The sequence below is a fragment of the Saccostrea echinata genome, unplaced genomic scaffold, assembly GCF_033153115.1.
Source record: "Saccostrea echinata isolate AGI-Se365-2 ecotype Australia unplaced genomic scaffold, CSIRO_AGI_Sech_v1 ptg000025l, whole genome shotgun sequence".
Taxonomy (NCBI): Eukaryota; Metazoa; Mollusca; class Bivalvia; order Ostreida; family Ostreidae; genus Saccostrea; species Saccostrea echinata.
In genome coordinates, this window is record NW_026889774.1 from 515,259 (window position 1) to 587,347 (window position 72,089).

General features: G+C 34.9%; 3 protein-coding genes across 4 annotated transcripts; 2 read left to right on the forward strand and 1 right to left on the reverse strand.

The window, feature by feature from the left end:
• Window positions 1–29,965: 29,965 nt before the first annotated feature.
• Window positions 29,966–38,162, forward strand: LOC133191845 (uncharacterized). 2 transcript variants are annotated; one of them, XM_061327574.1, is made up of 6 exons: window positions 29,966–30,124; window positions 31,367–31,452; window positions 32,512–33,305; window positions 34,493–34,632; window positions 35,278–35,465; window positions 36,478–38,162. In XM_061327574.1, exons 1-6 carry the CDS (start codon window positions 30,024–30,026, stop codon window positions 37,239–37,241), a joined length of 2,073 nt encoding a protein of 690 aa, XP_061183558.1. In that variant the 5' UTR covers window positions 29,966–30,023; the 3' UTR covers window positions 37,242–38,162. The 2 variants fall into 2 exon arrangements, with proteins under 2 accessions (XP_061183558.1, XP_061183559.1); XM_061327575.1 differs by having other exon boundaries at window positions 30,037–30,128; window positions 31,369–31,452.
• Window positions 38,163–46,687: 8,525 nt separating this feature from the next.
• LOC133192394 (uncharacterized) lies at window positions 46,688–58,103 on the forward strand. Its single transcript, XM_061328406.1, has 7 exons — window positions 46,688–46,712; window positions 47,168–47,236; window positions 49,048–49,104; window positions 49,213–49,284; window positions 49,397–49,567; window positions 57,775–57,896; window positions 58,008–58,103. The coding sequence occupies exons 1-7, from the start codon at window positions 46,688–46,690 to the stop codon at window positions 58,101–58,103; spliced, it is 612 nt and encodes a 203-aa protein (XP_061184390.1).
• A 3,651-nt stretch (window positions 58,104–61,754) lies between these two features.
• LOC133192395 (uncharacterized) lies at window positions 61,755–62,519 on the reverse strand. The gene has a single exon (XM_061328407.1). It carries the CDS (start codon window positions 62,517–62,519, stop codon window positions 61,755–61,757), a length of 765 nt encoding a protein of 254 aa, XP_061184391.1.
• Window positions 62,520–72,089: the final 9,570 nt, after the last annotated feature.

Here is a 72,089-nt window from a genome sequence, read left to right on the forward strand (position 1 = left end):
AAAATAATTGTTCAATAATTCATTTGTATATTGATTGAAAGAATTATACATGAATTTTTATTGTACATGTATAAAACAAAATATATATTTTTAAAGATTAAAATGGTCAGGTAGCCTTGATAGTCATAAACATTACATACTGTACACAAAAATACATCATGTAAATGAGCAGAACGGCCTGATTGAGGAGGCTTTGCTGGGTTTACTCTGACTTCATCATGCCGGAGCAATGTTTTGAACTTAAGATTGGTGATAGTGAAAAATAGAAGTGTAGTAGGCACTGACACATAGAGGCCCTCCATTTGGAAAAGATACCCTATTTCTGCACGCTAAAGCATTAATTTATTTTGTTGTCATGGTTCTGTCCCCTACAGTGATGATTTTCCTATATGTTGATGCGTTTGTCAGTCGTCAACACGCGTCTTATCAACAGAAAACGGATACTATTTCTTCGATTTAGAAAATATATTGAATGGTTAACATAAAACTGTTTACAGAAATTATTCGAAAGTTTGCCCTCTCATGGTATTTAAATAATATTTAATGTACATACAATGGCTGCAACTTATTGACGACAAACCGATCGTGTGGAATCGGTCGTGTAACGTGCGTGATCGTTCATAAAAGAGAAAGAGCCATAGCGCATTTGATAGGCATTATCACCTACTCTACTAGTGATTTCTTAAATTGATTGTTTAACCAAAATTTTGTCATACAATATTAGTTTATACATACGTAAAACAAAACAACACAATAATGGTATTTCAATATTAATAGTTCCTTCATATGATAAATATGAAAATTATCCAGTTTGTATGGAGTGTATAGCAAATATTGAGGTATCCACCTAAAGATGACAACTGTTGCCAAAGACCACCCTTAACCAGAAAAACAACTTTTGAATAATTTTATGTGGATATGACTGCACTTCATTACATTTAGGTAATTTTGGTTAAAGGTGGTCTTTATATTGAAAATGATGAAAATATGTATTCAAATTATTAAATTGATTAAAAATTACATTTATCACTAACCATTTATACCAGTTAATACTGAACGAAGCCAGTTTCGACTGCGACTTGTCTATTAGATCGTGGCTAAAAATAGCGATTGCACATGTCATATGGGGGATTTAACCTGTTTACAATTAAAAAAAACTTGAAATTGTGTAAAGAATATTTATTTGAAAGACTGATATGGGGGTTAATAGTAATTTCATCCACACGACCAGGCGGTCTAGTTCAAGTACATTTTACACGACCGGAACACCCATTTACTAGACTGGGTCGGTCGGACGTGCCTTAGTGTCAAACCCTAAATTACCGTCTTCCTTGGAAGACGGTATACAGAGTTGAAGTATTTTACAGTTTTCGGACTATGCGCTTCCTCTCTTTTGTGATTGGTAGAAAATGCACGATGAGAAAATTTTCAATTATTTCATTGGTTGAAATGCTGTTCAAGGCAAGGGAGATAATTTTCTGATGCTCTAATTTTCGAACGACTTCACAATTATTCAATATTTTCAATCGTAAAAAAAATATGACAAAACGAACAGTGGAAATTGACAGTAATTAACATGTTAGTTTTTTTTTTTTATAGCAATTACCAAAAAAAAACCGTTTCTATATTTTTATTGTTAACAGAATTGATCTTTATTGCATGCAAGCTTTACAGCTTGTATGTATTCTTTTCCCCTTTGTTTTGCAGTGTCTTCCTAATCTCGGCAGCACCCGGCAACACCTCGGCTGATTCGTACAGGTACCTCATCTACATATCACAAAGGTGACGGAATCAGCCGAGGTTTGCCGAATGATCTCGGCAGCAGAGTTGAAGTTTACGGAGACAGTCGAGCATCTGTTAACTTTTCACTTGGTTGGGCTTATATCAGAAAAGACTGATGAAGAAATACAAAGCCAAGAAATTTTTTCAAGAATTATAAGGCCTGATAGGTTTAGGTCAGTTTCCTGTTTAAGGTTGTTGCTAAAGACGGTAAGCTTTTTGAAAAAAGCTGCACTTGTACTATGTTTGACATCAAAAGAAGGAGTCAGCTCTATTCCACAAATAGGTACAAATTTATATATTTTGAAATACAATCCAGGTTAACTATTTTATTGTGAGAATTGTAAATATGAAATTTATTATAATGTCAATATAAACTATTGTCTATATGCATGTTTAATATCAGTTATACATGTATTTCATTGCATTTTATAAAACTCTGAATCAAGGGGAATAACTCTTGAATTCCCCAAATGTGATGTAATGATGTTTTATGATTTGTTATAATGTGAAAATACTATTGTTGTATTGTGAATGGAATATGTATTGTATTTTCAGGACTGCAAATACTTTTATGATGATTGAATATGGAATAAATACATGATCGAACCCGCAGGTGTTTTTATTGCATCATAAACCCCTGTCACAAATTGGCGCCCACGTTGGGACTGGTGAAACGGAACATCTAAAAGAAATGGAATCTAAAGATTTCCGTGACAGATTACGTGAATAACCAATCCACAAATTCTAACCAAACTTTTGTTGGGACTATCTTTGTCATCATGTGTTTTACGTAGAAAATCAAGAGCATCTTCTCCAAGAATCTGCAGATTGACTCTTTTCAATATACTACTAGTTTGGCGTATACGCAAGTATATTTTACATTTTGTTATTACATGTGCACATTGTATTACTTGTTTTAAAGATTATAGCATGCTTTAGTGTTTAGTGTTTGCAAATACCAGACAGTATTTTTTTCCAACTTTTTTTTTTTTTTTTTTTTTTTGCACTCCTTTACTTGTTCTGAATTTAGTATTTTCATTTTTTTTGGTTTCATCTGAAGTATTACATAAAGGTGAGAAAGTTCAGACAGAATGAAATATTACTAATATAAGATCACTAATTCATATTTTTCTCCTCATTAATTTCTATATTCATAAATATCTGACCGATTTGTGACCTTGAGTGACCTTTCACCTGGTAAAATTTACTATATTTGAATATCAGTAGATCTAAGCCAAAAGAATCAAGTTTAACCAATTCTTAAATTAAAAACTTCCATTTAAACTTTAAAAAAAAATCATTCCATAATTAGATGAGTTTACATAAGTTGGAACAACTTGTATTAAATAATTCAGTTCAATTAACAGGTCATAAGCATAAACAACCAATATTAGTGTCAGCAAGTAAAGGTTTTACCATAAGAAACAATTACTAAGGGAGATTTCCAGCAGAACTCTGGTGCCACCCTGGTGTAACTACAAAATTTTTAGTTGACCAATTAGAGAAAAATATTGAACCTGCTTTGAAATATCATAAAAATATTATCTTTTATTTGTGGACAGGTACTTGTGATATCACGCAGAAAACTGGAAAATTTGTCACTTTAAACAGCACAAATACAGAACAGGTTGTGCAAGATATTGCTTTTCAGTTGAAAAGGGCTTATAATATCGTGCAACAGTATAGCCGATGTGCTATTTTAAAAATCATTGACTGTCCTCTGTTGTCCATAAGTCAGTGGAATAGTTTCAAGGGGTGTCCTGATGTAGAAAAATTTAAAGAGGAGGATAAATTAGCTACTAAACAAATTGTTGCTTTGAATTCTGAAATACAGATTATCAATTCTGAGCATTCTCAGAATACAATAAAAACCAGTAAGTTTTATTTCAGAAGCAGAAAAGCTAAAGGCAAAACTTCGAGACACTCAGTAAATTTAACTCTGAACTATGATGGAATTCACCCAGGCAATATTTTAAGCTTGGCCATCATTAGGGAAATTCTACAAGATGTTCAGAAGGAATGTTATGATTAAGATGATCAAGTAATTTTTCTCAATGTACAGTAAGCGTCTGTGAAATGCATGCTATAGACGTAATCAGGCATTCTGAATTTCTGAATTTAAATTATCTGTTTGTCTCATTGTGTGTGTAAAACTTGTAATACATGTCTACAGTACAACCCGCATTGACTCAGTATTAATTAGGTGTGTCAATCGCATCAGTTAAAAACAGTCAGTTCCTATAATTGTTGACTTAGTAGTGATTAGGTGAGTCAATCTCATCAGTTAACAAAAGGTCAATTATTACTGCAGTTAATTAAGCATCTGGTTTTTGGGTTACTTTGCTGTTCAATGCAAGGTGTATTCATAATAGTACATTGCATGTTTGTAGACCTATGTTATAGTACACACTTTCGAATTATTTGTGTGCTCGTGCGATTTATTCTGCCGTTAAATTGCATGCAATCGTGCGGTTTCTTTTACGCTGTGCGTTATATTATTTTTTTATAGTTACTGTAGAATTACATGTATAGAAAAATAGTGTGTATATATTTTGTTCAGTCAAAATTGGCTGCAAAAGAAACTGAAGTAGATACAGAAAAGGGCATCAAGGTAGAAGATAAAGTTTCCCAAAATGCCATCAAAACTAGGATTGAATTCTTGAGACAAAATACCAAATATAAAATCCTTACAGAGGAAGAATTTCAAGAACTTTCTCATGCCCAAGATGAATTAGAAAATGAGCAAGAGCTTCCACGGTCACCTTCCTCTACCCCAAGGCCTCATAGTTCAGTTTTGATAATAACCCATTTCCTGCTTCATTTTCATCACATACCCCATTGTCCATTTACCATCCAAAAATTCCCATATTTTCTGGAGAAGAAAAATCGGAGACAACATTTGAAGTTTGGAAATTTGAAGTAAAATGTATTCTGAGAGAAAAGAATTATCCAAGGTCTGTTTTTCTCCAATCTATTAGAAATTCATTGAGAGGAAAAGCAAGGTCATTATTACTTTCTTTGTCAGAGGAGGCAACTCCTGAAAATATCATTGACAAATTAGAAGGTGTTTTTGGGAATGTGTATAACAGTGAAGCTATTATTCAAAAGTTTTACATGGAAAAACAAGAACAAGGTCAATCTGTTGCTGAATTTGGCATTAAATTAGAAACAATTTTACAATCAGCTGTTGAAAAGGGGCATATCAGTCCAACTGCCAGAAATGATATGCCTCGAACTAAATTTTGGTCTGGCCTAAGGGATTCTGAATTGAAAATTGCTTGTAGATACAAATTTGAAACAGTAAAAGATTTTGACTCATTACGAAGAGAAATCAGGGCCATTGAACTTGAAATTTCAAATTCAAAATCAAATACCAGCACTAGTGTTACTCACAATCTCATTTCAGAGGTAACAGATTCGGCTCTAGACACGATTATAAAGAAAATTGAAAGAATGGACAAGAAAATGAGTTCTTTTGAGAAAACGCTTACAGAAATTAAGCAAGAACGAGACACGGGAGTTACCAAGGAGGGAGAAATCGTGGTCATTTCAAGAGAGGAAGAGGACAAATGTACCCAAATAGAGCTGGATCTACTTACCAGCAGAAACCATATCAAGTATTCAATCCAAGATCATCTCAATATCATCAATACCATCAGCAACCACAAGTTCCAAGTGAAAATAATGTACCATCACAAAGAGGATATCCAAACAGACATTATTATATTTTCGAACACTTACGAAGAACACTTAAGAACGATTAAGTTTAGTGTTTCAGAAACTACGTGACGCAGGAATAAAACTGTCACCAAAGAAATGTTCTTTACTTAAGACTCGTGTTCGATACGTTGGACATATTGTATCAGAGAAAGGCATTGAGGCTGATGAAGAGAAAATTAAAAAGGTTAAAGAATGGCCTCGTCTCAAAACTCGCGAAGAAGTCCGTCAATTTTTGGGATTCGTAGGTTACTATAGAAAATTTGTTAAAAATTTTTCAAAAATTGCTAAACCTTTATTAAATCTCATGCCTACTCCCACAAAGAAAAGTTCTAAAAATAAAATGTCCAACAAACGGGAAGAAAAACAAGAACATGCTTTTAATTGTCTAAAAAGTCAGTTATCTTCTTATCCCATATTAGCCTACCCTGATTATTTAAAACCATTCGAGTTACATACTGACGCATCTTTGCATGGGTTAGGTGCACTTCTTTATCAACAAAAAGTGGATGGACTTAAACATGTAATAGCTTATGCAAGCAGAAGTCTTGGCATATCCAGCGCACAAATTAGAACTTCTCGCACTAAAATGGTCCGTCACAGAAAAATTTAAAGATTACTTATATGGACATAGTTTTACTGTTTTTACGGATAATAATCCATTAACTTATGTCCTAACAGCTGTCCAGCTCGATGCTACTGACCATAGATGGCTTGCAGCCTTGTCTGCCTATAATTTTGACTTGAAATATAGACCAGGCAACACAAATGCAGATGCACTGTCTCGTCTACCTGGTTTATTACAAAAACAGAACTGTACCACCATTACATCAGATTCTGTTAGTGCCAGATGTAATATGACAAATATTGTTCCTTTTATTGAAACTCTTCCAGTGTCTAAAGAAGTTATCATTATGAACATCAATGCTATACATGATGGAAGTCTACAAAGTATTGATACTGTTCAAGAACAAATTCAAGACCCTGATATATCCTATTGGTTTGATCAAGTCTTTAATAAATACAAACCACATAGAGATGAAATACCACCAACTCCTTGTAGTAATGCATTATTTCAATGCTTTGATAAGCTTATTATTGACGATAAGTTGTACAGAGATGTAAAAACAGAAACAGGTATTATACATCAACTTGTTATTCCTCTGTCACTTGTCAATCTAGTTTTGTTTCATCTTCATGATAAGATGGGTCACCAAGGTAGAGATAGAACCCTTTCACTTGCCAAAGATCGATTTTATTGGTACGGTATGATCCATGACATAGAAAACCATATTCAGAATTATGGTAGATGTATAAGGAGAAAAACTCCAACAAATATGAAAGCTCCCTTGGTAAACATCTCAACTACTCAACCATTAGAACTTGTTTGCCTTGATTTTTTAACTCTTGAACGTTCGAAAGGTGGTTTTGAGTATGTTTTAGTCATTACTGATCATTTTTCAAGGTTTGCTATGGCAATTCCTACAAGAAATATGACAGCTAAAACCACAGCTGAGACATTTTATCAGAATTTTATTGTTTACTATGGTACACCACTTAAGATCCACTCCGACCAATGAGCGAACTTTGAAAGTAAAGTCATTAAAGAATTATGTTCCTTATTTGGTATGCAAAAATCAAGAACAACTCCATACCATCCAATGGGTAATGGTCAGTGCGAAAGATTTAATCGTACATTAATATCAATGTTAGGAACTTTAAATCCAGATGAAGAACGAGACTGGAAGTCTTACATTAAGCCAATTGTACAGGCATACAATAGTACCAAGCAAGACAGTACATCATTTTCTCCATACTTTTTTGATGTTTGGAAGGGAACCACATCTCCCTATAGATATAATGTTTGACAGTAATACAAATGGCAAAAATATGTCCAAGTCAAAATATATTGAGTCTTTAAGAGACAGACTAAAATTTTCCTATGAGCTTGCTTTAAAACACATACAAGCTTCACAAGAAAAGCAAAAGAAGAATTATGATGTAAAAATCAAAAGCAGTGTACTTGAACCCGGTGATCTTGTTTTGGTTAAGATTGTTGCTTTTGATGGTCGCCATAAGTTGGCTGACAAATGGGAAAATGACCCTTATATTGTTATTCAGTCATTCTACGATAAATGGAGCAATTCTGAGTAAAAAAAAACATGAAAAAAATAATTGTTTCAAATAGCAAAATGAACATCATTATTCTTTAAAGGACATATCAGTAAACTTGAAAACAAAGAATTGTCCACAAATCTGGTATCGTTAACTTTTTACAACATTTTCAAGATACCATTGATTTTAAGGTAATGTTACGGAAGTTAATGCTTGATCAAGCCTGATTATTTTTTCTAAATAAAGCTGAATTTGACCAATTTTTCTTTTCTGATGTTCACTAAAGAACGCTTAAGTATGATTCATGAAGTCTCGCATAATCCGAATTTAATTTAAATTTTCGGGAAAAATATCCTAACGGAAGTTAATCGTTACGGAAGTTAATTCCCAGCAATAAAAGTTAAAACTTTCTTCAATAGTTAAAATCAAAGTTTGTTTTAGGATATAAAACAAGAGTATGAAGCATTTCGCTCCCAAAAAAATATTTTTTTTTTACCTTTAATGCAAAAACTTTCCTGAATTACCGTTACGGAAGTTAATTTTTTAAGAGAGACAACTGTTTTTGTCTAATTCATTTGTTATAATTTAATTTTGTTTGTATTCTAGCCTCTGATTGGTTAATATCCAAAAAGGAACACAAATTATTTCTGTATAACCTGGTTTGGTATGGGGACACCCCCCCCTGACAACCAGCTGAATCAATCCTCTCATTTCCAGTCCTCGGGATTCATGGAAAATTCCAGATTTAATAAATGTACCTTTAACTTAACAATAATTCTTACCAATCTTACCACATGTAAACAAATTAAACAACGACACTGCTAGGCCTATGCATCAGTTTTTACCTCCCCTCGCTTCCTATCACTTCCGTTACTAAGGTTGTATTATTGAGCGGCAAATTTGAACTAATAAAAAGCAACGAAATTTTACACCCTTAGTTATTTAATGATTTTAAAATTAAATTATAAGGAATGACTCTAATTCTTGGCCAAATTATTCGAGTATAACCTGGTTTGGGTCAGTTTACGCTCTTTTATAATCCGCTGGGTCAGTTTACGCTCTTTTATAATCCGCTTCGCGGATTATAAAAGAGCGTAAACTGACCCAAACCAGGTTATACTCGAATAATTTGGCAAGAATTAGAGTCATTCCTAAAATGTCGAAAATGTAATCGTCTAAAAAAGCTGACTCGCAACTAGAATCGATGATATAAGGTTCCGTGGTCACTTTCAGATAAGTTTCAGTTCTTTTTGAAATCTGCATTCCATGCGTGAAATTTAAAACAAAATCGTTACGGAAGTTAATCGATTTTTAGCGACATGCTTATGAATTCGCATGAAAGGAGATCCATGCATTTCTTGGCGAGACGCGGTTTGATTTCTTTTTATAATTATATAGGATAAAAGACATTTTTTAACATTCATTGCAATCTATTTGGAACGATTTTACGGCTGAAAATTTCATCTTGAAATTTGTAAATAAATGAAGCGACATTAAGATTTGCAGTGGAATACGTTTTTCAACATTACATAATGTTTATATCAAAACTTGAACTGCATATATATCGGTGAATATTTACAAAATCGTGTGTGTATGTTAAGTCTTAGAGTTGAAATTGGCCTTAAAATCTATAGTTAAGGCCAAAATAAAAAAAAAACCTTTGTTTCCCCTAACGTGACCGACCCAATTCAATCCGGCCGACTGAAAAGTTTTTTTAAGAAGATAATTCAAATTTTTTTTTTTAAGTTTATCAACTTTTATAAAATACAATTTCATCAAAACCCGTTCTTATCAGAAAATCAGAATGTATTTTTAAAGCTCCTGTCAGGAAAAAAAAATTATTTACTTACCTACCTACCCAACTTCAGAATTTAGAGTCGGGTTAGGGGAAACAAAGATATTTCTAATGATGGCCTAAGATATTAAAACGGTAAATGTGTAAGCGACATAAAAAGTTCTTAATTGGTCATGTTTTTGTAGAATGACTGTATTAATCAACTAAATGAAGGTATTCCTGTGTACAAAGTTAAGAAACAGAATGGGGAAGGAAAGACAAGAGTATTACACAGAAACTTATTACTTCCCATCTGTTCATCTTGTGACAATAATGAGGTACAAAAACCTAAACCAGCTCCTAGAAAGAAAAAACAGTCCCAAATACAAAATCTATATCAGATCTAGATAACCAAGCAGATCCTTCTGTAGAAAGACCCTCTTAAGATAATATTAATGTCCATATTGAGGACTCAAATAGTGATTCAGAAAATGAATCATTTATTATATACAGTACACCAAAACGAGTGCCAGTAGATGTCGATAAAAATATTGACAATTCTGCAGCTACTGAACCAATTGCAAAGGTTAATCCAGCTGGAGAATATGAAAATATAAATATGACACCATATACCGAATCGGAAGTGGATCATATTTCAGATTTGCATAGAAATTCAGTTAATTCAGTAAATTCTGAAAGTTTTATGTCTCATACAAATAAAACAAGTTCATTTGAAGACCCTAGCAGTTCCAATGTCGAGATATCTCTTGACAATAATTCTATAGCACATAGTTCAGGAAATACAAGGGAAATAACTCCCGAATCACCTGTTCAGATGGGGTCAGGGTCAGACAATGAAAACAACATGCCACGAAGGTCTGCAAGGTCAAGGTCAAAGCCACAATGGATGAGAAATGATGAATATGTATTTTCACAAATCCATCAACCAGATTGGAAAATGAAAGCAGAATATTTACAATCCTTAGCTAATACAAAGCTTTTCCAAAATGTTGATGGCAAAGTCATTTCTGATGCTTTAATAAAGGTCATAACTGAGTCTGCTGATAAGTAATGCTTTAATAAGTTTTTATGATTATGCATTGTAATGTTTTAGCATTATTTTATGACAATCAATGAATACAAGTATATTGCTGCTTGAATATTTAAAGAGCATTGTAGTTGGAAATTGCTGAAATTTCAGTGTTTTCATGTGTTGAATAATTACATCTTAGTCGGTGAAGTAAGACTGATGCTGAGTATTCTTCCTCTTTATAATTTTATCATAAATGACGAGTATGTCATTTGGCATCAGGGGTAGAATGTGATATTTTATGCTGTAAATTACTCTCAATATTTTGATTGCCTATTGATATATGAGCAATATCAATATACCATAACACTTGCTGAAAAACACCTTTCAGTGAAAATAGAATTTGCGATTTTTTTTCTTTGTTGAGTAAGTAAATCTTATTCGACTCATAAAATGAATATTTTACATATATAATTTTCTCTCCCCTAGTCATTAATGAATGACGAGGATGTCATTTGCTAACAGGGGGAAATGTGTAATAGTGATAGTTTTAAGCTGTTTTAATTATTATCATATTCAAATTAATTATACATTAATGAATATGAAACAAATGATTTTAAACTAAAAACTTCTATAAGAATGTGTTATAATCAACATTGACTAAAACTGACAATATGTATAAATGGATTAATATTAATAAAATAATTTATCAAATAAAGTTAACTAGGTCTCTGAATAAATTAATTGATCAGAAATAAAATAAACAATCAAATAAATAAAACTTTGGATCCACCCATGGTACTACTTGTACACCTGTAACAGGTCGGGTACACTACCTTTTAATGGATAGGGTAATTTAACACGTGACAATGTATACGTCAAACAGATTCTCCAATCCAGTGAATGAGCCGCAAAGCATGTCGGTATACTACGTGTTTACGATTTAACAAACACACGTGGTTTTTGTCGGTTTTATAAACAATATTTAATTGCTCGCCGGGAATTTTCTACGACTTGTTTCTTACTTCAAAAGGCAAAAACGGAAAGATTAGGTACCAAAGACGTTGTTCTATGCTCACATTGAAAAATAATTTTGTTTAACATTAATAATTGTTGGTTCAAAAATCGATCAGTATGGAAAGTCTTTGGCGAATATACGCATACTTGTTAAAAAAGATTTTGATCAGGAGAAACTGCACAATAGTTTATTGGTGTCTTAATCATAGGACATCATAAAGAAATAAAGGTACTTCGTAATTACACATTTTTTACATAGTAATAATTATATAGAAATGCACAAAGTATATACGTACAAAAACAGAAAAATGTGCTATGTACATGTAGTTTGTATGTTGATTGTCAACAAAAAACATCATTTTCAGAACAACCAGAATTTTCATTTACTTCCCGTCTTACATTGTTGAGAAAATCCAAAATAACGCATTTTTTAGCCATTTTAATTTTCAACTTTTTTCTCGTCTTCAAAATGTTGGACCAATTCCTCAGGTAAATTTGACATATTTTCATCTATCATGGATAAAAGTTGAGATTTTGTTTGGTTTTCGTCTTTATTTAGCTCAATTTCTTCCTCTTTCAAAACTGGTATTTTATTGAATTTCAAGGGACTAGGTATTTAACATTTTTTATAAAATCATTAAATATCGTCCGCATAATACCAAGCGTAGAGGCGGTAAAATTTGCTATATTCTGAGAAATTTTTGTTTGAGACTGATTAAAGCTTGTAATTCCTCTTTTAGACACAGGTTGTAGGAAATTAGATTTCCGAATTTCAGTGCGAAAAAAATCTCTTCTGCAATTTTTTTAATTTGCCTTGGCTGTTTTTTGTGCTCCGATATACCTATCAACTTGTTGACATTTTCTGAAATGGTTTCAAGACATTCGTACTTTTTAATCAACGTTTCCCATTTGACACTGTATGCAACCCCAGACACGTGCCTCTTGATGTTTCTATTATATTCTTCTAAAATAAAGTCTAAACCTTGGTGAGCATCATATCTACCACTGGTAGAAAAAGTTTCGTTTTTGTTTATAGAGTGTAAAATTTCTGCAGGCATTAAAAGCCTTGAGTACAAACTGTCAATAACCATATACTTAGTGTGATGCCTACCATACCAAATTTGCCTAAAAATTTTGCAGGCGATGTTTATGATGTCATGTTTGTTTTGTCTTACACCTTCTCTGAACATGAAAATAGACTCGAGACAAGGTTACATAGTGTAACAAATAAAACACAGAGTTTCGTCTTCAACCATTTCCACCCATTGGCAAAATCCCTCAAAATCACTTGAAACGTTGCTTGTTTTGGCACTTTTAAACACATAAATTAATTCCAACCAAAGACTCTCTCTAAACTTCATCAAATTGTCAAAAGCAATGTGATGGTCTCAACACCTTTTAGCGAAGGCAAGTGCCTTTGGTGTAACATAACCCTGAGTCTCGAAAAAAAATTTCAAAATGAAGTCGTAAAACATTTCTGTAAATGATTTAACCATGTTCATCTCCTCGTGTCCCAAACCCGTTATTGGAATGACCCAGGAGTAATTTTGTGGTTCCTCTAGGATAAGTTGACAAACGAGTGTCATTGGGGAACCATCACAAACAACATAAACAAATCTGCGGTACCCTGAATTAATCCCAGCATCCAATGCGATCTTATCGCGTACAACTTTCAAAGAGGATTTTGATGCCGGATTAACGAAAACAGGTTCTAAAAGACTTATTTTAGGACAAGAATCTTTGTTGACAGAATTTGACTTTTCTTTAAAAAGTGGGTGCTCAGAAGAAGTAGGTGACTGAGAGGCACCCATGTATTGGCAGCCTAATCTTTTAACACCTGCTTCATCTACCGCCTCGGAGACAAAATTAAATTTTAAAGCTCTCTCCTTTTTTTCTGGGACTATTCTTGTGCAGATGGGGTCTTTTCCTTCAGTGCCATTTCTTATATTAATCTTACAGTCAAAACATTTTATTTTCTTTCTACAATACATTTTGTTTCATTTTTTACATTGAATGAAGTTGGATCTCACTTCCTTTTCTGCGATTTTCATTTGTATTCTATCATCTTTTTCTGTAAATCCCATGACTGCTTCAAATGCTTTTCTTAGAGAATTACTTACCTCCTCTTTGTTTGCAAAACAAACATCATCTGGAAAATCTAAGGTTGAAAATTTTCTCCAAAATTTAGGATGCAAATTTGAAGATTTCCGATTGTTAAAACCTGTCAATTCTAATTTTATAATATTTGTCATGACTTCTAACGTTTGTTTGTTAGCATTTCGCGATAGCCAAACTTTCTGCAATCGCTGGTTATTGTCAAAGGCATAAATGAGGTCAGAATCTGAGTTACTACAAGTAGAGACATCTGGTTTAAGTTCTAACAACCAGTTTTGCAGAAAAGTGTAGCCGCCTGATGGTAACGTATGCGAAAATAATTCAACTGCAGTTTTACTGCCTGTGGAGTTGTAGAGTAAAAGGATAGGCGCGAGCGAAAGAGGAGAAATGTAGCGCAAATTCTTTGCGGAAATAAGCAAATCAATTGCTAAGCATTTGCGAAATTTGCGTTTTCACACATTTCATTTTTTTCTGAATTCTGGTTGTTTTGAGTCAAACAATCAATGATTTTTTCTAAGAACTGGTGTTTGTTTATTGTAAATTTCATCTAATAGCCAAAATTGTCATACTTCAAATTGTTATCTTTTGAAAGTATTTCCTCTATAACATTTAACTGATGTTCTTCAGAGGTTAAACTGTAAAGATTTTGCTTTTGTACTTTGAAATCAATTATGATAGTTTCGTAATCCTGCCACTTCAGTTTAAATAATTTTAATTCATCGCACAATTTATGAATAAGGTCTGACGTTGTATCAATTTGACAACCGACATTTTCAGTGAAAATACACGTTTGAACTTCGAATTCTTGATCACAACAAACATTTGGACAAGTTTGAACTTGAAATTCAACAAAAGTAGGCGTTTGCACAGAACAAGATGCAGACGTGGGTTCATTATCTATTCCTACATCCAGTTTTGGCCTTTTTTTCTCCGTTTCTGGTGGACCTGCTTTTCTCTACAATGTTGAAGTGTAATAAAGAAAATGGACTTTGGAGAGATAAAAATACAAAGAAAAAATGTTGTACAAGTAACCTGCTATGAGAGAAAAATGTACATGTAAAAGTGAAGAGCTTTGTCAATATAAGCACATGTTTCTAATATAATTCTTAAAATCTTTTTTACAATAAATTTTATCATGGGGGGGGGGGGGGTCACGCTGTTATTGAATGACAAAGTCAAAATATTTATATTTTAGATGTTCTTACAAAGATTCCCTTACGAATTTTAATTCAATTCTTTATTCTCTCAAAACCAGATCACTGGTCCAATCATTGGTTTCCATAGCAACATGGTTCTTAAAATAATATCATCTTTGGATGATATGTAATGAACATTGTACTAGAATGTTATTATAATTGTTACATGGAATTCATGCTTAATTATTGCTAATTAAGATAGTTTTAATTTAGAGATTCCACCTCGATCGATCTCCCATTGTAAAGAAAAAAAATCGTTACTGGTCAATTGTAAAGGTACATTTGTTTAATTTATGATAAAATGCATTTAAACTTACTTTTAGTGTTGTTCCTGTGAGAAAGGCCGTACACCCAGAACAAACATTTCGCTGCATATCTCTGAATCCATATCTTGATTTGGCAATTTTCAAAGCCGCTGCCGGCATATGCTTGCAATCCAAAATAATATTAGTCCCATATTTTCTATGCTCGGAAAATGAGCACTGCTTTTGAAATATTAAGAAAGCTAGCACCAAAAAAGAAATTTTAAGGTTAAGCATTCTATGAATTGAAAACTTCAAGGCGCATTCTACCAGTGTCTTTTCTTCTGTTGTCTAAAGTCAGAAGTATCACGTGAAGAGCATACTCACCGCTTCTTATTAGTCCCCTACCGGTGAAACCGGAGGGGACTATAGGTTTCCTCTGAGTCTGTCCGTCCGTCTGTCTGTCTGTCCGTCTGTCTGTCTGTCAGTCTGTCCCACTTGGTTTTCCGCACTTTTCTTCTAAACGCTTGCAGATATTGAGCTGATTTTGGTATGTAAGTGTATCTTGATGATTTACAGATCAAGTTTGCATTTCGTTCCGCTTCATTGATTTTTGACGGAATTACGGCCTTTTCAATTTTTAAGGGTTTTCCGCAATTGTCTTCTAAACGCTTTCAGATATTGAGCTGATTTTTGGTATGTGACTTTACCTTGATTAGTTATAGATCAAGTTTGCATTTCGTCCCGCTTCATTGATTTTTGACGGAATTATGGCATTTTCAATTTTTAACGGGAACCAGATTACACTTGCCGGTAGGGGACTAGTATTGCTAATGCAATACTCTCAGAATGCTTGTTCAATAACACATACCTCAGTACAATGTGGTATTTAAATATGGTGATATATGGCCTCATGAAGAATATTTTTCAAATGTGAGCATAGAAATAAAAGATCAGACATCATTTTCAATATTTATTTCATAAATTCTGAAAAAGAAGTAAAAATGACTTTCCAAGGGACATTTCAAATTGGTAAAAATTTTCAATACGCTGTGTTTATAGTGAAACTTGTAGTAGCCCACAATGCATTGCGACTCATTCACCTGATTGGTCAGTCGATAAGAGTAAACAGATAGCTTATTTACCATGCAAATGTATGCCTACGTCATAAAATCTAGTGGTCTCAACCTGTGTAACAAGGGTACATGAGTAGTATTCATCCTACTTCAATTTCATTGGTTTAAATTTTACCTCCAAATTCCTGACCTGAGACAAAGACACTTTTCAGCTGACTGTTCATGGCTATACATGTATTTTATGACCATTTTATAATTCAAAGAAAATACACTGACTGTTTGAAAGAAACTGTACATGTAAGTATCATAATTTACATTTATTTTAATGATACATAAATTTAATATTCATTAATATTCATAATATCTAACTTCTGGAATTAATAAATTGAATGAAAGATTTTTTTGGAGTGAGAGATAAAATTTATATTGCAGCGTCAACATTTATTTATTAATACTTTGTTGACATCAAAAGAGGGAGTCAGCTCTATTCCACAAAAAGGTACAAATTTATATATTTTGAAATACAATCCAGGTTTACTATTTTATTCTGAGAATTGTAAATATGAACTTTAATAATTTCAATTCATTATAATGTCAATATAAGTAAACTATTTTCTATATGCATGTTTAATATCAGTTATACATGTATTTCATTGTATTTTATAAAACTCTGAATCAAGGGGAATAACTCTTGAATTCCCCAAATATGACGTAATAATGTTTTATAATTTGTTATAATGTGAAATTACTATTGTTGTATTGTGAATGGAATATGTATTGTATTTTCAGGACTGCAAATACTTTATGATGATTGAATATGGAATAAATACATGATCGAACCGCGGGAGATTTTATTACATCATAAACCCCTGTCACACTAGGGCGGGTCTCTTGAATATATAGTGAAAATGTATTATTTCTTTAAAAATCTTCTCCTCTGCTCCTGGGTATTAAACCAATGAACTATGTACATAGTTATGATGAAGAAGGGTGCCTCTTCAAGAATTGGGAATTTCAAGGCCCCTGGGTCAAGGGTTCTGGTGTTAGACGGGGCTCTAATGATTATATAGAGAAAATGCATTAGTTCGTTGAAAATCTTCCCCTCAGCTCCTGGGTATTAAGCCGATAAACTATGTACATAGTTATGATGAAGAAGGGTGTCTCTTCAAGTATTGGGAATTTCAAGGCCCCTGGGTCAGGGGTTCTGGTGTTAGGCAGGGCTCTAATGATTATATAGTGAAAATGCATTAATTCTTTGAAAATCTGCTCCTAGGTATTATGCTGATAATCTAAGTACATAGTTATAATGAGGAATGGTGCCTCTTCCAAAATGATGAATTATATAGCCCCTTGGCCAGGGGTACCATGGGGGGAGCTATAATGATCATATACTGAAAATGAATTAATGCTTTGGAATCTGCTGTTCGGTATTAATCAACCATTTATGATGAGCAAAGGTGCCTTTTCGAAAATTGTGAAATATGTGGCCCAAGGGTCAGTGGTTCCTGTGGGGTGGGGCACTACTGATTATATAATGGAAATGCATTTTTCTTTGTTCCTCTGATCTGCCTCTGGGTATTAAATATCAAAGTAAGCATGCTAAGTGTATAGTTATGATTAGCAATGGTGCCTCTTTCAGACTTGTGAATTTCATGGCCTCTGGTTTAAAACATGAACCAAATTCAATTATTGGAAAGTTGTTGCATGATACTCAGGTGACCTATAAGGCCTGTGGACCTCTTGTTAGTAGAATTTTCTATAAAATAATGCACAGCACATGCATCGATCACAAAGACTTTGATAAATCTGATTTTTAAAAGGATTTTACTCAAAAAATTAAAGTTGGCAACGGCTGTGAACACCATTTTCTTTAGGGAAGTAACCCCTTTAATAATTCATTTTGATGATTTTTATGTTTAAAACTTAAAAATGTAACACATTAATGACGTCATATTTCCACAATGGTCTTCCTAAATGCCATATTCTTTCATGATTTTTCACATTTATCTACTCAACTCATATTTAAGCCAAATTCATAACTTGTAAGAACATTAAATTTTTAGGCACAATAAAACCAAAACCGTACCCTCTTTTTAATGATGTCAAAGTTAATATTTCCCTCCTCCTTTTTCTAACCTTAACTGTGCTGCGTTTGTCATTTTAAGCGGGTAGTAAACGATCTTCTTTATTTTATACATCCTTTAAAACATACTTTTTCTCCTGGTGTCTGTATAAATAAGTCAAATTTAAAATGCTTTCATTTTATGCTACTTGCACTTTCTCACCTCAACAGTCACTACATACTTGTGCTCCAAGCATGAATGGCTAGACGTGGGTTAAAGAGTGAAGTTTGATGACCATTAGTTGGGAAAGATTGATTGATTATTTTTGTTTATAGCCGAGTCGGCGATATTTCGGCAGGAAAATAATCCCTGGATGGTTTTGTAGGATTTTTGACTTTTTGGAGACCCCCCAGTGAACCTACTCTTTTTCCGGACACCAGAAAAAACGATCTTTAACGTGCCAAGGGGTTGTGACATGGGGCGCAATTTAACGTCCATCCGACGGACATAAAACTGTAAATACAAGAAAACAGTTGAATTAATAAATGCAGATGAATTCCTATTAAAAATAAAACAAAAGATGTTTGTTAAACACTTATCCCCCCCAATTAATTGGAATTTTTCCAAGTCCGAGGGGCATAACTCTGTCAAAAATTGCCTGATCGTACCAAAAACAGAAATCAATCCAGATATTTCTATGATAAATCTATAAACCAAATTTCATTTCAGTATGTACAACCTCTGCGAAGAAAATGAACGGAAACGGCAAATAATTGGAATTTTTCTAAGTCCAAGAGGCATAACTCTGTCAAAAATTGCTCGATAGTACATGTACCAAAAACAGAACTTGACCTAGATATTTTTATGAAAAATCTGTATACCAAATTTCATTTCAGCAAATACAATTTATCATTGAGTAAAATGCTGACTGACGTTTTTCATACTAATTGTTAAGCCATTATTTACACACTGAATTGTAGACGGATTTTTCCGTTATTTCCCGATCATGACAAGGAGCACACGGCGGGCGTGACCGGTCGGCAGGGTATGCTCACTCCTCCATGGCACCTGATCCCACCTCTGATGTTTTGGAGGTTCGTGTTTGCTCTGCTGCTATTTTGTAATGTTAAATGGACTTTTGAGCTTGAATACTATTCGTTATCTCATATTTCATGCAACCTCTGCGAAGAAAATGAACGGAAACTGCAAATAATTGGAATTTTCCTATGTTCAAGTGCCATAACTCTGTCAAAAATTGTTCGATCGTACCCAAAACAGAACTTGACCTAGATATTTTAAGACAAATGTGTATACCAAATTTCATTTCTGTATGTACAACCTCTGCGAAGAGAATGCACGGAAACTGCAAATAATTGGAATTTTCTGAGTCAAAGTTATCTGCTCATCATTCAAAGACAATTCTTAACCTGATGGGTAACATTTTTTTTTATGTATTAGCCATGATTATATGAATAAAAATTCACGAATTCTTGTTCTCCGCCTGCCACGGAGCGCCAACAAGGGCGATGTCAAGTCAAACGGATATCCAGTAAGAATGACACCAATAGGATACGAAGAAACTATACTCAAACATATATATATATATATGTATATATATATATATATATATATATATATATATATATATATATATTTTAACATGGAAACGTCGACGTATTGGAAATTTACGAATACGTCAATACTATGGCATGTCAATAAAATCAGCTCGGTGTGACCAGTCGATTGATCAAGTCGAGCGAAACTTGACCTCCCGTTTAGATGAATATGGGGTTTAAGTGGATGTTGGCCTATCAGGTGCATTGCACCCAGCAACTGCAGATCTCAGCTAATAGGACCCCCTTCTCCACCAACACAGGTTGCAACCCACGGTCAACAGGTTGCCCCATTTAGTTGCCTTTTACGACACGCAAGAGGGTGCCAGGGACCTACTCTAGTTACTCCGGGTCCCCATGGGGGAGTTGGGAAAGAGAATGTTCCAACAATTGACTCTTCTAGTCAGTTTTTGTCAAATTCATAACAAAAACACCCCTGTCACGCCTAGAGAAACTGGCAGGCAATGACAACACAAAATCAACAAGATCTAAGATGTTTGGAATCTTTTGTCTGTACCTCAAGTTAATCAGCATCAATTTTTCTCAAAAATCTTCTCACTGTAAACACAAGTGTAAAACAAAACCTTTAATTTTTAGCCCCTTAACATAACAATCATCCATGTAATTATTTTAAGTTGCAGGTCACTGAAGGGTTATAATATTTAAGCATACATGTAGTGTACAATAGCTGTTTTAAAGGTTCCCACTCTCCAACTATGGCACAGTGTCAACACACCGCTTTTGAAGAAAGTCTTTAAATTGCCTGGTCAGGATCCTCACAGTCTCATCACCAAATTCTGAAAATATTTCTTTTTATCACTCATAACTAATTTACCATGACATAAAGTACGTATGATACGAATGATAATCAAATAATACATGTATATATGGTATCTAATATCTGCAATCAATTAACATCTTGTAACATTATTCCTGCAGTGTGATACGATTGAAAAAAAATATATTTTCAATTCATAAATTACTATTTGTAAACAGAAATTACAGCCAGAAGTCTCTGATGAGACTAGCTCTACTGGTTTGTATTTATAACAAAGGAAGAGAAAAGTAGCACTTGCACTTGAATCTCTGCAACAGCAATATACAGATAGAGTCCATGGTTCCGTTGCTTTGTGGTAAGATTTATTGCAATCAGGTTAAAACTGTTGGTGGACTAGCCTGTTGAAAGAATTTTACCAAAATTTCTATTATACATGTAAGTAACCATGGCAAGACCATTAATCAAAATCAAAACTAATATAAAGTTATGTTATAGTATTATCTCAGTGTAGTCTACTTGTGCAAAGGTTCAATGAAATCAGATCAAAACTGAAGGAGGAGTAGCATTTTGGAAGTATTTCACAGAAATTTCTATGTTTAGTAATCATGGCAGCCCGCGAGACGCAGTGGTTAGAGCGTCTGCTATAGAGTCGCGGAGTAAGGAGTTGATCCTTACGTCGCGGGTTCGAATCCCACTGTGGGACGTGGAGACCGGTCCTTCGGATGAGATCGTATAAACCGAGATCCTGTGTCGCAGTAGGTGCTGGCACGAAAAAGATCCTTCTCTGCTCAATGGCCCTAAGTGCCGAGTATAGGTCAAATTTTGTAGCCCTCCACCGGCAATTGGTGGCGTCTCCATATGAGTGAAAAATTCTCGAGAGGGACGTGAAACAACAAACCCAACTGTGGTGCATATACTATTGCTGACACTACTAGCTGAAGTCATAGTTCTACTCTCAAAGTAGGCTCATGTTGACTCAATTGGTGTTGTAGTTTTTAGCTCTACTGGTCAGAGACTAGTTTCATAGTAATCTCCATATAGAGACTTATTCCGTAGTAAGGTTCCATTGTCAGTCTAGCTGTCTGTCTGTCTGCAAACAATTTTTCAAAATACTTTCAATAGTTTTAGTCTAATTTTAGTAAGACTGGGTACATAAGTACACTATACATGTACTAAGATACACGAAGTACACACCAGTAGAGCTTCAGTCTCATCAGAGACTTCTGGTTAAAGTTTTTCCCCCTTTTTTTGAAGGAAAAAGGTTTAATTTTAGAAATCTGTTTTTCTCTGGATTTTAGAGGAATTTTTTTAGGGATAAATTTGCTTTAATCTGACATCAGTGAACAGCATTTTTGGGTACAAGTTGTCAAGATGGTATTTTTTGTTTAAAAATCAACTCTGAAATACATTCCAGTGAAATAAAACACATGTAAATGAAATTTGATTTTCTTGATAAGTTTACGAGTTTTTTGGGGCCAAATAGCTTTTATCCATGAAAACAAGAAGTCTTTGAGCCAATGCTCACTAATAATACCCCTGCTCTGATGTAAATACACAAGTTCATTTATGGATAGACACATGGATAAACAGGAAGTTGATATCAGATTCGCACACAATCTGATTAAAATCAGATCCTTTGATCCGCTCACATAGATCGCTACACTAGGATCTGAAGAAACCCCATTCAGGGTCATCTCTTGGTGACCTTTCAAATAAACGTTTGCTTTGAAGAATTTAGAAGTATCTCGGAATTAAGTTGCAGAAGTGAAAGCCCCGATGGTACACGAATGGAAAATTGTGACCTGGTTTCCATAGCCTGTCAAAGAATGACCACAGTTTTTTCTATACAGAAGTATATTTAGTATTTTCTTGCCTTGTTTTTTTTTTACCTCTTTGTTTTGTATGAAACGATAAGATCTTCTCCACAGCTACTTTCACTTCGACATTCATTTTCCCGAATATTGCTTAAGAACGATCTCTCTGACTGGTCAAAATTTAAATGAATATTTTTATTAGAAAGGTCACCAGGAGATGATCCTGAATGGGGTTCCTGAATGGCTTCAGATCCTTGTGTAGCGATCTATGTGAGCGGATCAAAGGATCTGATTTTAATCAGATTTATTCGCACAAAAACAAATTCCACCATATGATATGCCTAAACAAAGAGTGTGCTAAAATTTCAAGCATCTGCGATGAATAGTTGCTGAGAAAACTGCGACCAGAATTTGCTATGTGTGGTACAGACAGACGCACTGATAAACAGGAAGTTGACATATGATTCGTACAAAAATGAATCCCACCATATGACATGCCTAAACAATGTCAAGCATCTGCAATCGCGATGAATAGTTCCTGAGAAAACTTGCTGATCCATAAACAATACAACCATAGTCAAATTTTGATCTGACTAGAGAGCGATAGAGCTTAAGAAAAGTATTTCTATCTGCTCCCCATTTAGTGTTTGCAATAACTTTAATTATATCTAGAGCCTCTGTACATTTTTCTTTAAAGGATTTTAATGTGTGGAATGAAAGACAACTTATCAAATATGACATCTAAAATTTTATTTCTTTAAGTTCTTTTATTCGATCGCCATCTAATAGCAAATGCGAATCGTCTTGGACTTTTCTTTAAAACAGAAATGTACACATGCAGTTTTGTTTTTTGAAAATTTAAACCCATTCTCATCAGCCCAATTTTGAATTTTGTTTAGATACGACTGTAACTTCCGCTCAGTGGACTTCATATTTTTGGATTTGTAACAAAGGACAAAGTCATCAACATACGAACTGCCAAGCATAATTATCTTTTTTAAGGACTTCAGCTAAACTGTTTATTTTAATGCTAAATAATGTGACTGATAGGAGACTTCCTTGTGGTACCAATTTCTTGGTCAAAATTGTTTGAGAATGTACACACTAGCCGTACTTTAAAATTTCTACCATTTAATAAAATTCTTGATAAATATAGGTAAATTTCCTTTGAGGCCAATATTAAAAAGATCTTTCAAAATACCGTTTTTCCAAGCAGCATCGTAGGCTTTTTCCAAGTCGAAAAATATAATACGGCATGATCTTTCTTAATGAGGGCATCTCGAATATATCAAAGTTTCCAGCCTAATAGATGGTCAGTTGTACTTTTTTCCAAAACCACATTGTATATTTGTTAAAACATTATTGTTTTTTCCAGAAACCATATAAGGCGTTCATTGATCATCTTTTCCATGATTTTACATACGGAGAAGCCACTACTTGCCTGTTGAGGGCGGCAAATTTAGACATTTACTCGGCACTTAGAGCCATTGATCTTGCCAGCACCTACTGCGACACGGGACCTCGGTCTCATCCGAGGGAACGGTCTACACGTCAAGCAGTGAATTTAATATAAAATGAAATTAAGAATAAAGATGACATTTTTATTTGTAAACTGTTAATTTGATCAACTTTGGAGTTTAATTACACCTTTCTTCTTTTCCCTTTAGTATAAATCAGTGAACTGGAAACATTCCGATAATTCCTATCGATTTAATTATTGACGTCGTTTCTAACAGCATTTCCACCAAATAACAATTTTCTTACACATGCTCATCCCTTTTGATAACCGACGTCGCTTTTGGGTTTTCAGACATCAAAGTAATTCTTGTTTTTTTCTTTACATTTTCTCTGTATGTCTGATAATCGATACAAACAGCATCAAAACGATGCCACACGTTTTAGTTGTATCAAAGAATCAGGGCGTACAAAGTTAGGACAATCCCGCTTCCAGCAGTATATTAAAAATAATATTTTTCAAAAAATATGTTTTTATTAATGTCATCTTTAGAGCATTCATTTAATTTATTGAATAATATTCTCATTGATAATTTGTGTGTGACTGATAATTAAGCATTTTTATTTTAAAAAATGGGTCTACTGGAACCATTGAAAAGAGTTTTTTTTTAATAAGAATGCAAAATCTATTTTGTTTTTGCCCCAACCCCCAAAAAGTTTGAACCTATTCTATATGAAAATCGAACATTTTGGCAAAAATTGATATGCTTCACTACTCGTGTATTTAAACCACACTGACACCCCCCCCCAAAAAAAAAAACGTGTGACTTTCGTGCACTTTTTGTTTCGTGCAAACCGTGTAGCGTTTAGCAATTTTGGAAAAGCCAAACGTTTTAAAGGTTGAAAACAGACAAGAGGCCCAAGGGCCTTAACGGTCACCTGAGTACAACAATTTAGAGGATCCATAAACTGATAAATGAAGCTTTGTTGCAAAAAAAGCAAAAAAAATAGTACGATTAAGTTCAACAAAATAATTGTTCTAGTATCTATCTATCTGTCCCCCCTTTATCACTATTACCATGCAGACTTTTAACAAAATGTCTATTACCTCTCACATTGACCTCACTTGGCCTTTGAATATCATTTAAAAAGATATGTTATTTTTGTTTCATTTTTAATCATGTATTATTTCCAAGTCTACCTGATCATTTAGACTAAGAAAGTACTTTCTGTATTATACAATAAGTGTTCTTGCATAATTCTCTTATTCTATTAACCTTTCAAATACTTTATCTACAGTGATTAATTATCAAAGGTGAATGGCAAAGGGGAATAACTTCACTCAGTAGAATACAAATTAATAGAGCCCTGGCCAGGACCAGAACACTTAAGGTGTTTCGCTTCTGACGAATTTGAATACACCGCGCAACTCGAACTGCCGGAAATTGGTCTGAATGTCGTTTTAATAAAGAATTCAGTATGACAGAAAAATAATAGTTTATTTTAAGTAATTATAATAATTATCCGTAGAAAGTAACATAATATTGATTTTTGTGCCAGAAGAAAACATATAATAACTATTTTATATTTCGCGGAAAATTAAGACATTTGAGACGGATTACGATAATGTAAGTAAAAAGCAGACGTGAAGTAACGTTCGGCGCGTAAACTTTGGTTAAGATGGTGAAACCAAAGTACAGACGCCATGGGTTCGTTTCGAAAACGAAGAAGGAGAGATATGAAAAAGTATCTGCAGGGCAATTGACCCGATGGATTAGGGGAGCTATTCTTAGAGACCACAATTACTCCGCCAGTGCAACTCCTGTTAACATTGATCATGATCAAGGTTTGTATACATACGTGTATCATATCTAAAAAAAAAAAACCAGTTTGCACATCTGCATCTATGTTAGATCTATCTTAGAAATATTAAAGGAAGGCACATGATGTCCATTACAGTGCGCCGTTCTAGTCCTTATAACATTTTAAGTCATAGGCCTATATGTTAATTTTTTTTATAGTTTAACCTACATGTAATAAATATATATAAGATATATATTTTTTTAATTTACTTTTGCTGTTCATTGCTGTGGTTCAAAGATTATAAAATGTTAAAGCTTGATGAAATAATATACTCATTTGATCCCTTCACATTGTGATGGAAAGTTACATTACAAAACAGATTGACACAAATTATGCAAAAATGTATGAAAGGTGAAATCTCACAATATTTATCACAATACTGAGATGCAGTTCCAGTGTATCATGATACATAGCGGATGATTAATGTTTTGTAGCTGAATATGGAATTTATTTCACTAGTGGGATAGGATTTTTTTTATATTTTCACAAGTGTCTTTGAAAACACAAATGAAAATCTATTTTTAAAAAAAAATCCTGTCTCATGATTGAAATAAATTCCATATACAACTACAAAACATTGAATTTTCTGTTGTTACATTTTCTTTGATTTTCCCTTTACCTTTATTCATTAATTGTTTGTATTTTTGTAACACAGTGTGAATAGGCTGTGTCATCATGTATGTGTGGTTGAGATGTCATAGCAAATAAGAGATTGAAAACAAATAAAATGGATTTCAACAACATATTTGGAGAAACTTTGGAAATCTCTATCAGCAAAGGTGGATACAGGGCCAGCCCCCCCCCCCCTTTTGAATTTTTTGTATGTAGAACTTTTATGTCCATTATCCTAAAATCAAGGAAAAAACATCTCTTATTTGTAAGAATTCATCAGTTTCCAGGCACCCACCAGGGCTTTGCCCTAGACCCACTGGGGGTCAATGCAGTACCCCATACCCCCTGCCTTCTACTGCGCCCCGCTGTTATGCAATTCCTGGATCCGCCACTGATCAGGATGGTTTATTTATCTTATAACAGGTCCAGGACTAAAAATAATTACTTTTTTTTTCACTGGCCACTCAGGCTATCGCTTAAATTTTTACTGGTCAATTTTTTAACTCAGCAGTCTAGTACTTTCACTGTCACATTGGGCCAGTAAATTTTAAAAAGACTGGCCCAAAACCATAATAATAGAAATAAATTGTTTATATTGTGTTACTTCTTAGTAAAATGGAACAAAACAGCAGAACTTGGATGCACAACCCTGTCAAGTTAACTATCCCAACACCATGAATGCATGAATTTTGTTATGCATATATGCACATGCTAAATAGCATATACTTACATCTTAAATGTCAAAAATATGCTGTATATCGGCACTATGAACTGTTGTAAGTGTATCAAAAGTAGTCAACTTGTCAGCATGTGTAGATAGTAAAGAACGTTATGTGTATCCTGGTGATAATTTTTATTTATTCATTCTTTATTAATAGAATTGCCAAATTTAAATATACTGGAAAGAGAGGAGGTGGTGGATGGGGGAGAAGTGACTACATCTGAGGATTGGAAGGAGGGAAGGAGAGTGGTAGAACTTGGAGTGTTAGCTGAGGGCTTGCGGGGATGTTGTAAATGTGGCTTACCATTGCAACTTTCACACACAATTTCTGTACTGACACATGGTTTAGCTTCTTTGTTAAAGGTATAAACTCATAAATTTATGTCCAGTTAGTTAGAAAACAACTTTGAAAGCTTGAAAGGTTTTTTTTCATGGATTTTTCTCAATGTAAAATAGGCATTATTCCATGTCCTTATTAAAAGTTTTGAAAGGTTTTACAATATTTTTTTTATCATATTTGAAATGATGCATATTGAAATTCTTTTTTTCCCCAGCATTTGATATTCATTAACGGTGAATGAATTTATTACAGTGACCTGTAACTGGGGATTCATTGGTTTTACATTCACATTTCAGGTCTGTTGCAGCAATACAAAGTGTAATCATATTAACCATGTAAAAACGGGGAAAAAACATGGAAAAGTGTGGGATGTAAATACAAAACTATCAGCAGGTGAGAAGTTTCACTTACACATCCCCTACATCAGATACACATATATTAATTTTTGTCAGGTCACAAGAGCCTAATTAAATTTTAGCTCATTTTTGTACGTATAGGTTTTTCCCCATTGTTCAAAGATTTCATAAGTGCCACTTGTTTTGCATGAACTTGAAAGAATTTATATATATATATATATTAAATGTTTAGTTCAGAATAAAAACTTGTTGAGAAGCCATTTTTAACTTATTGAAGCCAGAGGCTCATTTGAGCTTTCTGATCTAAGTTTTTCCATTTATCTGTCTGTCTGTTAACTTTACAAAATTATACCCCTGCTCCAAAGGAGAGGGGGGTAAACTGTTTTACCCTTGTGTTTTTAGCACACTCTTTGTTATCCCCTCGCGCAGCTAGTTGCGGAGAGGATATAGCATCGCTACTGTGCATATATGTGTGTGTTTGTGTGTGTGTTAGTGTGTCCGTTACAGCTTGTTAACAAGATTTAAGGAGAACCTTTGTACTATCAAATCTCAGCTTCCACATACTTATGTGGGATTGTGAAAGGACAAATCCTATTCATTTTCAAGTTAATCAGTGAAATATTTCTTTAAATATTGCGTACCTTCAAGCCCTGAAATTTTATATACGACTTGACAATACTCACTTCCTGTTAATCAAACTGGTAAATTCGGATCGCTTCGATAGACTCGCTTCAGTAAGTTCTACTATGTATTTGCATATTTATATTGTCATATTATTGTGCGTATCTTGAGACAATCTGTCTGAATTAAAAGTGTCATCTCTGACACTGAGTAATTGAAATAATTTGATGAACGTTGCAGTTTCATTATTAAATTTCCACATGTGTCTGTTTACAATATAGAATTTATCCTTATTTCTTCTGAAAGCTATAAAGACATTTCGCAAGTTTCATTGACCTCTCAACACTGACATATTGTTATTTTTCATTACGAAAAAATATTGCTTCCACAGGTATTCTCAGATTTTATCCATATTGCATAGGTAAATTACTGAAACTTAGAGCATACGTGATATGTTTCTGCTAGGAATAAGGGAAACTGCCCAATTACGTATGCATGTTATGCCCCCACCTCTCCCCACCAATATGATATGCACTTTTAATTTTTGTTAAAAATGGATCCCCCATCCCCCCCCCCCCCCAAGATAATATCAACTTTGACTTTTGTTAAAAAATTAATTAGTGTTGCAATACATTTTATGTACTTTACCTTATTGTAAACTTTATATAGTAATAGTGGGTGCCCTTGATAACTAGGTGATTGTATCTTTCTTAACATCCCTCTTGAGAATTATTCTCTCGTATGGAGACATTACCATTACTGGTGAAGTTCCTCTGTGAGGGGATGCTCCACTTAGCGGTGCTCTTGTTTTCGCATGCAATATGGTAAGATTCATTTTTATACGAATCAGATGTCTACTTCCTGTTTATCCATGCGTCTGTCCATACCAAATTTCTGTCGCAACTGAACTTGTGTATATACAGTAAAACTCAGTTATAGCAAAGTCCAAGGGACCTGTGAAATTACTTCGCTATATCCGTAATTCGTTATATCTGTATTACGAATTTGTTAAAGTATATATATTGAATTTGCAATTCATTATAAAAATTCATTATAAAAAATGTAATTTTTATTATTTTTAATCTCTACGGGACACAAAATCAGTTTGCTATATCTGTAAATTCGTTATATCAGAGTTTGTTATAGCTGTAATATTTTCTTAGGATTTGTTAAGAATTTTGCTGGGGATTCCAAAAAACTTCACTATATCCGTAAATTCTCTATATCTGTGTTTCTACATGAGAACATATATTTACATCAGAGCAGGGGTATTACTAGTGAGCATTGGCTCACAGACTTCTTGTTTAGATTTGTTCTCTGAACCACTGGACTTAACAGATTTTACATAATGCAATAGTACATGGAAAAAATCTTTAAAAATTAAAAATCATCTTCTCTGTAGAAGAGCAAAGCCATATAACCGTATTAATCATATTGATATTGAATCATCCCAATGTTATGTAGATCAATTTAAGTTTGGTAGCCATTACCCCTTGGGGGTTTGAGTACAGTATGGATCTTTTTTTTTTTATTTCCTGGGAATACAGAGAAAAATGAGACTCGGGTGAGTGTTGTGGTTCAAGAGCCTCTTGTTTTAATTAGATTGATATTTTTTTTTTCATTTTTGAATTTGTATTTACAGCAATGGTACATGTTTGGCATTGGTGTAACTCAAGTTAACAGTCTCCTTTCTGAGCTGAATATACCACCTGTTAGTCATGCCATGCTAGACAATAGACAGAAAGAGATTGGCAGAGCTGTCCAAGATGTTGCTGCAGAGTCTATGTCTAATGCTTTGCAGAAGGAACTGGGAATGATGAATGAGTGTGTATACAATATAAATTCAGTTTAAAATCTCACTTTTTAGCTCAACTGAGCCAAAGGCTCAATTGAGCTTTTCTGATCAAAGGGTGTCCAGCAACCATGTGTAGTGGTCATCTGTTAACTTCTCACATTTTCGACTTCTCCACACAAACCAATTTCGACCGTACTTGCCACAAAGCATCTCTGGGTAAAGGGATTCAAGTTTGTGCAAATGAAAGGTCAGGATTCAAGTTTGTTCAAATGAAGAGTCATGTTTTCTTTAAAAGGGAGATAATTAATAATTAGAGAAAATTTAATGTTATGTTTTAAAAGTCTTCTTTAAGAACCACTTGGCCAGGAAAGAGGAAATTTATGTGAAAGCTAGCTTCATTACATAGTGTAAAAATCATGACCCCCCAGGACTAGGGTTTTTACAAAAGGTGATCAAATTTTATTCAAGAATATATAGGAAAAATGTTTTTTTTTTTTAAATTAGGTTGAGACTACAATAGCGGATTAGAGTTTTATAAAGGAGTACATAAGATAGAGTTGCAAGATCACACTAAATCCTATAAATTACTAACACATATCTAAGATGTGAAGAGTAGATTTTTAAAAAAAAATTATTAGCACTGGGGTTAGAGTTGAGCCAAAATCAGAGCAGTCAAATTTTACATAATGCATGTGTAAAGGAAAAAAAACCAGCAGGACCATGTTGATCATATTTATATTGAAGCATCCCAATGTTGTGTTGATTAAACTTTGAATAAATCATATAACTCCTTTAGTCTACATTTTGGTCCACCGCATGGAGTCAAAATATTTATAAAAAATTTAATTTTGGTTGTAACGCATTATTTGATTGGATAAAAAATTTTAGTTTTTATGGTATAACCTGTGTTGCCTACGTCACAATGACTTAATGTACGTCAAAAACGTATCAATCCGCTTGGTGTTACTTTTAAAATATGTGCAATTCGAAGGCATTTCTGAAGGAGAAATTGTCTTATTGATTTAAAAAATTAAATTATAAGGAGTGAATTTAATAGCTACATATACTGGTATAACTTGGGTTGGAACAGTTTATGACTTTTTATATACTGCTTCGCAGTTACTAGATATACTTATAAATGTTAGTTTTAGTCATCTACTGCATAATTAGTGCTGATAAATATGCAGATTGTTATGCATATTAGGGAGGTGTTCTAAAGGAGACAGGTTCACAGGCTAATAACTGATGTCTGTTATTTAACTATCTTTCAGAGAGATGAATGAAAAGGGACTAGTTGTTGCTGTAGATGCTGGATGGCAAAAACGGGGAAGTGGAAAGACATATGATAGTTTGTCAGGTAAAAATAGACAAATTTTAGGAAAATGAAACAAATATTAATGCATAGAGTGATTTATTTTGGCCTGCGTCCCCCATGAATTATGCATTAATTTTGCTCAGGACATGATTCCAATAAATATGTATGCAAACAGATGCAGTAAAGAATGGGTGGAGTTAACGCCCTTTGGATCTTTTTGCAATTCCTCTACCAAGCTGTAAATGAAGTGAATCCAAAATATATTGCAAGCAATAGAAAGAGTTACGTATACATGGTTATATTAGGTAGAACATTTGTACAAAAGCAAGGCCTTTTGCCATGAATCAAAATTGAAGCAACGATACATTAGTGTCGTCTTCCGGAATTTGGCATGTACCCGGAGTGGTTTTTAGGTCACGTAATCAAATTTATAGGAGGTGGGGCTATCGATCGGCATCATTGTTGACATCTCTCTCTCCCTCTCTAGAAATTCGAATATGTGTATGGCATATTGCAGCGATGTCAATATGACCCTGATTATCTATTGATTATCTATTGATATTCAAGAAATCTTCAGGCACCATGCCTTCGATATTTATTTAGTTTACCTCAAAAAGAGTGTTTTAAATCCACACCTGTACCATGAATACATGGTTAAGATATCGGGGATTTATATGATAGAAAGAAAGAAACATTTTATGAAAAAGATACATGTATCCCAAAGTTCAACTGTACATTGAAATTTTAAAATATTCTTCCAAAGAACAGCCATTAGTAGTCATGTATAGATACAAGCATGCTCAGGTAAAGCATATTCAATTTTGTTTGAACTATGGCCCCAAGGGGGTAAGATGGAGCCACAAAAAGGGATATAATTTTTACATGGGAATTTATAGGAAAAAACTCATTAAGGAAGAGCCTTAATGAGTCAAATCAATATGCAAGCACTCTCATTAGCAATATTAGGTGAATTTTATTCAGAGGAATAAAGAAAGGAAAAACTTTTGTATAGATTATCTTCTAAAGTGTGATAACCCATTGGCATTGTTTTGAAATTGGGTGTTAAATTTTTCTTTTACTTCAAAATATGTACTTTTTTAGGTCATTGTTCCATGGTTGGCCCTCTCTCTGGCAAAGTATTGTCATATTCTGTGAGGTCAAAGAATTGCAGAGTATGCAGTGTAGCTGAAACAACCAACAAGAATCCAGCAGCCCATGAGTGCTCAAAGAACTGGGAGGGAAGTTCAAAGGCCATGGAGGCAGATATGGTTATTGAGATGGTAGAAGATTTACAGAAAAGTGAAGGAATAACCATTGACGGAATCATAGGAGATGAGGATACCACCACAATAGCAAGATTAAAAACTAATGTCAATGCTAATATCAAGAAGTTGTCTGATAAAAATCATCTGAAGAAACTGTTTACAAACTCTTTGTTTACCTTGAAGAAAGAACATTCATCTCTAACTTTGTCTGTTATAAAGTATATTCAAAAGTGCTTCAGTTACTCCATAGCACAGGGAAAAGGAAATGCTCTTCAAATCCAAGAAGACCTCTCATCAATACCATACCACATCTTTGGAGATCACGAACACTGCTCCGCACGGTGGTGCAAGTTCATCGACAACCCTAACCTGCGCTACAAGTCTCTTCCACATGGAAAACCGCTCAAAGATAGGTTCCTTCAGGATGATCTCAAAGAAGTTTTCAGTTCATATGCAAGTCATTCTGATCGTCTTTCATGTTTAGGAAGCACGCAATCAAATGAGAGTTTTAACAGAATGGTGTCTGCAAAAGCCCCAAAGACCCATCATTACAGCTCCTCTTCAAGCCTCAGATATAGAGTTGCTGCGTGTGTAGCTCAGAAAAATGAAGGTCACAGATATCTTATAAAGGTATGTTAATTTTTAGCTCAAGTGAGCTTTTCTGATCACCCGTTGTCCGTCATCCGTCTCTCCATCCATCTGTAAACTTTTCACGTTTTCAACTTCTTCTCAAGAACCACTGGGCCAATTTTAACCAAACTTGGTACAAAGCATCCTTGGGTGAAGAAGAGCTTAAATTGTTAAAATGAAGGGCCAAGTTCTCTTCAAAGGGGAGATAATCAAGAAAATACAAAAATTGGGTGGGGTCATTAAAAAATCTTCTTCTCAAGAACCACTGGGCCAGAAAAGCTGAAACTTATGTGGAAGCATCCTGGGGTAGTGTAAATTCTAAGTTGTTCAAATCATGACCCCCGGGGTAGGGCAGGTCCACAATAGGGAATCCAAGTTTTACATTGAAATATATAGTAAAAATCTTTAAAAATCTTCTTCTCAAGAACCACTATGCCAGAAAGGCTGAAACTTATTTGGAAGCATTCTGGGGTAGTGTTGTTTCTAGATTGTTCAAATCATGACCCCCGGGGGTAGGGCTGGGCCACAATAGGGAATCCAAGTTTTACATTGAAATATATAGTAAAAATCTTTAAATATCTTCTTCTCAAGAACCACTGGGCCAGAAAGGCTGAAACTTATTTGGAAGCATTCTGGGGTAGTGTAGATTCTAAATTGTTGAAATCATGACACCTGGGGGGTAGGGTGGGGCCACAATAGGGAATCCAAGATTTACATTGAAATATGTAGTAAAAATCTTTAAAAATCTTCTCAAGAACCACTGGGCCAGAAAAGCTGAAACTTATGTGGAAGCATTCTGGGGTAGTGTAGATTCTAAATTGTTCAAATCATGACCCCTTGGGGTAGGGTGGGGCCACAATAAGTACTACAAAGGGGGGGGGGATCAAGTGAAAAACAGCAAGGCCAATGGTAAAAAAAGGAGCGAGTTTAGTCCCAAGTTAGAGCTTGGGGCGGGGCCAAAGTAGCCGTAGTAAAGGTGACCATCAAGGCCCATGATCCATTTGTTTTATAATGTATGTTGTTTGCATTACATATATTCCTAACAATATTTCTACTGTGTGTACTTTTGTTATGTGAGAATATTAATCTCTTAGATTTTAAAATTCTGCAAATTTTAATCAAAAGCAGATTAATGAATGTATTGCATATTTAGTTGTACATAATGGATTCTTATATCCTTATTAAAGGTGAACAAGAAATTAGGCCTCTCTCCTGGCTACTATACTCGAAGACAGTGCATTCTGAGGGATCTCCAAAGAAAACGACAGAAGGCCATTTCAATGACACAGAAATTTAAAAGGAGAAGGAGAGAATTGAAAGCCAAGAGGTACTAGTATACTTTTATTGTCATTTGTCAGAGTGCAACAAAACTCTTGTCTAACTGAAAAGTGAAAACCAACCAAGGACAAGTGGATGTCCCTGCTGATAAGTATATATTTAAAGTGAGAATTGAAAAAAACTCTTGAATCTTACTAAGATCTATTGTTTTCTGAATCACCAAAGATTTATGCTTGTTATAAATAGTGAGTCTCTTCTGGTTGCAAATTGTCATAAAAAGTTTGATATAAGTATAAAATTAATGAAGAGGACATTTTCTGGAATGAATCAACCAGTGGTTTGATAAATATTTTTTTCCAATTCATTTGGAGGTATATTTTTCGCTATATTGTTGAATATCTATTTTATATTGGAAAAGTGAGTCATATGGGACAAGCAAAATCTTCATTGAGATGAATGGTTATGCTTCATATTTATTTGCTTTGCCAAGTGGTCACTGAAATTTCTTTCACCCTGTAATGTACAAAATTGTGGTTTAGAATAGCTTGAAACGTTCTATCAGAACTGTGCAACCAGTCTTTACTAAGTAAATTTTTTTTATTGGCTGTACATCAGGTGAGTGTTTATTTTGCTAGGCCTCTTGTAAGACCTCAATTTGGAATTATTTGTTTTACAATATACAACTTCTTTACAGAATTCAAAGTCTTTCTACAAAAGAGACAAGGGAAGGCGTCAGTTATTTGACAGGATGTGATCTCCACCATGCCTCGGACATTGATGAAATTCCAGCTCCAAAAACAATTCCAAAGTATGATCATCTTCCTTCAAGTCAGTTGTTAAATGCTGAAGAGATCTATTTCGACTTGGAAACTACTGGACTCGGTAAGAACCTAAATGAGTTTTGAATGTCTAGTCAATGCTGATGGTTATGGCACTCTTCCAGTATTTCTTCTATATGCATGTCAAAGGAATAAACCCAGCATTTTGTAAACAGCAAGAAAATTTCTAATCTGTTTGTCACAAAAACCACCAAGAAGTGTTTATCACAAGATATGGGAATCACGATCAAGTAAACAATTCTATAAAAGAAGGATCTATCATGTTTTGCGGTTGAATATGATTGAATATGATATTCTATCTCCAAGCCTTAGCAGCAAAACTCCATGACAACACTTTCAGTCATAAACAATTGTGATATCACACCCATGTAATCTCAAAATTTATTTCCTGATTGATATCCACCAGATGTATGGGAAGCATATGCAAAAGGAATGTATGAAAACATGATTAATTTCGAAGATTTGAGACACTCATATGACCTTTTGTAATTGGTCCCTGTCCACTGTCTGCCATGTGTAAACTAATAAACATTTTTAACTTCCTGAAAACTAATGGCTCCCCCCCCCCCCCAATGTTTGGTATAAAGCATCTTCAGAGTAAAGAGGAATTTAAATGTTATGGCTCTTGCACCTCAGAGGCCTGTGGGTGGGACAAAAACCAATGAAACTAAATGCACATAATTTATACAGAGGTAATATATGTTTTTCAAAAATTATATATTTTCTGTTGCTAATATTGAATAAAAGCAAATGCATATTTTGAAATGGCATAAAAGAAGTTTTTAAACCTCTATGATTCTGGTATTGGTAGTTGAGCATGTTTTATATCATTCTTTCAAAACTTTACTTTTCCTAATCTGACAACACTGAATTAAAAGAAAATGCATACTCTGAAAGAGTTCAAGCATTTTCGACAGGAGTTAAGGCTTGGGGAAGAGGGGCACTAGTATTTCATTGTTTCAAAATTTTTGAAATAGTGCATATATCAATGGATTTGTTTGGATATTTTATGTTTTGAATTTCAAAAACTTGAATATACTTGTTTTTATTTTCAGCAAGGGATTCTCATATTGTGCAGTTATCTGCAGTTAGAAATGATGAGGTATTCAACAAGTACATCATTCCAAAAAAACCAATGACATCAAAAGCTACAGAAATAACTGGAATACAAGTAGTCAACAATAAAATGTACCACAATCATGAGGAAGTTGAGACAGTCAGCATTAAAGATGCTCTGATCCAGTTTATGGACTTCATGAAGATGTCGGGTCCAGATGTTGTTCTAGTTGGGCATAACTCTAAAGTGTTTGACCTTCCTGTGCTCTTCAACATTTTGAGTAAACTAAACATTTTGGAGACATTTTCATCTGCAGTCACTGGCTTCATTGATACAATTCCTCTTTTCAAAATGTCACATCCAAACCTTTCGTCATACTCGCAGTTACACCTCTTTGCAGAAATTCTACAAGACAAATACAGTGCGCATGACTCATTACAGGATGTCATAGCCTTGAAGAGATTGGTCGATCATACAGGACCCTCCCATGAAGTCAAAGTTGCTGCATCCTTCACCTTGAACTCTGCCGTTGCCGTGTTTCATCACAAGAACACAACAAAGCATCTAATGAGTACACTAGGGCCTTTATTGGACCAAAAGGTAATTTCGAATGGAATGGGAAATAAGATTGCCGGCAGTGGACTCTCCTTATCCCACTTACAACTTGCATATCAGAGAAATGGTAGGGAGGGAGTGCAGGATGTGCTGTCAGAGATAGCTGATAATAGTGTGCGTGTGACAAAATCTAAAAAAAATCATTGATTCTGTTGCAGATTATTTCAGGTCTGAGCAGTAATGCAGTTATTTGTTTGTGAATGTATGATGTTCTTTGTATGTTATTGTTTGTTTGTTTGTTTTACGTCCCTTTGAGAATTTTTCACTCAAATTGGAACCCCACGAGTTGTTGATGTACTAGTAATGCCCCCGCTCTGAGCACTGATGTGAATATACCCTCTGATGTGAATATACACAAGTTCAGCTATGGACAGACACAGGAATAAACAGGAAGTTGACACTGGATTCGTACAAAAATGAATCCCACCAAATGGCATGCCTAAACAAAGAGTGTGCTAAGATTTCAAACATCTCCGATGAGTAGTTGCTGAGAAAACTGTGACGAAAATTTGTTATGCATGGTATTGACAGACGCACAGATAAACAGGAAGTTGAAATTGGATTCGTACAAAATAAATCTTACTATATGGCATGCCTAAACAAAGTGAGTGTTAAAACTTCAAGTATCTGCTATAAGTGGTTGCTGAGAAAACTGCGACAAAAATTTGTTATGGACAGACAGACACACAAGGATAAAACAGTATATACTCCCTCTCCTTCGGAGTGGGGGTATAATTATGCAATGCACTGTTGTATATGAAACATGTTTCAATGTCTAGTGTTATTGGTAGTTTGTAGTTGAACAAAACATTTTCTTTCCATTCAAAATAAATCCAATTTAGAAACTGAATTGACAATGATTTATTGACCATACATGAGAATCTAAATTCTGTTCATTGATATTTATTGAAGAAAGCTATGTGCATAAATTGAAATATGCACAAATGAATATGAAAGGACATACTGCAAATGTATATTGTGCATGCACTATACTTGGTGGTGATTAATTTTTCAACAAGTCAAGCTAGGTTTGATTTTGGCACATTTCTGATTGTGTACCAATAAATATACACGTCATAAAGTTCGTGATGTTCTTGATATAGCGGAAGCAGCTTTCTGTCAAAGACGATAAAAAACCTTTATGTTTACAGTATACAGCAGTGCCATTAAAGAAACTGGGGGGATAAGCCGAGCCATATGCCTACATAACGATCGATAAAAAATCAATAAATTCATTTTACAAAAATTTCACTTTTTGTTGAATTAATGTAATGCTTATTACCATTTGCATACAAATTTGACAAAACCTGAATACTGTAATAGCGAAAATGATTCTGATTAACACAAAAAAATGGCATCACGCTCAATTTTCACAAAAACTGACATAAATTGGATGATATAACTACATTTTTTAAATAGAGTGGGTCATCGTACCATTTTTTTGAGAACGATTAATGAAAGGCAATGGAAAGATGTTGCTTTTTACACTTGCAAATATTTGGTACGAAGACCCACTCTACATAAAAAATTAAGTTAACTTACTTAAATTTTCACCGTGGTCTTAAAAAATTCTAAGTCCAAATACGCTTGCTAAATATAGAGAACTGTATGCTATTTAAATGGGTATGTATGTGTGACTCCGTGGTACAGTGGTTAGCGAGGAGCTCTTTAAAGGGACGTTTGAGGAAAGTGTTCGAGTCATGCTCTGATTTTTTGATTTTGTTTTTTGTTTTGTTTTGTTTTTTTTTTTTTGTTTTCTTTGGTTTTAATTTTGTTTTACTTCATAAAAAAATGTCTATAGGAATAATATATTTTTCACTGGAAATAAAATATATACATGTAGTAATGAACTTATTTACAGTAAATTATTTAAAATGCCGGATAAAAATTATAATAGATATTTGAATACTTTTATTCCCGTTTTTATTTATTTTAAATAAAAGCGCTTCTAGATCACCATTATGATTATATACGATGTTAACATTTTTATAATATCTCCACAATAAGTGTAAACACTCAATATGCAGATTAATTAATAGAAGTCCTTACCCATGTTAGACATTTGTGACAGTAAATGGAAGTCAACTGTTTAGCTTGTTTAGAATATAAATATCATTTTGAAAACTACGGTAAACATTAAAATGCTTAAGTAAACTTGAACAATTGAGAGATTTTTTCCAATAAATGTTCTTGCATAGCCAAAAAATAGGCATGGGCACATGGCTCGTCTTATCCCCCCAGATTCTTTTTGTATGTTACATGTACCGGTAACAATTTGAAATACCGATAACTATCACAATGTCTGTAAACTTTTCACATTTTTGATTTCTTCTCAAGAACCACTGGACCAATTTCAACCAAACTTGCCACAAAGCATCCTTGGGGTAAGGGGATTTAAGTTTGTTCACAGGAGTGCCACGCCCTCTTTCAAGGGAAGATAATTAAGAATTTGGTAGCATCTTTAAAAAAATTTCTCAAGAACCACTGGGCAAGAGAAGATGAAACTTGTGTGAAAGCATCATTACATACTGTAGATTTAAGTTTTGTTAATCTGGGAAGTTTATATACTGTGAGACCAGCTTTGTAATATGAAAGATTAAAACCCAAAGAAGTAGAGTTTTCAGAATTTTTCCAAGAATGAAATTTAATAATCTGTATCCAGTCTTCTTGCAAATAAATATTCTGTCTTGAGAGGGCACGAAAATAATCTGACTCGATACCCCCCCCCCCTCCCCCCTCTTTCCCCCTCAATATCAAATATAGTCGTTCACTAATATATTTTAATGTCCTTTTTTTAAGAGAAAGAATGAGTTTTAATACAATCATACATTCATGCAAATGGAAAATTCATCAAAAATAACAGGCTAAATAATGTAGGAAGCAAATATAATCAATCCGAATTTCCTCTGTTCAAAATTTGAGGAAAATTCGGTCAGAGGAAATTCAAATGAAAATATCTTTTAAAGTAACTCATGTAGATATACAATATTTTACATTGTTTGAAAGCACTACAACTAAGAAATAATTAACTAGAAAAAAATTAACTTTTTAATTATTTCTAATTCATTTTCCAAGCTTATTTTACAAGCCCCCAAAATGAAAAATAAGCGAATTTTTGCACAGGGGTGTGTGCATTTTTTTAAAGAATTAATTTTATCTTCGGTTGATTACCATCATTATTTCATCAATATTTATTTTCCTTATGACTACTTTTAAAAGATAACAAAAAGTCAAAATGATTTGAAAATATTTTTTAGGTTAAAGGGAATATTAAATACGTTGGACGCATTTTTGGTCTTTTTCTTTACTAAAATGAGAGATTTACCTCCCTTTGGCATAAACGCCTATAGCTTGTAAACCAAATCATATACATATGCATTTTTTGGCTTAAAATAATTAATTATGTTTATTCTTACAATTAAAAAAGAAAAATTAAATTTTTAATTATTTTAGTTGTCAGAAGCCAAACACCTTAACTGAATTTTCAAAATTCTGGTAAAAATACCCTTGCTTATTAAAACTTTTTACTCTGTTTGCCTCCAATATGCAAGGAACAGAGAAGATCTTCAAAGAAATAATGAATTTTCACTATTTAACACAGCCCTACCCTAACACCAGAACCCATGACCCAGGGTCATAAAATTTACAAATTTGGAAGAGGTACCCTCATCATCATAACTATGCAATTACATGTAGTTGAAGATTTTCAAAGAATTCACCCATTTTCACTATATTATCAATAGAGCTCCCCCCCCCCCTCACAGACACAACAGAACCCTTGGGACCACAAGTTTTAAAAGTATTGTAAAAGCATCCTTGCTCATCATAACTATACACTTGTTTCTTTGCTTTATAACCAGTAGCAGAAAAAATATTTTGAAAGAAATTATGAATTTTCACTGTATAATCAATGGACCCCCCCCCCCTTCACCAGAACCCCTGACCCTGGGGACATGAATTTCACAATTTTGGAAGAGGTATTCTTGCTTATCAAAACCGTTCCTTTGTTTAAATAATACCCGGGAGCAGAGAAGAAGATTTTCAAAGAATTAATGCATTTTCACTATATATTCATCAGAGCCCCGCCGTAACACCAGAACCCCTAATCCAGGGGCCATGAAATTCACAATTCTGAGGAGGGACTCTTGCTCATCATAACTATGTACTTAGTTAGTTAGTTTGTCTAATACCCAGGAGCAGAGAAGAAAATTTTCAAGGAATTAATGCATTTTCACTATATAATCAATAGAGCCCCGCCCTAACACCAGAACCCCTGACCCAGGGGCCATGAAATTCACAATTTTGGAAGAGGCAGCCATGCTCATCATAACTATGTACTAGTTAGCTTATTTAATACCCAGGAGCAGAAAAGATTTTCAAAGAATTAATCCATTTTCCACTATATAATCAATAGAGCCTCGCCCTAACACCAGAACCCCTGACCCTGGGACCATGAAATTCAAAATTTTGGAAGAGGCAGCCATGCTCATCATAACTATGTGCTTAGTTAGATTATTTAACACCAAGAAGCAGAGAAGAAGATTTTCAAAGAATTAATGCATTTTTCACTATATAATCAATAGAGCCCCGCCCTAACACCACAACCCCTGACCCTGGGACCATGAAATTCACAATTTTGGAAAAGGCAGTCTTGCTAAACATATCTATGTACTTAGTTTATCTAATAACCAGGAACAGAGAAGATTTTCAAAGAAATAATGCACATTCACTATATAATCTATATAGCCCCACCCTAGCACCAGAACCCCTGACCCTGGGGCCATGACATTCAAAATTTTGGTAGAGGGCTCAATGCTTATTACAATCATGCCAACAGTTTGACTGCTTGATATCCAGGAGTAAAGAAGAAGATTTTTAAAGATTGCATTAATTTTGGTGGTTTTAGCCCCACCCCTCAGGCCCAAGGGGGGCAGGGACCATGAAATTCAAAATTTTGTCCCCCTTCACCCATAGATGCTATATGCCAAAATTGGTTGAGCGGTTTCAGAGAAGAAGCTGAAAATGTTTAAATGTTAACGCAAGACGGACGACGGACGTCGCACGACAAAAACGGTTAGCAATAGGTCACCTGAGTGACTCATGTGACCTAATAATAATGATGTTTCCTGAATGGCCCACGTCACCTCAAATCTAGCCCGCGTGGCGCAATGATCAATGATTAAATAATTTGCTCTAGAGCCGCGGAGTAAGGAGTTGATATCCTTACATCGAGGGTTCGAATCCAACTGTGACACATGGAGATCGGTCTTTCGGATGAGACCGTATAGACCGAGGTCCCGTGCACAGTAGATGCTGGCACGAAAAAGATTCCTCACTACTCAAAGGCCGCAAGTGCCGAGTACAAGCGAAATTTCCTACCCCCACCGGCAAGCGTTGGCGTCTTAAATTATGTTTAACAACTTCTCGAAAGGACGTTAAACAAACAAACACCTCAAATCAACGTTACAGTAAACTGTTGTAATCTGAAGGTAACCAATTAACAGGAAAAGTATTGCACAAAACAGTTCACTGGCCAATTTGACCATTCTTTATCTTTATTGCATTAAAGGCAGTGTATTATATAACAAGAACAAGATGTGTTTGTGAAACACTGATGCCCCCGTATGGCAGCTTATGGCGAAGGTTAAAGTTTCTTCAAATGCAAGTCAAAATCCAGGGCAAAAGATAAAAAATGTTTATACCCAAAGAAAGGTCTTGTCTCGAGGAATACACCTGTGAAATTTGAAAGACCTAGATACAACTGTTCAAAAGTTATGGCGAAGGTTAAAGTTTTTTAAATAAAAGTCAAGGTCAAGGTGAAAGTGGTTGGTATCCAAAGGAAGATCTTGTCAAAAGGATCACATATGTGAAGTATGAAAGCCCTAGCACCAACCATTCAAAAGTCATGGCCAAGGTTAAGTTTTTCAAAAGTAGGTCAAACTCCTAGGTCAAGGTCAAAGGGTCAAAGTGGTTGGTATCCAAAGGAAGGTCTTGTCACAAGGATTACATATGTGAAGTATGAAAGCCCTAGCATCAACCATTCAAAAGTTATGGCCAAGGTTAACGTTTTTCAAAAGTAGGTCAAACTCCTAGGTCAAGGTCAAAGTGGTGGTTTGTTTCCAAAGGAAGGTCTTGTCGCAAGGATTACACATGTGAAGTATGAAAGCCCTAGCTCCAACCATTCAAAAGTTATGGCCAAGGTTAAAGTTTTTCAAAAGTAGGTCAAACTCCAAGGTCAAGGTCAAAAGGTCAAAGTTGTTGGTATCCAAAGGAAGGCCTTGTCACAAGGAATACACATGTGAAGTTTGAAACCCCAAGCACTAACTGTTCAGAAGTTATGGCCAAGGTTAAAGTCTCATAAAATTTTGCAAAAGTGGGTCAAACTCCAAGGTCAAGGTCAAAAAGTCCATTATGATGGTACCCAAAGAAAGGTCTTGTCACAAGGAATACACATGTGAAATATGAAAGTCATAGCTCCAACCAATCAAAAGTTATGGGCAAGGTTAAAGTTGACAACAGACAGACAGACAAACGGACAAACAGATAAACAGACAAACAGGACAAAAACAATATACCCCGGGGATCTTTCGATCCGGGGGCATAAAAAGATCCCAAAGGTTAATTTCAAGACTGATGTAGGGAGAATTTAAGAACTATGCCAAATCTATTGCGATTTCCTTATCTATCTAATCGTCCCTTTCTTTTTCGTGGACTTAGGACAAAATGTCGCCGAAGATCATTTTAATTCTCTGTTGTTTAGGTATGTCCTTTCATTTTAACACTAGTTGTAGTTCATTTACTTAGTGAGATTGTTCACAATTTTACAAAAAAATAAATTTGATTCTAAATTAAACAAAGAGGCTTATACATGTAGGTATTGACGGTCACGAGTTTTCCTGTTATGACCACCTGGAAATCTGTCCCCAGGTGATAAAAATTTTATAGTACGATAACGACTCTATAATCATTATTTTCATGTAGCTTGTTCCCTAGAGGTTCAGAGGTTCCGAAAAATACAATAAATCTCAATGTATGACAAAGTTAGCTCCAACCTTGGGCATCATCCGGAGCGACTTAAATGTTATGATTTTTTATGAGGACTTGCCATTGAAGTTTAAATCATGTAGACAATTTGCCTACTAGATATGATAGTTAGATATAGTGTACTGTAGGAGATTTTCAACGATATACTCTCAATATATGACTAAACTTCACCTAAGATCTGATCCATGTGCGAGAGGAAATCGTGATGTTTTAAATTTTGGTAGAGGGCTAATTTTTTTTATTATTATCTGCTATATGTCCATGATTAAACAATGCATTGAAAGAGTAATATATTTTCATGCCTTGGGCCTGAACGCTGGACCCAAGGCTCGCTGATTTTACAATTTTTGTAAAAGGTTATTTCTTTATTTATTTATCAGTTTTTTTCACTATATGTCCAATTGTTTGAAGATGTATTTTTTAATACCCGTCCAACTCTCAAGTCTAAACGCCTTAACCAGGAGGAGACACAAATTAAGAATTTTGGTTGTGTAGGATATTCATTATATTTTTGAAAACAGTTTAGTTTTATTGTGATATCATATACTGGGGAACCATAGATTTCGTGGTGACTCAATATTTGTGGAATTCGTAGGTACCTTGCACGAATTCACATCCTCAAAGAATTGATAATTAGGGTTTTAAGAGTCATCTTTCCATATGTATAAATGAGTGAATGCACGAAATGACGACCCCTCAAACCTGTAAAATTTGGGCAATTCAAACTGTTTTAGAAAAATTATATATATATATATTTTTTTAAATCTTTCAAATCAGTATCAAGAACTTTGAAGTGTGCAATACTGAAGTGTTTTAGAACACTATAAGCTTTCGTGATGCTAGGGATACATGACTGTACTTTGAATTCAGCAGGTCTTTTTTTCATTTTCGAGTGAGATGAAAGAGCTGAATTATCCAAAAAATATGAGTGGACAATGTTCATACTGCTTTTGGATTGTTAGCAAGAGAGCAAGTCCGAAAATATTGTGAAAAGGTTGCAAGTGTATTAATTAATAGCCTTTGTTTTTGCATTAAAATTTTTTGATTCATCCTTGTAGAGAACACATTTTGAACCAAGGCAGCCGTTGCAACTACATATTTTTTTGTATTCTGAACCATCTGTATTGTGAAAGATCTCGAATGTTTTATTTCGGTCAATTTCTTTTAGACAAGGTTATTTTGTTTTTGATTTTCAAAATTCAGTTAAACTGTCTTTACAACTGGTTTAATTAATTTCCATAGCGGTATTTCAGAGTAAGTCGTTTGTTTTATAATAAAGATAACTATACTTGCAAGCCGGAATCCCTCTGTTTTGTAGACTAGATATTATTAAATCACTAGGTTTTATACATTTTGTTTTATATTTAGCATTTAAATTTTCATACTGCGGGTGAAAAACACAAAAGCAGAACTAGAGCTATCGGACATGAGTATTTGTTTTTCAATTTAACAATGGTTTGTAAGACGAGTTTAATTCTTCTTACAAATAGGTCCAGAAGTGGTTCATTTACTTCAACACATAAACTTTCTACAGGAGAAGTTAGAAAAGCGACTTGGCATTCATATCAAGTTCGAGTTTCATGTTGGTTGATATATTAATTTTTACAAAAGATTTTGTCCTTCGACTTTATAAATTTCGAATTTGTCACTATTTTGAAGACCTTTTTAATTGCGTTTGTAGATATTGAGTTGATTTTTGGCATGTAACTTACAGCGATCATGATATACAGATCATGCCAATTGACCCATTTTCACTAAATTTAAAAGTCATTGCCCTTAGACTTGGAAAATGTCTAACGTTACCATATTAAAAAAAAAATTCGGGGGGGGGGGGTTGCTGAACTAATTCAGACCTGTTTACCCATATTGTTGTCTCTCAGTATTTTTATTAGATTTGTCAGTGAGATTTGGCATTTCCCCGTAAGATTTCACTTTTCATCGATTGTACATATATTACTAGAGAACAACTTCATTTCTGATTACCAAAAATAAACATGGTTTAATAACAAAGAAAAACATAATACCTTGCTTTCTTTCGAGGGGTTTCTTTTATTTTAAACCACAGCGTTTTGGCAACCCGACATCACTTAAGTGTTTGAAATCGTTCTCTTTTTTAGCGATTAAAAAGCGTCAAACTGAGACATCATAACAAAAACTAGCTGCTAAAATACAAATGAAAGGATTTCCCGATTTCCGTATTTTCATTATAGCAAACCGTGAGACGTAATTTGGACTCAAAATCCGTACAAAATACGGCGAAATCGTAAGAGTAAACAGGTCTGCTAATTTTTGTGGGGTTTTATTGGCAAGGAATTACAGTTTGGAATACGCTCAATCCCCCATTTCCTCCTCGAAACCAATTGCTTCCTCCTACGGTCCCGATTCTGGTGATAATCTTGAATATAAATGCATGGTATTAAACTGTCACTTAATAATACAATAAATGTTGAACTCTGAATTCTACAGCAGACAGTTCTCTTGCGCCATATACATGTTTAGTTTTTCAGCTTTAACGTATGTTCATATCTTTTGCAGGAGTAGCAATAAACATGTCGGGAGGAAATGTTGTTCAAGGTTTGTACAGTTACAATGCTACAAGTGAAAAATGATTCCAACAAATCATTCTGCAAAAAGATGATTTTTCATATGGCGGTACTACATGTACTTTCCCATTTATATTTTTCATACCTATAGATCTGCTGAATATGGTTTCAGGCGCACGTGCTTACGCAGAGTGTTTACGTATGTATGATCTTGATCAGATTGAACGGGTAAAGAGTACCAAACCATTGATTTCTTCAATAAAGATAAATAAACTAGTTAAACCTATTAATCCTTTTTTCCCATTTAGATATGAGCACATTAATAACCATGTGGCATACAGCCCACCATGACAATGGTGTGTATAATTCTTTATAGGACCCTTCTTCGATTCAATTATATCCATAGCAGTCAATTATGTCCATAGCAGTATATTTTAAATATGAACATCAGTATATTAAAATCTTATGATTTTTTTTTATTCAAAGCTTTACAAACACTTTATGAGTATATTGTGGCACACATCAATGCCCCGAGTAAGCCATGCTGTATTCAAGGTAAATATATAATCTTGAAAAATACGGAAAAGTTGTGAATGTAATGTATTCATTTTTTAAAAATTCTCATTCTGAGGAAACATTCTAAGAGTCGCTTTAGAATTTTGTATTGTATTTGGTCTAAATAAATAAATTATAATTTATTTTTAGGTACTAGGAACTTATGGTACAAAACATAAGGCCAAACTTTGAAATCTTGTTCTAATATACAAAATCTCGCCTTATTTGTAAAATAAATGAAATTCAACCACACATTTTTCTCTAAACATACAATGTAGTTTGAACTATAGCCCCCTGTAAGTGAATGGTGGAATCAGACATTCAACATTAGAATGTGCATTGTTTAAAAATTAATATTAGATATATTACAAATGTGTGTAATGCTGTTTATAAAGGTAACTTCTTTGTTACCACAATTCGGCAAAATATATCGATAGGAGTATATTTCAATAAACTGTGATGTAAAAAATGGAAAACATACATAGCTTGAGAATTGCAAATTTACATTGGAATAATTACACTTTTCGACCTCGTAGAATCTGATTAGATACTAAAGGGCATGTTTTGAATATTCTTTAAACAGAGACAGGATACTCTTGGATCATGACTTGAACATTACGATTTTTTGGGGAAAAGCTTAAAAAATTGTTCACCTACGCCAAGCGCTCGGCACTTTGAAGTGAAAGTTGCGGGTCCTTCGGATGAGACCTGATAAATCGAGGCTACGTGTCATGGTAGGCGTTTGCACGATAAAGAACCCTTAGTGCTCAGTGGCCTTGAGTGCCGAGTAAAGGTCTAAAATTGAAGTCCTTCACCGGCATATGGTGACGTTTTATATGAGTGAAAAATTCTCGAATGGGACGTAAAACAAGATACAATCAATGAATCATTAAAAAATTATTCGCAGAATAAAATATGCAAACTTTTTTTTTTACAGTGAAGCTTTAAGAGCCCTCTATACACTGCACAATAAAGAGTTCTGATTTTCAGTTATTTTAGATAGAGTAATCTCTCCTCTGATCAGGAATTAAATTAATTGAAATGTGCAGATTATGACTTCAATTGTGATCAAATAAAGCATTCATAACATTTGAATAGACCAAAATGAATGGGTTGAAACCTTTATTTTCAGGTATTTTGCCCACTTAAGTCAACACCTGATTTCTGTACATCAGTATGTCATTGTCATTGAACATTTTTCCTGGGGGTAAATGCAAGGTACCCTATGGTGAAAATTGTAAATTAATTCAATATTTACATCTGTACACACTATAATTTTCTCAATGTCCAAAAAATCTTTTCCTCTAGTGTAGAGAGGGTCCTTAAGTGTGCTCAAACTAGAGTTGGCAAATCCAAGCTTGCATAAAGTAGTCCCTAAGTACAATACATGTGGAAGTTAAACTTCGATACTCATTGAGATAAGCCAAAAATTGCTTGAAAGGATAAGCTTAACCTTGCACACGGGCATACAGACGGATGGTTAGACGGAAAAAATCGTGATATCAGTTTTCATTCTCCATCACCACTACTATGTCATGAGTCATGAGGATGTACTTATTTATTTTGACTGTCTGGATCAGATGATGATGTTAGTTTACAGATGAATCTATAGTAAATATTTGTATTCAGAACAGAATGCCTTATGGTAAACAAGTGACCTTACACTCATGACCTTATCATGATAATTGCAGAATTCGTTACTAGCAACACATACATTGATTCATATTGACCATTGATCATTATCAAAGTGTAATATTATGTTGATATAAGGAATATATTCTTGCATAATGCACTTTTGTTTCATGCAATAGGTTTTATTTCTGACTCACTGGAAGCTTTTGATGGTGGAATGTGGTGGATCCCAAATAGTAAAGTCTTCATTATTTCTTTACTAAATCAGTCTGCAAAATTAAAATACTTTGATTATAAAAATACTACCTTCCATAAATTCTTAACTATTCATTAATCGAACACAGTGAGAAGAATGAAAGAGCGTATCGGCTACTGTGATCGACTTTGCAAGAAGTATCTCGTTTTCGTAATGGAAAGTAAGTTCACGCATACAATAAGAATTTCTTAAATTGAAATCAGATGGCAATTAACATCGGTAATTAAATGTTGCAAATACGTCGCTCTTTTTATGGGTTTAAACTACCTTAGCTTCAGCGGGAGTGCGTCGCGTACCACACCTCAATCATCATACTACTGCTCAAAGTCATCCACCATATACTAACAATAGATCAACTGTCAAGCCAACCACAACGGTCTCCACAACAACAGGACAAGCTTCAACAACAACCAAACAAACAGTCCAAAATACAACACTTACAGGTAAAGATGTTACAGCCATGACAACCTTACTGGCAAACTGTTTTATATATTAAGGCCTCATTTAAAACATTCCATTTTGAACAAAATATCATCCATACCATATGCATTCAACCTGAATCATTGTTGTAACTTAATGTAATTTTGCATAATTAAATAAAAACCAGCATAGCTTAAAAGTGTTTACTACATGTAGTTATAAATACGGAGGAGGTTTTAGAGGGTGTCACTACTTTTATAGCATGTTCTTGGTTTTAGGAAGGTACTTCTAGAGTTGAATTAGCTTATAATTGTTGCTATTACTGAACGTTGATGTTTACAAATTAGAACTATCTAAACACCCTCTGTTAAATATTCGAGCCTATTTCTTTCTTCAGAATAACATATTTAATTTTCAGTTTAAATAGAAACAACTTACTTTATAGAGATTTGAAAAATAACTATATTTAACTACACTGCATCGTCTCAAGCCACGGTTAGCATAAAGCTCTCCAGAATGGGAGGATCGTACATTTTGACCGTGGTTTGCGACGATGACCACACTGAAAAAGTGACATTTTGCTTGAAGTAATCATATGAGCTGATGAAATCCTACATTTAGTTCAAATTTGGTTAATATAAACCTTAATGACACGAGATTAACATGCAAATATTTACGTTTCCAATGTCTTTGTACGAGATTAAATTACAAATTGTAAAAATACTTTATTTCTACATAAATCTACTGGTTCATCGATAGGCGCGGTTAAAAAAAATCACGTGCGGGGCGGGACAAATAGAGACAGACGCGGGGCTATTAGCACGGGAATTTGCAGAATCAGAAGCATGTAAATATAAGGAATAACTGTCAGATTTTTTGGATTCATAACGATGATCAATCGATTGGCTTGCGTGATAATTTTATGCATAAACGCCAAAAGGGTGACACGAAACGCCGAAATGTCGGGTTTCTGCCGAAATGTAAGTAGAATGCACCGAAATGACTAATGAAATACTGCAATGACTGTGGATATTGATTGATACGGATACTAATACCCCACAAACATAAACTTTTTGAGGTCAATCCTTACCCCTAAGGTTTTAGAGCCCATTTTTCGGCGTTTATGCAAATTATCACGCAAGCCACTCGATTGATCACATCATGAATCCAAAAAATTAGACAGTTATTCCTTAAATTAAAACATTCTATATATCCAATATTACTTGCTCTTATTACCCAATAATCGGGGATTCTTGGGCAGTCTGTCAGGAAAATCTAATTTTTTTAACCCTATACAAAACTTTTGAACAGTTGGTGCTAGGGATTTAATATTAAATGAGCAGGGTTCTCCATAGGCTTTTAATGTGGCGGCCCCTCCTCAGTAAATTCTTTAGAGCCACATTTTAAAAAAAATCAGCGCCATAGTTTCGCCACAGTTAAAATGTTAGCACCACAGTAAGGTCGTCGTGGTCAGTACCATAAACATATATAAATCAAATGAACCTCAAAGTTATGTACAATCTTTCAGTTTCTACGGGTTAACTGTTAAATTACTCTGATTAGGTTCCATTGTTTCACTTGCACAATCAATTATCTTCTAGTCCTCGCTGGACACATGAATGAAAAGAGACAAGTCGGGTTTTTTTCACACTTCAAGGTAATTACAAATAAAATTTTAAATATCAATTAATCCATGCTTTCAATTAATAGCTCTACAGATAATTGCGTTGGCACTACGAGTCAAAACATGTCTATTGTTACTAATCATGTATTTTTGTAATATTGAAAATTAGCAATAAATTCACCAAAATATAACTTTTTGACTCTAAACTGCTAAAATATTTTTTTTAAATGATAAGTTTTAAGATACTTCAGTCTTCAGACTAACAAATATATAGATACACTATAAGCGTGTGTGACCTACCAGAATTTTCTCTGCCCTTCATAATGAACACTGGTGTATAATTTACATATATGCTAACTTTTGAAAAATTCCTTGGGGGAGATTGCGCGTAACGACATTTTTCAAAGTTCTAAATTCGACGCATTTTGTCGTGAAACTTAATATTTGTCTTTTTTTAAAATACCAATCTAATTCATTGTTGCACATATTATCTTTACCTCTTAAAGTGTTTTCTTCTCTATCAATTTCAACAGAAACACAATTTGAAATTTTAAAAAAATCATTTTTAAATCAACAATTATTTAATACAGAAATCAACATAACCCATCCTTGCCCTAAGCAATAAGATGTACATATACATTTTATTACATGAATGAAAAAAATGACAAAATTAAATTTTATTTACAAATAACCTAAAGCAAGTTATATGAATTTAGCTACTGTTGGTAAATTGGACATTTTTGTGAATCTACTTAAGACATACATGATACATCACAGACACATTTTTTTCATTAAAGTAATTAAGATGAGAATGGACAGTTCTTGTTATAACCAACACAGGCCTTCTTTGCTGTTTTGAGGAGGTCCTTTGAAAGTCTGAGGGTATGGCATTCCTGAGTATTATTAACTTTCACAGTCAGTAGTGCACATAGTGTGGAATTGTCAAGGTTAGATCTAGTGTCTGTTTGGATCTTTTTTAGCATTGAAAAAATCCTCTTACACTCAGCATTAGAATTAGGAATTGTCATCAGTGCCCTCACTATCCTTGACATCAGTAGAAACCTGGGGGTGTCGGTGATTTTGTTCCTCAAACCTGGGGGTGTCGGTGATTTTGTTCCTCAAATCTAATTGCCCCAGAATACATCAGTATTCTCTGAGAAACTGGGGAGGTCCATGGCAGGAGTGGTCTGGTAGTCCAGGAACTTCCTCTAATTGCACCCACTGGTCTTGAGGCACCATGAAGGAAATCTTCTGGTCAGCTGGTCTGTCAAGATAGATGGTGGTAAGTCTCCTCTGATTGAAGGATTAAGCAACTTCAGGCTAGAAACCACAGGGCCCTTAAAGGGGAAATTTGCCAGCATCTTTGAAGTCACTGCCTTATAGAACTTCCTAACAGACATAAAAAATCTGGAAAAAGTTGATGTCTGGATTTCATCAGCATGGTCTACAAGGTAAGCTCTGGTTGTCACCCCAATGGCAATAATGTTGTCTTGAAGTTTACAGTCAAAGTCTTGGAAAGGAACAGCTGTTAAGTCCTCAGCAGATTGAATGACTTTGGCATTAATGAATTTACCCATGAACGTCCTCAATTGAATGTTAAGTTCATCCTTCAGGGAGCCAATCCTGGACTCATCTGCCCGAAACATGGTGTTAAAATTGTTCAGGGGCTGAAGGATGAAGCTGAGGAAGTTAAAGTGTAGGTGCATTTCATGGTTGCTGAGATATGAGGCACAACGCTTCACTCGTCCTGGCTTTTCAACATCTTCATGAGAGTTGAAATAACTTTAAAGGGCCGGCCAGTGGAGTAGCAGACGGTCAACACACTTCTCCAAGCTGAGCCATCTAGTGCTGCAGTGCTTTAAGATTTTCATGGGCTCTGTGTCAGTAAAATCTAGGAACTCCTTGTATCGCTCCTTTGTGTTTGAACTGTGGTAAAAATGGAAGAAGACTTCCACCAGCAAGTCCTCAATAAGGAGGGCAAGGGCCTTCACACCAGCAGCTGCACATAGGTTAGCTAGGTGGCACACACATCCAAAGTCGAACACAGCTGGGGCCTTCTCTTTGATTCTGGTGACCACTGAGTTGTTCTTGCCAGTCATAACACAGCAATTGTCTGAAATAAAGGAGATCAGGTTGGACCACTGGATGTTGTCAATAAACACCTGCTGCAGTTGGTCAAAGATGTTTGCTGCAGTGCCAATGTTGCAGACAGGCATGGCATTTGGACCTGTCGGTGAAGTATCTCTCAAGGATGGCCAAGGACTTGTCACAGTTTTTGTCATTACTCTGATCTATGGCTAATGAGAAGGGGTTGGATTGCAACTGTTTGACAACTTCTTGATGCAGGGATGGGGCAAGGGAATGTTTGACAATCTGTGTTGTCTTGGTCCTTCCGCATGCAAACTTGGAGGCAATTTTGCTGTCTGTAAACATGGCCTTGCAGAGTTTAGTAAAGCAATTTGCAACCAGGAAAGGGATGTGCTCTGTCACAAAGTTGGAAAATAAAACTTCTGCACGCATGACATCTGAAAATTAAAATATTAAAATGCATAAATTTTACAGTAGATTTATTTGTGAACATAATTGTGCACAAAATATATTTTTATTTATTTCACATACTATTACTATACTAGTACTAATTATATACTTTAGTAGCAGTGAATAATTTTTTTCTAAAGATATTTTAAAAATTTTGCTTCACAGTGATATATAACATATATATATTTTAACTTCAAATCTTTTTTTTTTTTACTATTTTATAGTATAATTTGCAATTTTAAATTAAGAAAGACCTAAAGTTTTACCTTCGTCAGCTGAAGTCATGAAATTTTGTATAAGCCGAGTGTTGTTTTGAGATTTTCTACTGTTTTGATGGTCTACTTTCGATGCGTGCTTCATCAAATCATTTTTTCCACCATGATCTATCCTCCTACAGGTTTAGTTTGATTTCAATATAACTTGGTACACAGTCAAGTAAACTACACTAAGATACATAATTTGGTGCATCGGTTTTTGATTTCGATGCACAGTGTTGCCATGGTTACTAAAAATAGAAATTTCTGTGAAATTCCTTTAAAACGCTACTCCTCCTACAGTTTAAGTCTGATTTCAATATAACTTGGCACATAAGTAGACTACACTAAGATACATAATTTAGTGAATCGATTTTTGATTTCGATGAACGGTGTTGCCATGGTTTCTAAAAATAGAAATTTCTGTGAAATTCCTTTAAAACGCTACTTCTACAATTTAAGTCTGATTTCAGGATAACGTAGCACACAAGTAGACTGTACAATGATACATATTTTAGTGCATCGGTTTTTGATTTCGATTAATGGTGTTGCCATGGTTACTAAAAATAGAAATTTCTGTGAAATTCCTTTAAAACATTACTCCTCCTACAGTTTTGGTCTGATTTCAATCTAATTTGGCACACGATTGGAATACACTACGATACATAATATGCACTTCGGTTTTTGATTTCAGTGAATGGTTTTGTCATGGTTACTTAAAATAGAAATTTCTGTGAAATACTTTCAAAACGCTATTCCTCCTACAGTTTTTGTTTGATTTCAATATTACTTGGCACAGAAGTAGACTACATTAAGATACATAATTCTATTTATTGTTGCATGTTGCAAAGTTTCAAATCCAAGTGCTACTTTGTTATACGTACACAACAGTAGAGCTACAGTCTCATCAGAGACTTCTGTTTTTTTTTTTTGTTTTTTTTTTGTCGCTCGCTTCGGACATTATATCTGACTTTATTAAGCATTCAACCGCCTAAAGAATTGGATTTATTAATTAAACATATATTTAACCCCAACTCTGGTTACTTTGTTTACCTTTCAATGGTTCCAGACGGCCATCCTTCGCCTTGAAATGGCATCGTTTAAAAAAAAAAATCGCCTTCTGACAGCCATTTATACCTATTGGCGAGATCTCGGTATTTTGTTACGTGATAAAGGGGCATAACTCGCGTTTCACGTGTTTACCTTCACAACAATCGGCAATTGATTCGATTTCGGTCTCTATCTTAACAAATAAACACTGAATACTATTTTTACGAGTTCACTTATTTAGTTTAGACATTAATCGACGACACAGGCGTTTAATCACGCATACTTTCTGTCATTTGTATAGTTTTATATGCTAATCTGAAAATGTACACACCGTCTTTTTACATAAGATACGGATGCTGTTCATGTGATAGACATACAACTATGACGTAATGCACAATAATTGAACGAGCATGCCGTCATGGATCCAAACAAGTGCTTAAATTGTGAGCAACCATTTCAAACTAAGAAGAAAGGTTTTTTAAAGAAAATCAATTTCAAAACTGTCCATACCCTTAATCAAGCTCAATGACACTAGACCAAAAAATCGCTCTTCCTTTAACACCGTCACAAAAGTTTATGTGTAATGACTGTGCATCATTGACACTTAAAATTTGTAAACATGACATAAAGATTGATTGATTGATTGTTATTGTTTAACGCCAAGTCGGCAATATTTCAGCCATATTTCGGCGATTAAGTTTATGTTCCGGGTTGAAAGTTTTTTGGGTTTCCCTGGCGGCCCCTAATGAGTCTACATGACATAAAGAAGAACTCTACTTCCATTAAACCAGAAGAATTAAATGTAGAAAGAAAATTCAGCTTTACTCCTGAGAAAAGAAAATGCCTGACTTCTACCCCAGTCTGTGCGACTTCTACCCTAGTAAAATCTATTAAATTTAAAAACTTTTAAGAAAGAGGGGTTCAAAGATAAAGTGTGCAGGTACACCAAAGATTCACACTATGACTATGTCTTGAGAATTTTGATAAACAAAAGCAATCGCGTAAGGGATGCATTAATGAATGTTCTAAGGCACATGATTAAGAAGGCGGTGAAAGATGTTAACATTCCATCCCTCAAGATCCCATCAAGTGTAAAGTCTTTACAGGAGTTTCAATGGCAAGGAGTTATGCGAGAAGCAAGTCATAGTATGCCCCTTTTGACAGGACTTTTGCAAGGATCATTGTCATGTTGTTGGAACAAAAATGCTGACATGTAAGTTAATAATTTGAACATGTTGCATAGACCAAAAATAAAGAGGGTACGGTATGTACTAATACCTAAATTATACTACAAAAAATACGCATGTGAAAGAAAGGTTTATCAGCAAATTAATGATAACAGGATTTTTTGTTTAATACTTGACCCTTGTAATTAACTTGTTAATTTGGGACATTGAAGTAAAACTTAGGACCTGTTGCTCTATTACTTGCAGGTTTGAGAGTTAAAATTTTGCATACTTTGGCTTTTTTTTTTTTACAACAGCATTAAATTGTGATCATAATTTGTACATAAAGATAAAAAGTATATTTTTATAATATAGAAAATATGGTATTTTCATATTTCTATTCCTCTCTGACTTTTTATACTTGTGGAGCATTATACAATTTATGTATGTCCTATACCTCAGTACTTAAAATATTACAGAGATGACTAAGGTTATGTTGGTTCACTTGTACCAGTCCTAGGATTTCTTATGGGAACCATTTTGCATTTCCACAATCCCAAAAAGTACAAGCTTCTCCAGACTATTAAATCTGTTGAAATGTACAGATCTGGATGCAACCAAAAGGTATTACAATGTAATTATTTATTGTTCTATAATCATTAAATTTTGAAAAAAATAAATAAAAGAAAATCGAATCGATTGCCGATTGTTGTGAAGGTAAACACGTGAAACGCGAGTTAGAGTTATGCCCCTTTATCACATGACAAAATACCGAGATCTCGCCAATAGGTATACATGGCTGTCAGAAGGCGAATTTTTTAAAACGATGACATTCCAAGGCGAAGGATGGCCTCTGGAACCATTAAAAGGTAAACAAAGTAAACAGAGTTGGGGTAAAATATGTTTAATGAATAAATCCAATTCTTTAGGCGTAGAGAAATCGAAGGCTTTTACAACGCTTGGATCTGTAGCTCTCTGGTTTGTCTATCTGAATGTTTTCAACCAGAGAGCTAAAGATCTGCAGCTAAAGTACGTATGTGTTTAAAGGGGGGTGTCCGTTTTCACAGTATGCATATATTTTGGAAACATCCAAATTTTCAATTAATTGTTTTTACTGAATTTATCAATCATTTTGCCACATATTTAATGTCATTTTTTGTATTAAACTATTGTTTTATATGGGCTATGTGTTTTCAATTTATTTCAGGATTCCGAAATCACCGCGAATATTTGCACTTCGCGTAAGTCTTGCGCTTCAGTTAAATTTGATATGATGGAGAACCCTGAAACATGAAAATGTATATTTTTTGTGAGACCTTTTTGCGAGTTGATACCATGGACAACATTTTTTGTCTCATGACTTTCACCATTTAGTTTGACCTATTTTGAAAAATGTTGAAAAAAAACCCCGGTTTTTGCTAGGACTTTCCTATTTCACACTTATATTCCATGTCACGAGAGCACAATTTTGATACCATCGTTGTTTATTTCAAGACCTTTACCTTGGAGTTGACGTAATTTTGAAAACACTGACCTAGGCCATGAGCTGCAATACTGGGGCATCAATGATTCACAAAGACATCTTGTTTTAAACCTAGGTACCCGTTGTCCTTCCTGCGACAGAAATCTTAACTGCGTTTGGTCTTACGTTTGCAAGGCGACACAAAGCTGCTTAGTGCGTTCGTTCCCAGGATACCCATTTTCTACTCACTGTGCTGAGGCAAGTTTCATTGAAATCCGTTCTTCAAGAAATTTGTTTTATATATCGTATCAAAGGAATTTTTATTACTTCAAATGGAGTATTACTTACCATTACTGTTTTTATTTACAGAGACAAGACTGTTTACTTATGAAGCAACTTGCTTCAAGTGGAGAAATATACTGTTGTGACGATGAATCTTGCGTACACAAGATTTTAGGAGTGTGAGACGATGTAACTAAAAGAGAATAAAATGTTCGATTTCTTTCACGTAGTAACACATTACTTTTTTTCACAAAAAGGCCTCTGCTTCTTACTGTCAACTGAGCAATTTTCCACACAATTATCATTTTATTTTTTAAGCTTTCAATATCCATACCATTTTATAGATGTGTAATGCTCATTATCTATCACATTGTTTTTCAATCAATTGCCTGTTAAATTGAAACAAGCCTGAATATGTCCATCTCACTTGACATTTTAAGTTTTCCAGGATCAATCAAGGGTGTTTGGGGATTTACACCGGGTTTTATTCCATACACCCTGAGACCGAAGGCCCTGGATAACGAATTTATTTCCTATGTTCCCAAATAATTTTTTGGTAAACAAATACAATACACTGTCTCAAGCTATCGATAATTGATCAAATAATGAAAATGCATAAAGTCCTTGTACAGCTTCTCTTTCTCGCATATTTAGCAAAGAACATGGTTTTAAAGAGCAAGGGTGTCTCTTCTTATATAATTGTGAAATTCATGGTCCCTGGGTCTGTGGTACTGGCGTTAAAGCTGTCGATTATATATGAAAATTCATTAATGTTAATCATTAATGTTCTTTTCTGCCCATGGGTATTTAGCAGATATTTTTAAATGGATAGTTATAATAAAGAAGAGGTGCTTCTTCCAATATTGTGAAATTCATTCCCTCAGGTGGTACGGCAGAGCTCTATTGACTATCATGTGACCGTGTAGATTTGGACAGTACTTAGGAATTCGTCTGGAACTGCATCTGTTGTTTGCAGAACGAACGGGGTGAGGGAATGTTGGCGTAATGGGTACAAGGTATAGGTAGAGGCGCTGGGTGGCCGTGAGGTAAAAACGAAGTATAGGTGTGCAGTATTTGAATTCCTAGGACAAATGTCTTATAATTTTTGAAAGCACTCGTAATTTGACTGCCTATTATGATAAAAAAAATACTGATTTATAACAATGGTTACTTGTTCTGTCTCGGGCACAGAAAGTCTCAACCAGTTCATTCAACATTTATTGAATAAATCAGGTAAAAAGCTACAAAATAAAGAAAGTCACATTCAAATGGTTGTTTTCTATCGATAAAAACACTAAGTTAAATTTATACATGCAAAAAAGTTTTGACACAAACGGCGTTCCATAGTAAGAAAATCTTGAAAATCACGGGAATAGGAAAATTACTCAATATGAATAATTCTTTTACAAAAATGACATTATGATATACAAATATAAGACATGATAAGAAGCATGTTAACTACAGAGCTACATCCTAAAAAATAAAACCAAAAATAGCTCGGGTGAATAGTAACATGTTGACAACATCAGCGACCGTAAATCATCTGTATGCAATTCTTCACAAGAAAAACTTGCTGTAATAATATTCATGTTACTTAAACAATATTATAATATCAGTAAATTTATAAATACATACATTGTTGTGGCATACAAGTTCCAAAACTGAAATTTCCGAGCGTGGTGCTTCCACGTGTTTACTTACTATGAAGGGAGATAATTCTATTTGAGAACTATGGAGCGCAATATGTGTAATGAAATCCACCACACTCCCCACCTGATATTGAAAATATCACTAATATATATAAAATATGAAATGGATAATTCACAGGTTTCTACTTGTAATAAAGTAATAAACAAATTTTTGAGACATGTATATCATATGATACAGTTTCATTGCAATTGTTTAGAAAGGTTAAGTCTCAGTCCTCATGAATCAGAAGAACAAGTTCTGATTTTGGCCTTGCGTAAGTCGTGGATCTGCCGTCCTTCATTATTCTCACTTCCACTTTACGCACTTTGTCGTCAGCACTTTTGATTGCATTAGTTACGATTCCAATCGGCCACTCACATCTTGCAGTGCTTGAGTCTTTCACGAGAACCACATCTCCAACACAGAGATCAGGTAAGATATTTTGCCTATTAAGCCTAATTTGAAGTGTTTGTAGGTATTCCTTTTTCCAGCGCTCCCAGGAAATATTAGCCAGATGTTGAACACAGCGCCACTGTGATTTATACATATCCTCAATGCTGAATGGTCCAAAATTCGTCGGAATGTTGTAAGTTTTCTGAGTCAGCAACATGTTTGGGCTGAGAATCATAGGGGCTTCTGAATCGGACGACACTGGGACGATTGGCCTGGAATTAACGATGGCACATACTTCGGCCATAAGAGTTGTCAATAAATCATGAGTAAGATGTTTTGAATGAAATATATGGAGATAACGAACAGTATTCAAGCTCAAAAGTCCATTAATCAATACAAAATAGGAGCAGAGCAAACACGGACCTCCAAACATCAGAGCTGGGATCAGGTGCCATGGAGGAGTGAGCATCCCCTGCCGACCGGTCACACCCGCCATGTGCTCCTTGTCATGATCAGGAAATAACGGAAAAATCCGTCGACAATTCAGTGTGTAAATAATGGCCTAACAATTAGTGTGAAAAACGTCAGTCAGCATTTGACTCAATGATAAATTGTATTTGCTGATAAGGTCATTGTATCGACCATAGAACTTACGAAATGATGACTTTAAACGAGACAGCTGATATTCTTGTTTCATCAACTTATTTGTGGATAATTTACCTCGTTTTAGAAATTGTACATACGTAGAGCATGCTCTTGCGTATCGAATCAACTGAGAGATGCAAGTCCATGAGCATTGAGTCGAGTATCCTCCGGGCAATCCCAATCATGCGTTCCCACACTCCACCCATGTGGGGGATTGAAGATCCAAGTCACCTTCTGATCTGATAGAAATTCCTGAACAGGCTTGTCTTCCACATTTATGGCACTGACGTCTAGATCATCAATTGCTCCAACAAAATTTGATCCACGATCAGATCGGATTTCTTTTACATTTCCTCTGAGAGCAATAAATCTTCGCATGCAGTTGATGAAAGAAGAGGACGAAAGTTCTTCAATCACTTCTATATGAATGGCTCTGGTGTATAAGCAAGTGAAAAGTACGGCCCATCGCTTGCTGTTCGACACTCCATCTCTAGTTTTGCGAGTTGAAATTGTCCATGGCCCAAAAGTATCTAACCCAATGTAAGTGAAAGGAGGGCATGGTTGTATTCGGTCTGCTGGTAAGTCAGACATCAGTTGACTCTGGTATTTTCCACGTAGTCGACGGCACTTTATGTACACACTTGTGTAGCTGTGAAGATAATTAGCGCTTCGCTCCTATAATCCAGAGTCCTGCTGATTGCAGTGCCCCAGCTGTGAAATGTCTCCCTTGATGCTTTACCAATTCATGAAAATGACGTATTAGTAAGACAGTTGCATGATGATTCTTCGGAATGATAAGTGGGTGTCTCTCGTTGATACTCAATTATCCTCTCTTCAATCTACCTCCCACATGTAGCAAACCGTTTTCATCAATAACTGGATTTAAAGAGATGAGGCTACTACTTCTGGGCAATGGCTTTTGCGATTGCAAGCACATAATCTCCTGCGCAAAAACCTCCTGCTGGACCATACGTATGATGAGGTCTTCAGAAGAAAGCGAAGTAGTTTGAGACTGCAAGGTCCTTAGAAGAGTGATACTTTCGAGATAGTGTTCTCGATCGGTCTATGGATCTCACTAATACTTTCCAAGTAGAGAATCTTTCCAGCCTAGCTATGACTTATGTGAAATGTCTCAAGTTGATCATTTTTGTTGTCTGTAGTTGTTTTCAGAGTTTCAACCTCTCTAATCTTGCGAATTTCAGTGTCATTCTCAGGATCACAGAGATGGTATTCTGTATTGAGATTATCTTCAATTGGTTCTCTGAGTTGAGGTGGGCCTAAGATCCACCTGTTGTTGATAATGTCTTCAGCAGTCACATTTCTCGTGCCAGAATCTGCTGGAATAGACTTGGTTGGAACATAATTCCATTGGTCAGGTGTCGTAGACTTCCTGATTCGTTCGATCCGGTTTTCTACATACTTATAGAATCGCCTGCTTTGGTTATGTATATAACCTAGAACAACGAGACTGTCGGTGTAAAAACGCACAGAGTTGAAGCTTATGTCAAGTTCATCACTGATAATATCATATATCTGGACAGACATCACTGCTACACGGAGTTCCAAGCGTGGAACAGAATGTCCTTTCATCGGTGCGAGCTTAGACTTTCCCAAAACAAATCCCACATGAATGTTGTTTGACGCATCAACTGTAAGCAAATAGGCCACTGAGGCTATGGCCGTTTCCGAGGCGTCCGAGAAAATATGAAGCTCCGTGGACAAGGTCTCTTGTAGAGAGATGGGGGCGTATGTTCTTGGAATATGCACATCTTCAAGGGATTTCAAAGAGTCTTTCCAATTAGACCATCTGTCCAATAGATGAGGAGGTAAGGGATCATCCCAATTGTACGAACCTCTTAACGAATCTCTCATCAAGACTTTTCCTGAGACTACAACTGGCGCAAGGAATCCAATGGGTCAAATATCCCGTTAATTGTTAACAACAGTCCTCGCTTACTGAAAGGGCTTTCTCCCATTGATAAACGACAAGTGAATGAGTCAGATTTAAGCTCCCAGTTCAACCCTAAGCTCCTTAACATAGGAAGTTCGCCAACACTTATATCAATATCACTGAAGTCCTTTTCCCTGTCCTCAGGTGGAAACGCATCCATAACATGTTTGTCGTTTGATGCTACCTTATGTAAACGCAGATTACCGCCCACCATAAGAGCAGCTCGTGTAAGCAAGTCGATCGCTTCATCAGCCGTTTGAAGAGAAATCAACCCGTCATCGACATAAAAGTTTCGACTTACAAAATCTGTCACATCAGGTCCGAAACTATCCTCTTTGGCACAGGCAGCCTTCCGGAGGCAATACACAGCAACAGCTGGTGAAGGCGAATTTCCAAAAACGTGAACTCGCATTCGGAACTCTATCAACTGATTGTTTATGTCATTATCTTTGTACCAGAAAAAACGGAGGAAGTTCCTGTGTCTCTCGTCAACTAAAAAACAGTGAAACATAGACTCAATGTCTGCTGTTACAGCTACAGGTTCTTTCCGGAAACGCAAGAGTACACCTAGAAGTTTGTTGTTCAAATCTGGACCAGAAAGAAGTACTTCATTTATTTAGTGAAATGTTCTGAAACTTGGCAGAGGAGTCAAATACAGCTCTGATTTGCGATGGCTTTTTAGGGTGGTATACCCCGAATATGGGTAGATACCAACACTCTTCTTTTTCCTTAAGAGGAGGTGCGATTTCTGCGTGGTTGTTGTCAAATACCTTTTTCATGAAGGACATGAAATGTTCTTGTTTTGTTGGGTCTTTCCGGAGACTGATATCCAAATTTTGTGCTCGCTTGAGTGCGTACAATCTGTTGTTTGGTAGTTGTCGCTTTTCTCTAAATGGCAATGGAGCTTCCCAATTACCTTCAACACCGAGATGAACATCTTGATCCATGGTTCTGATGAAGTTGTTATCGTCTACCGAGAGACCAACTGTATCGTCATCCTTTTTTTTTCATGAAAATAGAAGAATCCAAATCTTGAGAATAGTGACCAGTATCTTTATTGTGGACTTCTACGTGTATGTCATTAGGACATGGTTGTCCTCCCATTTGGTAGCAGGTAAATTTTGTTCACTACAACAGATTTGGGATGATGAACCTTGTTTAAACATGATTCGCCTACTATCACCCAACTCAAGGTAAGTTTCTGGCACCTGTTCGCTGTTCTACTACGTGGTGCGCTTCTGGAATATCACGGCCAATCAAGATGAGAATCGGAATGTTTTCATCAACTTCAGGTATGTCATCTGCAATGTCCTGAAGGTGAGTATATGATTTCGCTACGTCTGGTGTGGGTATTTCATTTCGGATATGGCCAAATAAAAAAAATATGTGTGGTTCCGGTTACACTCCAAAAAAATTAGGGTAGGTAGGTAGGGATTTTTTTTTTTTAAATAATTGTACAAAATGTTTTCTTAATGCAACCTAGCACTGCTTTGCAGGTGGCATGTATATGTGGTGAGATAAAAATACTAAATCAAGATTGATAGGAAGCACCCTAGGTTTTGACTATGAAACAAATATTTTTAAATTAAAAATTACTAAAAATATTTATATATTGTACTTGATCCTTGTTCGTGTTTAATTTTAAGTATCAAACAATTTCATTTTTATGCACAAAAAAAGGTTTCAGATCACTATTTCCACTGTATTGATGTGCAACATTTTTATATTCAAGTTTATAAACGAATAAATGAATTTTATCCAGACTAATTTTTATTTATATATTTAATTAATTAAACTAGAAAACCGACATAACCAGAGCCCTGCTATTTAATAAAGGGCTTTCAGAGGAAGTGACACCTTGGTAATGTTTAATAAAACAAAAAAATTCATGTGGGGCCCTAATTAAATGCCCTTTGCACAAATGGAGTTTTTCCGTCTTTCTGACAACTATCACACAATGGCAGAACCGTTTTAAATTTCTTTTTCAGTTCAGCATCGATGTCGGCATTTTCTATTCCGCAGTAAACACAGATATCATTTCGTCCTAGTCCAGATGTGTAATACGGTATTTCTACAGGCGTCACACATTGCAAGTTTGGTCTGCATGTTACATTTTTCCGAACTGATTCAGACACAGTCGGTGGAAATAGATGAGCCACAAGTATATTCAAATTCACTTAGACTTGATGCTACAAGTACTTGTTGTCTCTGGCTTAGCTTTGACTTAGAATATATAGCACGTGGTTTAGAACATTCAACACATGACGCAATAGCTCTTGCATTTTGAGTCGAAAAAGCCAGTTGGGGATTAACTTCAACAAAAATTGTTTTTGTTAGGTTTTCTTCATTATCAGTAGTATCCTGTGTATCATTTGTTCCAATTGCTGTTAATAGTCTTTCACTCATAGCTGCTTAACAACTGTCTTGTTCTTTTCTTTCACTACATCTACCTTGCTTTGGCTGTTTTTGGATCTTTAGAGAAGGTCTATCAATTTCTGTAGTTTCAGCTTCTTTCAGAACTTCATATGACTGAAAGTGTTCCTTACTTTCATCTAACATTGGATTTGGTAACCATTTCAAATGTTCACTGTCCAATTTCCGAGGCAAGCAACAATTTTCATCCAAACATTTCTTGATCTGGAATGTGTACATTGTTTCTAGACAGTGCTTATCTTTCCATTCGTTATACTCTTTGCATTTCTTTGTATGGATTTTTTGCAGCTTTGTCAGATCAAGGTTAGGAAATAACTCTCGTGCATGTCGTTTAAGGATTTCTATTTCCTCATCAGTAGCTGGATCAACACCTGTCATCGGTTCATCTTTCAACGAGAGCTTCTGAAACCGGTTTCTTATTACTGATTGAACTGGTTCGATGGATTCAGTCCATTTTCCCCTCAATTCAGGATGCTTCCTTAGCTCTGCCATACTGTTTATTCTCTTTAACTTGTCTTCAGTTTTTTCATCCAAAATCTTCCTTTCTGTTGCACAATTCTGGAGACCATAGTTCAGTACATACATGACACGCTCTGCAGGATTCCTGTAGCTATGCCCAGGTGCACATCTAGCTGTTATGAGCAGGTCCAAGTCAAACTCTCTGAAAAGGCAAATACTTGCTATTTTCACAGATTCCAAGGTGTTACGTTGGTCCGTGCCACCATCAGTATACTTTAAAAGAACACTAGGTATCTTCTCTTTATACTTTCCGTCTATAATTTTCTTCAGCATTGTTGCGTGTCTAAATGGAGATGAAGCTTGAAATACTGAATCATTTACTGCAATATATACTTGTCCTCGAACAAATGAATAGAACAGTGCAATGCAACACTTGGTGTCAATGATGCAGAAGTCATATCATGATCCAAGGCTACAAGCTCAGTTGTCACAGGGGCAATACTCTGTCTCCCTCTGACTCCAGTTGATACAGGACTTCCTGGATTACCCACAGGAACTTTCGCTTTGTCGTCACAAAAGAAAAGCATAACATCGTCTTCCATTTCAACTGATTTGCATTTTAAGTATTTTAAAATCACAGCACAATAGTGGTCATCTGGATGTTGAACTCTCAACTGCCTTCTCTGAATTTTATGTTGGACATTGAGGCGAGAAGTGAAGTTCATTGCAGTTTTGGTATATGGGTGTGTAGGTGCAAATTGGAGTCGCACAAGACTTTTTGATGGAATCAAGGTGTCTGGGGGACATTTATTTGTTGCTTGTTTTATCATATCTGATAATGATATCCATTGTGCCATATGAGCAAACCCATGTCTCCTATCATCGGCAACCGTGACTTCTTCCACCATCTTCCCCAACACTTCAAAAAAGTGTCAAATTTATTAGAGGGACGACCTGGGTTCAAATGACGCAAATCTGGTATAAGTCCTTGTTCTCCTAAAAAAATCAATCTGAGTCTCTGTTGCATATCAGGGTGATTAGCAGTTGACCCATCAAGTGCTAATTCATTATATATGAAATCAACAATTAATGTTGGGTTGTATTTTGGCAATGTTATTCAATTTCATTTTGAATGCCTTTTTCTGTGCTCTTGTGTGATATTCCTTTAATTGAGGCCTCAATTTTTGTACCATCCTTGCTCCTTGTGTTAAAAGTTGAGCTTCTGTTCGGTTGGGTGCCACCTGAACTAAGCAAACTGTTGTAAATATTGATCCATCGGGACAGTATCTGATAATATCAATAGGAAAAGAAAACTGAAGTTCACTAAAGAAACGGAATCTCTGTGAGTTGGTTTCAAATGGATTCTCCAAATGCTTGCTTTCATCAAATATTACTGGATTCATCTCACCTGCCTCTTTAACTACTTTTTCAATCATTGAGTATTTGGATTTCACAAACAGTGCTCCTTTTCTGTGTTCAACTGTGGCGTGTTTATCTACTGTTCTTACTGGATGATCACTATTCCTGTTTTCCTCTGATTCCTTGGCTTTTTCATCTAAATACTTTTTATATCCTAAAAAGCATTCAGCCAAGAGTTCTAATTTTTTGCCATTCCCTTCCATGCAGGTGAAGAGTTCATAAATGGCCTCTCTAGTGAACTGAAAAGTGCTTCAGCATGAGATTTCAAAAGGCCACTTGATATCGGCTGACTTTTAATCTTTTTTCCTTTTTGTATCATTATAACCTGTATACTGATCAAATGGCGGTGGGACTGGTGAAACATGTTTGTATTGAGTGCTGCATCATTTATAGTTGTCTGTTTGTCTGTTATATACCATAAGGCATTACATATGACCTGAAATAAAAACAAAAATTTGTGAGTTTTCTGAGGAAGACCAATGCATCTGGCATTTACATATATACTCTCCTTTTGTTTTTATTGAATAAAAAATAATATCTTGGTGCACATTTAAAAATGCCATTAACGATTCAGGCCAAGTTTGGTGTTATTTGAAGCAGCTGAAGCAGCATAGGAAGAGTTGTAGACAGATGACTGATGACAGTGATATGGGACAATGGATAGTGATACTTGTATGTTTTCCAGCTACACAGGTGATGCGATGTAAAAGATTGAAAAAAATCTCTATTAATAGAGCAGTGGTAATAAATATAAATCAAGTTCACAAGAGAAGAAAATTATTTTCATATGTATATTAAAGTAATGAAACAATTTAATGGAAGAGAGGTACATATTGAAGTAGTCCAACACCAAATACTACAAAGCAGATATTATTAGAGCACTCTAGGATTATTTATGCATTAATAACTATTTCATACTTACACGCAAGAAACTATTTTTAAAAAAGACAAAAAAAAAAAAAAAAAAAAACTATTGAAGAAATTCCGGAACAAAATTTTTTTCATATGAAATTACATTCATGAATTACTCTCCACAGTGAAAATAATTCTTTAAAGTTTCAACAATGTAAATTTATTCTTCGGATTCCAAAAAAATCTGCAACTGAATTTTCAGCTATTAAATCCTTTTATAGTACATATACATATCATTCATAGAGCATTTATTTCTCTTTTTAATATTAAATAATTATTAGGGTAATAGTTTCTATATTACATTTAACCATTTCATTTTCTAACATAGAAAAATACCTGGATGAAGTAGGTCCCCTCACTGTCAGGTATCGCTTTTGGAAAGTCTAGTTTTCTGGACTTGAACTCGTCTACTAGATCATTAAAAAGTTCATCTTTTCTTGATATGCCATCCTTCACTCCAGAATTATAGTTTGTAAATAATGAAAATACAATTATGCATTATGTACAATCTCTAAATATGAGGTGCATACCTGTATATTCAAGCAACATATTTATTAGAACATCCAGAAAACTTTAAAAATGCTGCTGTGTTGCATATTATATTAAACAGCTACAATTATATACATTTTCATACTACTTCCAGAGTAAAATTTTATCTTACCATGACCCGTCGGATATCTTGCAAAAATAATTCATGTAAAACCAAGGTCTAGGGGTATAGTTTTTTAAAGAGAGGTACTGGACAGATTCTTTAATACACACCATAAATACCAGTAGATAAATTTTTCTATTTTTAATTTTCATCAGTTTACCCTCAATTTAGATAATTGATATTGCTAAACCTTCTATATCAAACACTATTTTCTGCATAAAAATTATTTAATACTTGTTTTCCTGGGAAATTTATTCTGCCAGCCAGATAATGAAATTGAGAATTGGTAGATCTGAGCTCTGGTGACAATATAAAGTCTAAGTGTTGTAATTAATGATCATGATTCATTCAGAGATAATATATTCCCTTCAGAGTTGTACTTAAATACATTTCAAGGAGGGGGATAGGAAGAAATAGATAGGATACTGGGACAGACAACATTTATTGAGTATGTTATCATATATCCTACCTTGAAAGATGTTTAGATATCAGCATTTCGTTTGAAATACACTACCTGCTAGTTTTTTGGGAGGAAAGGTTCGGCCACCTGCCATCAGTATTTGGAAAGCATTCACTGCCTGCACATCTGCTTTCTCTGCTGCACTCTTTATACGACTGGAAAGAGTTTCTTCTTCTTCCTGAAGTCCACCCTCACACGTAAAAATAAACTGTCTTACATTGAATAATGACACTACCTCACCTACAGTGTGTCGGAGATATCACGAGCGACTGACTTGTAACTTTGAATGCATTATTCTTTAGTCCGAAGTTGTGATGCTCGTCAAAAATATCGATAAAAGTTTTTAGATTTAGTATTGGTGCAATTATGCTCTTGTTTATGGCGACACTTGTTAAATGTAAGCGACAATACACTTGTACTGGGAGTTGACACGCTGTTTCCCATGGAGGCCGCCATTGATGAAACCAAAACTAATATCAGAGCCGATGACGGAAATCGGGGAAAATTCCGGAAATCTGAAAATTGTCGGGGAAAAAAGTTTAGAGTCGGTGCTATAAAACGGTCGGGTAACCGGAACCACACATATTTTTTTATTTGGCCTATCTGGAATGTGGTTACATTCTATGAGATTTCGGGCTTGTCTGCCTAGCATGTCAGTAATTCCAGCACAGGAAGTTAACTGATAGTCCGTCATTTCACTTTCAATATCGAGCTGATCGAAGACTTCTGACTTTACCAGTGTTCTATTGCTTTGGTAGTCTATTATTGCGTATGCCTTTAGCGATTTACTCGGATTGTTGGTTTTGTGCAAGTTTACCAAAACTACTTTTGCACATGACTTCCCTGAGAATCCATCTCTACATATCTGGGTGCATGCTGATGTTGTGGAATTATCACCAGTCTTCTCCCCACCATGACAGACTGTGGGTGTTCCGATGTGAAGTGCTGAGAATGGCTTCCATACTGAGTACAATGAATCTGAGCTGTACACTCCTTAGACTTCTGTTCATTAGAATTACAGCATTTGAAACAAATTTTGTTCTCCCGCAAAAAGCGTTTTCGTTCCTCAAATGACTTGTCTCTGAAACCACGACAATCATTCAGACTATGACTAGCTTTGTGAAGGGGACACACCGTAGTGGACTTCACATTTTCTGAATTCTGTGTCACTCCAGTTTTCTTCGTGGCAATCCATTGTTTCACTTGATCGTTTCTCTGACCAACCTTTTCTTTCACTGTGTAAGAATTTGTAGCACTCTCAGTGGTGTACATGAATCCAGGGTCGTTTCTCATTTTTTTGATATCCTTCATGAATGAAACAAAACATGAGAATGGAGGAAAAATGACAGCATGTTGTTTTTTGTACTTGTATCCATGAGTAGTCCATTTCTCCTGAATGTTGTGTGGAAGCTTACACAGTATGGGCGCTATACCAGAAGAAGAATTGAAATGGCTGAACAGACTTCTGTACTTTGGACTTGACATTAGCGACTCGATCTCACAAAGTAAGTCTAGCAAGTCATATAATTTCACATTATCTCTGTTAGTGAGTTTAGGGAAAGAAAATAATTTGGACATCAACACAGATTCTAGCAGTTCAGGACTACCATATCGTTCGTCTAGACGTTCCCAGATTCTCTTAAGGGCTTCCGCCGGATTTGAAACATTTGCTGACCTGATACTTGTGGCATATTTTGATGAAGTTCGTCCCAGCCATTTTGTGAGAAGATCTAGTTTTTCTGTTTTTGTTGTTTCCAATTCTTTCGTTATTTCTTGAAATTGCGCCTTCCAGAATATGTATGTTTGTGGCTGGTCATTGAATCGAGTAAGACGAGAGATGAACAAGTCTTTCTTCAAGAGAAACTCAGTGAAGTAATTTATCTGGTCATGTCCATTCGTTGAAATATCTGGAATATTAGGTTGACTACGAAGAAAAGGTCGATTTTCAACAGTAGTTTCAGGAATACATGGTTGGCTAGGAAGAAAGGCTGGCGCGTACACATTCGGCTGCTGGTTTCATTTCCTCCTTACAATTTATGGCTGACTGTTCACTTATATAACGTTTGGTTCTCTCCATTGGGTCAATGGGCCTCAAAGCCTCCAACTTTCCAAATCTCGCAGTATCGGTTTCTCATCTTCATTCTCAAGTACTTCTGCTTTTGTCGCTGCTACTTCTTGTTTAGTGTTTAAGAGTTTCAATTCAGCTTCGAGTTCTTTCTGTTTCCTCAAGGATGCAGCTCGAGAGACTTCTTCCTGTTCAGCGATAGCTGCTTTCTGTTTCAGTAATGATGTCTCTTGTTGTACAAAGTCCAGCCGAACTTTTGCTGCCTCTGCCTTATCACGCATGCGAGCAAGTTGTGATAATGAATACGAGGTATATGTGTGTTTTGATTGTGTTGATCTGGAGATTCCTGAACGACGTGAAGCATTTTCAAGTGCTGCTTGGCGTGATTCGTTAATTTTGTCTATCACAGAATTCACAGATTCCTTACATTTCTGCATGAATGAAGAGTGCTCTTGATTCTTATTAATACTCTCTTCTGTTCTAGCTTTTGTCAGGAGTGACACAAAGTTTGCAGAAGTTGAGCAATATTCTGCTTAGGCTTTTGAAAGGTCACTTTCTGGTATACAAGTTCCAAAACTGAAAGAGCAAGAGCCACGAACCATCAAAAATGGCCCTGTCTCAAAAAGTAACGGGGTTTTGTCAATTGATAGTGTAGACTTTTAGCTTTTCTTTGCCGTTTTTCTTTTTTCGATATCGATTATATTTTTTGAAAAAGAGAGTTTGAAGTATGACGGTGTTTTAAAAGAAAAATGCTAGTAGAACGTCATTTTTTGAAACGTAACGTCGTAGGGCGGAAAAATTACCTTGAGCGATTTTACATATGTGACTTTGAATTAAAACTAGTATTAATTGGGATAGATATTTATTATCTTACTAATAAACTTCATAATTAATTTAAGACAATTAAGGACAGTTGGAAATTGATTTCACATCGCAGTCTTGATGGCAACTGCGTGTTTAACTGATTGAAATTTATAGATACATGTACAGTAAAAATAATCTGTGTTACTGTCTCGGAAAGTTTTCACTCTACCTGGTCCCTATGCTAATATAATTTTTAAGAAGGAACATTGTATTTCTATCCCTTGAAC

Bases quoted from the DNA above. Each gene is read 5' to 3' on its own strand.
- LOC133191845 (XM_061327574.1), top strand. From the start codon at position 30,024: ATGCTAGACAATAGACAGAAAGAGATTGGCAGAGCTGTCCAAGATGTT. The intron at 30,125-31,366 runs GTGTGTATACAA...ACTATCTTTCAG, and splicing joins GAACTGGGAATGATGAATGA to AGAGATGAATGAAAAGGGAC. The intron at 34,633-35,277 runs GTACTAGTATAC...ACTTCTTTACAG, and splicing joins AGAGAATTGAAAGCCAAGAG to AATTCAAAGTCTTTCTACAA.
- LOC133192395 (XM_061328407.1), bottom strand. From the start codon at position 62,519: ATGAGAGATTCGTTAAGAGGTTCGTACAATTGGGATGATCCCTTACCT.
- LOC133192394 (XM_061328406.1), top strand. From the start codon at position 46,688: ATGTCGGGAGGAAATGTTGTTCAAG. The intron at 47,237-49,047 runs GTAAATATATAA...TTCATGCAATAG, and splicing joins TAAGCCATGCTGTATTCAAG to GTTTTATTTCTGACTCACTG. The intron at 49,568-57,774 runs GTAAAGATGTTA...TTTTAAACCTAG, and splicing joins CCAAAATACAACACTTACAG to GTACCCGTTGTCCTTCCTGC.